Raw genomic sequence first — 72,089 nt, 5'->3', positions numbered from 1 at the left:
GAAGGCTTTCCAGATATTTGAAAGAACTCGGGTGTTGTGATCTAAGCTGTGTCTACTTTAGGAGATATCCAAGCCTAGTAATGCTGTGGTTCTTGCAGACTCATAGAAGTACCACTTTGATGGTCTTGGACAAGATCCAGGAGAATTCTCTGGATTACCAGGAAGAGACTTTTGTTCTCTTTCCTTTCTTTCTCCTAAACAGAGTCTCCTTCTGTTTTTTGAGCCACCTTCCACTGTTGTCTTAATTGTAGCTGTGCCATTAATATTCATATATTAATGCCCCCTAAACCTGCAAATTTTACACACTCTTTTCTCCAAAGATGTCCATGTCCTTCTGAAGTCTGCATTAAGGATCCCAGGAGCAATACATTCATGGTGAAACAAAAGAAAACAAAACAAAAACAAAAATATTTAATCCAGGAAGCTGGGTTTATTTATTTAAGGTAGCTGAAGTTTGGTTTATTTATTTAAACCAGCCCAAATAAGTGACTTGTGGCAAACCCACGATAATGTACCCTACTACCACTGGACTTTGATTTTTTAGGCAGAGTAGCAGGTCTTCAGTCACTCACCTGGTCCCATGAGCTGGATGAGAAAATCCACGATCTGCATGGTACCATCCTGTGTGTGTGGTTTTATTCACATTATAGAAGGCTCACCCTGGGCAGTCCATAGAGCCCAGGGTGAGCCCTCTATAATGTGAGTAAAACCAGACAGACAGGAGGAGAGGAGAGGAGAGGAGGGGAAGTGCGGGTGGGGTGGGGAGGGAAGGGGAGGGCAAGGGAGAGGAGGGGAGGGGAGAGGAGGGGAGGGAAGGAGCCTATGTTTCCATAGGCAGTATTTAAGACTTAGTATTTTAATAACATTTTTTTGTTTTCCCCTCTGTATTTTTGCAGCCTTATTTTAATTAATTTCTTGCTCCACTTTCCAACTTCTTCTAATCCAGGATTCATAACTGACAGCATTGGCTCATAGACTTGGCTCTAGAAAGTAAATTTAATACAGCTTGGATTCAAAACCATGTTATTTCAGTTGAAAAGCTCATATGTCTGAGCACTCATTACATTCGGTTCACAACAAGGCTAAGAGGAGAGTTTTATGTTGTGCAGGGTCAGAGAGGAAACACATCGCACACACCATACAAATGCATTTTTGAAACAAACCGGTCAATAAGCCTCTCTTTAGTTTATGTTTAAAAACTGCTCAGGGGTGCTACTGTGATACAAGTTTACTTTGCTGTAATTCTGGCATGATAAACTTGTATCGCAGTTATGATTATTTTCATAAAGAGCAATTCAATTCTCTAGAAGTATTAAATAATGCCTGGAAATAAGCCTCCATCATTTTCTTATCTATTCAAGGGAGTTAATAGTTGCTTAAGATAAGATATCTTTATAAACCTTCATAACATCTAAATAATTGTATTTAAAATTTTCTTCTCTCTCCCTCTCATCATTCAGTGCTGTCTATGAGCCCTCTGTGAGGTTATTATTTTCAAATTCACAAGCGTTTACTTCCCTGACGAGCACTTTCCTAGAAATATGCGTTGTTGACATGAACTGCTCAGGAAACAGAAAAAAAAAGTAACAGAGTCATGAAAAATAATATTCTTTCCTTATAAGGGAGACAGAGGGAACAAGTAGAAAAGAAACCTTATCCATCACTACAGCCCCATTTTGTTGTTTTTAACTGATCACAGCTTATTGCCCTGAGTCCTTTTGCAAAAGGTCATCCCCGAGGTCAAGACTACCGAGATGGCCCAGGCAGCCAACCTCCAGAAAAGGGTTTCTCAGGAGGGCAATTTGCTAATGGAGCAGCAAAAATTGGTGACAGTTACAGAAGGAAAAGCAGAAAGTGACTCACAGTCCCCAGTTTACCAACTAGATCTGTAAAAATGAAGAAGAGAACATTAATTAGCAGTAAATCTAGTAGGAAATTGAGCCAGGACCCTAAGTAATTAGCCATTTGCTCTAAAATCCTCTCTCCCTGCTTCATGTTGGCTCTGCTGAGCTGCCCAGCTAAGAATTCTGACCTGCACCAGACATCGTTTTTACTCACAATAGAATAAGGAGTGTCCTGCTCCATTTATAGAGTTCCAAGCCTGTTGGGTTCTCTTGAGCTGCTGTGGCTTGGATCTAGCTGGGCAGAGAGAAAAGACGGGAAGAGCAGACTTCCGTGTTAGCAGCAAAGCTCTTGTCATAATCCTCCAGAGACAACTGCCCTGAATCTGAGTGCACATACACTGTTGACCGTCACAAACGATAGGAGGGCGTAAGTCCCATCCACGTTGGAGCTGTCATAGATTTAGGCTTACTTTTACATTATTTTCAGTGCCTTTACTGGTTATGAAAAATCTAGTGTTTTTTTTTTTTTTTTTCCCCAAAATCCTGTGATATGATTTGAGATGAATAGACAGTTTCTGAGGTGGCATTAGAAAAATGGTATTCTATCTGCTTGGTAGAAAAGAGGAAAAAAATCATGATTCAAAGGTCAATTAACCATTTTTAGAACTAATTTGTTCATAGTCATTAGGTACATTTATATACTTGGAATAGTTCACGCTCGGAAATACTTATTTTAGGAATCCATTTAGTTAAAAGAGAACTGAAGCACTTCAGTCAGTGATTCTAAACAGGATATTTCATTGTGACTGTTTATTTTTTTGATAGCCATTAGTGGATTTTTCCAGTTGTCTGAGAGAATTTTACTTACTAGTAGGATTTATCTTAGACATAAAGCAGTGACATGTCTCATAAATTTGTTCAGGACTCTCCAAACTTTTCGTTCATTAAGAAGTCATTAAATTCTTAATTATTCTTGGCGGACAGGAAACCTGGGTGTCCCAAGCCTGAAGCTAGCTACAGACAAATGAGCATGCGCACTCGAGCCAGACACTTTCACCATCTCATTCCTCTTCATTCTTTCCCTGGACATAATTTAATGAGATGCGTTTTAGGCTGTTTAGTTTGGTGTGTCCTTCAACTTGGCTTGGATACTAACTGTGAGTCTATTTTCACGAGGGAGGGAGCAGGAAGATGAAAAGGAAGTGCTGGATGCCACGCATGGAGCTGTCTGTGATTTTATTTTTAAATGAGAGACTCGACCAGTTAATTAATTTATTTGGTTAAGTAATTTATTTTGAATAAATACATAATAACCAAAGTTAAAGTCACCTAAAATTATAGTTGACCCTTGAACAACACAAAGTTGAACTGCACAGGTTCACATATGCAGACTGTCTTCTGCTTCTGCCAACAGGAGACAGCAAGACCAACCGCTCCTCTTCTTTCTCCTACTCAAGGTGAAGACGATGAGGATGAAGATCTTTATAATGATCCACTTCCACCTGCTTAATAGTAACTACGTTTTCTCTTTCTTATGATTTTCTTAATAGCTTACTTTACTGTAAGATGGGTGTGATTTTTGTCTTGCCCTGTGATGGTCCATATGTTCACCGGCCACAGTGATAAAAGCATTTAAGAAGTCAAATGTAGCATCTAGAATTATTCAGATCTCACAGTTGTGTGGACGACTAGAAAGTATCCTTCAGTTTTCTGAAACTTTGGTTGTATCTGAGTATATATACATATATTTAAAACAGAGAAATACAATTCATGTTAATTACATTGGAATTAGAGGGAATTTGTAGAACTTTTGCTATGCCATTGGATAAAATCTTGACGTTATTATTAGAAATCATCTTATTGGTTATTATTATATTGAAGAAATAATTTGATTTTTAAATAGATTCTTATTTTCTAGAAGGAGGTAAAAAACATGCACCTGACTTTTCTATGGCGTAAAGCCAAGGCTGGTAATCTGTATTCTGGCTGCCTGATCTTCCCTACCAGTTGTTTTTATAAATAAAGTTTTATTGGAACACAACTACATTCATTTATTAACATATCACCAGTGACAGCTTTTGAGCTGCAATGATAGGGAAGGTTTGACAGAGACTGTGTTACCCACAAAGCCTAAAATATTTGCCATCTTGTCCTTTACATAAGAAATTTGCCAACCCCGATTGTTAGTGATTTGAAGAAACTACATTAGATTTGTTTCTCATAAAATATAAGATTCAGTGTTATTTATGAATGAAATCTAAATGTCTTTAAAGGTTTAAACAATAGAAGTGGGAATTATGGTTTTTTGAAAGTGGAAAATTGAAGGCTATGTATTTTTTTTCCAAAATTTGGTGTTGTACGGATTTTTTCCTCTCTGTGTTTGTTAAAATTCTCTTTATCACTTATTTTCATGAAAGGCTATCTTGCTAATAATTTAAAGCCTTTAATGATGGGAGTGATTTCAATAACATTACCTTTTTCACTTTCATTTCGTTGCCAAATAAACACAAATTAAAGACTAGACTTTGATCAGAAGTTAATTCTTCAGCATTTAGCAATGACATTTCCTGGTAGTATAAAATATCTTTAAAGATTCCGTAGCTACAGATATCCTTTTGAATGGAAAACTAAAGCACATTCACCACCAGCTCTAAGAACATACTGCTAAACCCAGTCTAGAGAGTAGTTGGTGAGCTCATACAGAATATTACTCAAGGCCTTTCCTGCCCTGTCAGTTCCCAGGCTGACAAAGTGTGGCAGCCACCTGGCCTTCCATTACTCCTTTTTCCCCAATATAACACTGCCTTGAGAGCAGCACTCCCACATCACGAGTACTGAACTCCAATTACCTCTTGGGCAGGCCTCACACATGTTGCTTAACCTCTCGGGTCTCACTTTACTCATCTGTAAAAAGGAATCATAATGGCACCACCTCAGAGGGTAAACACAAAGAATTTAGAAGTGTGGCATGTTCCTGGTGTTATCCTCCAAGCGGAATGTCAGAAGCTAGGAAGGGTCTTTGTGAAATGACAAAATAACCTAACTTTTTGAAAAAAAATAATTTTCACATTTCTGTAGGAATCATAATGAATGCCTCAACATACTCTTAGAGAAATGACTCAAATACAGCACCTCCTCTTTATCTGATGGCGAAATATCTTTCTTCATCTGTGTATGTCTCTCTCATTTCTTCCGATTTTAGGAAGTAAGAAGCTCACACAGGGAGTTTAAGTTTTATGTGCTTTTACTCAGGCATCACCTGGCACGTTTTGCCCGAGTTCACAAAAGAGGTTGATTCCCCGACAGAAATGGGAAGTCTAGCAAGTCAAAACATTGCCTCAAAAGCTTGGTCAAGATTAATCTGCTGTCAGACATGCGTGTTTTCACCTGCAGCATCTCTCCAAAAATGCACAGGGCAATACATTTAACTCGAGTTTGCAATAATGGCAGTAAAATGGGATGGCAGCTCAGCCAAGCAGATGAAAAGAACAACTCCTGGAGGATCTACAGTGAGCCGGGTTTTGTTTTGTTTTCTTTTTAATGTGTTACTCACCTGGTATAACACATAATATTTTTTATTGTGAAAACAGAAAGGCAAGTGTTAAAAGAGCCCAAGTGTGGCACCTTTAGAGAATGAAAAATGTGGAACATAACAAGTCATCCTGTCAGTACCTGCACAGTACCACACCTTGAAGCATCATTCAAAGGCCAGCCTCTCAATGGGTTTTACTTCCCCAAAGAATAGTTTTGAACTTCTACTATAAATTCTGCAGGACACATGAATACCTTAAGACTGTGGTGTAACTTTGAAACAAACCAAAATTTAAATGTGCAATGGTAAAGCTCCTAGCTAGGACAATGAAGAGTAGAATGAAAAACTTAATTTCAAGGATCAATTTTGAAGAAAACACCAAAAAATGCTTTTAAAGACATACTTCCTGCAGCTTTTGCCTTTCCTTTTGTATTGTAGCAAATTTCTTTTCTCACAGTGGGATTTTAAATTAATTTATAATTATACACACTTGCAGGGGCTGAGAGAGAAATGACCTCATTATAGACCAAATGGATACCCTCTGGCTATCCTGCAATTAGAGCTACCAGAGTAATGGATGGGTTTTATCCTGCCTTGAGTGGATTCAGTGACTGACCTGGCAGTGAGCAATGACAGAGGTTTGCAGAGTCCACAGCATAATGTCAAAATCTGTGTAAATTATTTGGAAGCAAAAATAAACAAATCGAAGTAAAATTCCAAGTGATTGTAGAATTCAAACTTCCTTTTCTCTGAGAAGATATAAACACCAACTGTGACCATCAAGGAAGGAAAAATAAGCAGAAGGTTTTAATGCTGTCTCTCTATTTAACTAGATTCTAATTAGTTAAAATTAAGCTGCCAGGGAATAACAGCCACAGTGACATTGAAGACAAAAATGCCTAGTTCTAACATAATTCCCACCGTTTCTTAGGTTTCTCTTTTTTGTTGTTGAGGGTTAGTTGGAAATGTTAGAGGAAGCTAAAGGTCTTAACAGGTATCTAACAGGGTCACTGAAGCAGGAAATTCCTTTTTAGTAATTCTTTGGCCTTACTTTCTCTCTGTACACTCTACAGCAAGGGAATAATGACTTTTATGTCGTGTACTCAATTCTTTCCCCTTCTTCCAGCCAAGGGGCCATTTCCCTGCCTGTTCTCTCTGTACGAACCCCAAAAAGGGTACTTACCCTGAAATTTTTAAAGGGCCACATTTTTTGGCTAGTTAACAGAAATATTTTGGCTAATATGCAGCTCCCAAGACCCGCATGAAACAATTAGAAAATGATATGAATGACATGATTGAGCTGGAGGAGAAAAAGAACCAGTAAATTACTTTTTATGAGTTGGCGGAAATCAGAACAGAACAGAGTATTGTCCTGGTGTATACAATGCTCACATGAGTGAATTGATGATGTAAGGGGATGTATGTGTTTAGATGGATGGCAATGATGTGTGGCTGCTAACGGCAGAAGACAAAGCCTGCAGCTCAAGTAACTGATTATTCGCTGCCTTTTTCTGTACTTTCTTCTATGCACAATGATATTATCTAAAGCTATCATATAGTTAATACTTAAGTAATAAATATTTTATAGCATCATCAATACATTTATTGTGGTTTCATTAACCAAAACTGTCACACCCTCTTAAAGACATTATATGTATTTTAGTGAGAGCGAGTGGTGAAATAATAATTTGTCCAGGTCATACACTCTATCATGTAGTATTATTTGTCGTTAGATAGAGAAAATACTTTCAAATGTTTACCCAAATCCTATGACTTGAAATTTGTTACCACCAGTCCTGAATTAGAAGAGGTTCTGAAAGGAGCACTGAATATGGAAAGGAAAATCTGTTACCACTGCAAAAATACACTTAAGTACACACAGGCCAGTGGTACAATAAAGCAATCACAAAAACAAGTCTGCACAATAACCAGCTAACAACGTGATGACAGATCATGTCAGCACATATCAAGATTACCCTTGAATGGAAATGTGCTAGACGCTCTAAATAAAAGACACAGAGTGGTAAGCTGAATAAACAAGCAAGACTCAATTGTATGCTGTCTTCAAGAGACCCATCTCACATGCAGTGACATCCACAGACTCAAAATAAAGGGATGGAGAAAAATCTGCTAAGCAAACAGCAAACAGGAAAAAAAGAAAAACAAACCAGGATTTGTAATTTTAATTTCAGACAAAATGGACTTTAAACAAACAAAGATGCAAAAAGATAAAGAAGGGCATTATATAATGGTAAAAGGTTCAATTCAACAAGAAGACCTAACTGTCCTAAACATATATGTACCCAACAAAGGAGCACCCAGATTCACAAAGCAAGTTCTTAGAGACTTTAATACCCTACTGGCAGTATGAGGCAGATCACTGAGGCAGAAAATTAATGAAGATATACAGGACCTGAATTCAACACTTGACCAAATAGACCTAACAGGCATCTACAGAATTCTCCACCTGAAAACAGTAACATGTAGATTCTTCTCATTGCCACATGGCACACGCTCCAAAACTGACCACATGATCAGACACAAAACAATACTCAGCAAGTTCAAAAAAAAATTATACCAACCACACCACTTCACCACAGTGCAATAAAAATAGAAATCAATACTAAGAAAATCACTCAAAATTGTACAATCACTCAAAAAAATAAAACTTCAGGCCAATTACCTTGATGAACATAGACCAAGCTTTATTCCTGAGACACAAGATTGGTTCAACATATGCAAATGAAAAGGTGTGAGTCATCACATAAACAGAACTAGTAATTATCTCAATAGATGCAAAAAAAAAAAAAAGCATTTGATAAAATTTAATGTCCCTTCATCAAAGGAACAATTTCAAAATAATAAGAGCCGTATATGACAAATCACAGACAGCATCATACTCAATGGGTAAAGCTGGAAGCATTCCCCTTGAAAATCAGCACAACATAAAAATGCCCTCTCTCACCACTCCAATTTAACATAGTACTGGAAGTCCTAGACAGAGCAATCAGTCAAGAAAAAGAAATAAAAGATATCAAAATAGGAAGAGAGGAAGTCAAACTATCCCTGTTTACAGATGACATAATTCTTTATCTAGAAAATTACACAGGTCCTGCTTTCAGTGTACAGCCTGGATTCAGCTAGTTCTCATTGCCTCTTCTGCAGTACCCTAACTCCAAATCATCACCATCTCCCACCAGCATATTCCAAAATCACATTCTTGGCCTTTTCCCTGTAAAAAATTACATTTAAACATCCTATGTGTTAAAATCACATTCTACAAAGTCTTTCTTGATTTGACCTCAGCTGTACCTTTGGCTGCCTCTCCTATTCCCCAGGCACATGGAGCTCACATGGAGCTCACTTCTGCCCCAGGGACATATGTGCACTTTTATTCTTTCTTTCACAGGATCATTAAGTATTATTCTCAAATGTCACTTCTTCAGGCTCTTCTGAGCCACATTCTGTGGGCCCTGCAGCATCTCTCCCCTACTTTCAGCCCACACATGAAGGACACAAGCCATGGCTGGTATGTCTGTGTCCATACTTCTATTATTTTTCTTCACAAAATTTACTGTTGCCTTTCATTACACATTTAGCAGTCTATTATTTATTTCTTATTTCATTTTTGTTTCATGCCTTATAATCTAATTTCTAAAATGAAATGAATTCATAAAGTTCTACCACCTGGAATACAACGAGGCACATAGCAGAATCTCAAGAAATAGTAGAGACACTAATTTGTTGTAATAATTAACCCACACACCTAAATGGTTGTGGTGGTCTATTATGGGAATATTCATAAAGGCACTCATTCACTAGTCAAGATATGTCATTACTGGCCGCTAAATTGCCTCAATACTTACAAGTACAGCAAATGAGAACACATTTTTCCTTCATGATCATCTGAACTGCTTTTTGCAGAGAATAGTAGGTAATTTCACATTGTTTGAGTTGCTAGATAGATTGGTATATTAGAAATTTGGGTTCCTATACAAAATGTCATAGACTAGGAGGTATAAACAATGAACATTTATTTTCCACGGCTCTGGAGGGTGGAAAGTCCAAGATCAAGGTGCCTACATATTTGCTTCCTGGCGAGAGGTCTCTTTCTGCTTAATAGATGCTTGCCTTGCCATATCCTCACATAGCAGAGAGAGAGGGGGGGCTCTGGTCTCTTTGTCTTTTCATGAGGGCTCTGATTCTATTATGGGAGCTCCACCATCATGACCTCATCCAAACCTAATTACCTCTGAAAGGTCCTGCCTCCAAAAATCATCACACTTGAGACTAGGGATTCAACATATGAATTTTGGGGAAAAATGCAAACTTTCAGTCCATAGCAATTGTCTTTCTTAAAACTGTAATATGCATTTTGGAGGAAAGTGTGTCTTCCATTCAGTTTACTAATTTCTTGTAGAAAACAATAAAATAATCAATTATGCTAAAGTCTAGGAACAGTCACAAACTAAGCTAACTCAATGAAATGGCTAAGCTAGCTAAGTTAGCATTCATTGCCAGGAAAACTGAAGTTTTCTGTTATATCTAGGATGTGTGCTGTATTAAGTCACTAATTCCTTTAGGTTAATATAATAGCTTTATGTTACAACTGAGAAATGGGGTTAACCAAATTTCTTAAAATGCTAAGTATTTATTGTTTGTCATAAAATTATTCTAGAATGGAGATGATTCATTTTAAAGATGTCATTTATCTTAGTTACACATTGTAATTTACAGTACATGTTATTTATGCCCTCTCAAATTGAAAAGGTTGTTGAAAAGTAAACAATTCACTGTGGCTTAACACATTCATCAAATGTCTCTGTTTTAGACTCCTATAATTACAGCTATTGTAAGAAATGAAGTTGGTGGGATTTTGACAGTGTTCTGATGCTGCGTTATTTTTTTCCCCAAAATGTTTTTGTATCTGAAAAACTGAAACTATAGTCACCCTAAACTTCTGATTCTATAAGCAGTAGAAACAGCAATGACTTGAATTTTTACTTCCTTCTAACGTTTCTATTTGTGATTTAATATGAGTGATTATTATAAAATTTTAGTGTATGTTATAACTTGGTGGTATTGTTAAAAATGCAAATGCCTCATTTCCTCCCACACCATCTGATTTAATAAGTGTCAGAAAGAGGTAGAACATCTTTATTCCTAACTGTTCTTTTGGACAGCCACAGTTTTCGGACAGTTCATAAGGTATATGTTGTAAAGAAGACGACCACACAAAGCAAAAGAGAACTATAGTCACTGCAAGGAATGGGACAAAGACAATTAAATGACAGCTTTAATTAAAACCAAATGGAATAACCTAAAATGTAAAAGAGTAATAGAGATGAAGAATAGTCAAGGGACTAAGCAACTCCAGAGAGGCAACAAAAAAGCAGGTTGGACATTTCAGAAAATCAAGTGGGTAAATCGGAAGCCTATCCATCCACACAATGTTCACAAGTGTTTATTGTATTTCTGGGGTGTGGTAGAAATGACAGAGCCCAACTGGGCACAGCGGCTCATGGCTGTAATCCCAGCACTTTGGGAGGCCAAGACAGGCGGATCACTTTAGGTCGGGGGTTCGAGACCAGCCTGGCCAACATGGCTAAACCTCGTCTCTACTAAAAATACAAAAATTAGACGTGTGCGGTTGTGTGCACCTGTAGGCCCAGCTACTCGGGAGGCTGAGGCACAAGAATTGCTTGAACCCCAGAGGTGGAGGCTACAGTATGGGCCAAGATTGCACCACTGTACTCCAGCCTGGGTGACAGAGTGAGACTGTGTCTCAAAAAAAGAAAAAAAAATGTAAGCGAGACATCTTAATAAAGAGAGTATGAAAAGACTTAAATGAAAGAACATACAGTTATTGAAATCAATGCAAGTAGAATACATTATTCTATTAAAATAAATAGACTTTTAGATGGATAGAAAAAATGGTTTAGATGTATTCTGTTTCTAAGACACGATTCGTCAGATAAAAGTGAAAGAGTAATGTTGCAAATGTAGGATAGGCCAAGCTACACTATGCAAATGAAAACCAACAGAAAGCAGATAAGCAATATTAACAGCAAAGAAGAATTCAAAGTAAAACAATGTTATATTAAGATAAGTTGTATGAATTGCAATAGAGATCAGAACACATGTACTGCTATTAACCTAAAAGATTATATCCTTAATTCTTTCTGGTTATTTGATTGGTAATATAAGTACGTTATATCTTCTTAATATGAGATCTTGTTTCTCTTAAAATATATATGTTATTGCTATAAACAAGATCTCATATTAAGAAGATATACTGTACTTATATCACCAAATAACCAGAAATAATTATAAAGTAATAATTCTTGCCATTTTCAAAATCAATGCTCACGTGATAAATTTAAACTTTTATACATTTTTAAGCGTTATCTAAAAATGTTAAATAAATTAAGTTATTGTTAAGGCAAATAAAATTGGTGGTAAATATGACTTTCTTCAAATTATAGGCATTGTTCAATTTGATCTGCCATTGAACAGTGCCTATAATTTGAAGAAAATTGAAATTTCTTCAAGGGATTTGTGGACACAAGTTGAAAAATAGCTGTTATGTAGCATCCAAATAATTCAGAGAAGTACATTAAGAAACATACAAAGAAACTACTTCATTAAAAAAACATGTTATTTTCAAATATTTATGAGACGTTTACAAAAGTTGCCAATAAGGAAAACATGAAAACATTTTTCAATGTATAGTATGAAACACACAAAATTGCTATTTTCAGGAAACGCGTGCCGCTGAAGGTTGGCGAGTTCACACAGAACAACCTACCCAAGTGCACAGACTGGTTCTCTAACACTGCAGCTGCCAAGATGTTTCCATTTGGAAGGTAACTAAGCCATTTGTACATTTGTAGCAATGGGACGGTGTGCAGTGTAAACTTGCCTTTGTTTTCTTTCAGTCTGTGTTATCTGTGTGGTTCTAGATTTACTCCATTTCGTTTTCACCAACAAATCTCTTCCTTTCTTTTTCTATATTAAAATTCTTCATAATAAATTTGTTTGAGTAAACGGCTTCTCCTACAAGTCAACTCTGGAACGTAGAAATGACAATTTGTTGATTTAAAAAAGAAATAAAGCAATTATATATAGGTGAAAAAAACTGATTAAAAAGGAGATTATAATGAAATTGATAACTAAAATCTGTACCTGGAAAAATCTTAGCACCTAGCAAGAAAAACCTCAGTACTTAGCAAGACAACCACATAAAAATTCATGTTCTAACACCAGGAATTATTTTATAGGAGATCATTAATAAAAACCAAATGTTAATTTAAATTGTGGGCTGATATATTTGCACATGAGTGCATTGTGTATGTAAAATATACATCATTAAAAATAAAGTGATAGAGTTAAAATGAAAATCCACAAACAAAACAAAACGTCACATAATAAAGCACTCCTAAAGAGAATTAAAAACTGTAAAGAATGGGAGAAGATGTGAAAGAATTCCCACAAATCCTCCTGGCCCTTTGTTTGTTTATTTGTTTGTTTTTTGAGACAGAGTCTCATTCTGTCACCCAGGCTGGAGCACAGTGACGCCATCTTGGCTCACTGCAGCCTCTGCCTCCCAGGTTCAAGTGATTCTCTCGCCTCAGCCTCCTGTGTAGCTGGGATTACAGGCCACAACGCCCAGCTAATTTTTGTATATTTAGTAGAGATGGGGTTTCGCCATGTTGGCCAGGCTTGCCTTGAACTCCTAACCGCTGGTGATCCGCCCACCTCGGCCTCCCAGAGTGCTGGCATTATAGGCATAAGCTACCGTGCCTGGCCACTCCTTGACATTAAGAATGGGTTCCATCAAGTCTTCAAGAAACAGGTAAGTGCTATGATATTAAGGTAATATTGAAATCTTTTCAATTTCCTGAGGCATGATACCTTTAAACATTACTAAGGTAATGCAGAAAAGTATAAACTATTCTCACACATGAATTAGATAAAAACATTTCTAGAAAATATTAGCATGCTCAACCACATAGCAAGTTTAAGGAATACTATATCAAAAAAGTCAGGATAGGAGTCGACTTTGTGGTGGATAGGCACGGACTAACAGAAGGGATATACGGACGTCATTGGAAGACAACAAAAATGCTTTTATTTCCAAGCTGGACGGAGATTTCTTGAGAGTCCTTGTTGTCATTATGTTTTATAACTTACATATATTGCTTGTGTTCTCTTGTATGCTTCAAATAATTGAGGAAAAAAACAACAACAAAAGAAGCCTATATCTGAGAGAGTTTACTGAGCCCAAGAATGTGACGCTTATTAAGCACTGGCAAATGTAGTAACATGATTCTTCATATTAGTGAGATAGAGGACAAAAATTCATGGCCATTGTGAAAAATTAGAAAATTAAATGGACATAGTTCAGTGCTTGGACTCTTAAAAGAAGAAACAGCCCAAATCTATGAAGATGAGCATGGAGAAGCCTATAGCATGTGATCATCGTGGCCCCTCAAACCGTTAAATAAAAGGCAAACTTTTCATTTAATGTTGTTAGGACAGCAAGCTAATTATATTTGTTAAACCATACTAGATTTTATGTCATTGTTATACCTAAAATAACAATAATGTGATTAAAAACAAAATACAAAATAATCCATAGAGTACTGTATGCAGGTTGGTGAAAATGTAATCGTTTTCCTGTGGGGCAGACCTTTCCATGCACGGCCAACTACAAAACTATAGGGAAAATTTTCATAAATTGCCGACAACCATAACAATAATAACAATAAAACCTTATACAAAAACAGAAGGAGAATGTTAAAAAAATGCAGCATGTCAGAAGACTACTATAAATGATATTAGAAGGAAAACAACACATTTGAAAAAAATAACACACTTCTAGTGAATATCATAGGCAAACAACTCATTCTGATATGTACAAATCAACAATCAAAAAAGGAATACCTTAGTGGAAAATCGAGCAAAAACTACAGCATGAAATTTTTAAAAATGAGCACATTAAAATGGACAATAAACTGATAAAAAAAAAAGATGTCCAGTTTCAGAAGTTAGCAAAGACATGCAAACTTTAAAAATTAAGATGGTATTTCCCATCTGTTATATTTTCAAAGTCTAAAATCAACAGTAATAATATAAATAGGATGTCAGAAAGCAGGCAAACTTCTTTTTTAAATTGAAAAAAGCTTTCTAAAGAGCAAGTTATAGTATTGTATACCTGCCCTTTAATCCAGCAACTCTACGTGTAAGAATTTCTCTCTGGAAAAAATAACCCCAAACCCCAAATGTATGAGTGTGTATAGTAGGATAGTTATGATAGAGTTCAGATAGATAGATAGATACATTGTTATGCATATATTAAGTAAATATAAACAATCTAAAATTTCAATAAGAACAGTTTGGTAAATAAATTACCTTACATTCATGCCTAGTACATAGTCAATCGGTATGGATTAGCAAACAAATTCTAGAACAGAATGCCTAATATGATCCCGTCCTTATATAAGGCTAAAAATGTCAGGCCAGGCGCGGTGGCTCAAGCCTATAATCCCAGCACTTTGGGAGGCCGAGGCGGGTGGATCACAAGGCCAAGAGATTGAGACCATCCTGGTCAACAAAGTGAAACCCTGTCTCTACTAAAAATATTTAAAAAATTAGCTGGGCGTGGTGGTGCGTGCCTGTAGTTCGAGCTACTTGGGGGACTGAGGCAGGAGAATTGCTTGAACTCAGGAGGCAGAGGTTGCGGTGAGCTAGATCGCGCCATTGCACTCCAGTCTGGGTAACAACAGCGAAACTCCGTCTCAAAAAAAAAAAAAAAAGAAACTAAAAATGTCTCAAATATATTATATTTGTCATTATGTATGTGACATTAAATATGAGATTATATATATGAAATTATATACATGACATTGTGTGTGTGTGTATATGTATATATATGTATATGTAAGTTTGGTGGAAGAACACAATTCAGTATATTATACATGTTTATACATATGTATATGTATAAACATGTATAATATACTGAATTGTGTTCTTCCACCAAACTTACAGGTTGAAACCCTAGTCCTCAGTATCTCTGAATGTGGCTGTATTTGGAGATGGAGCCTTTAAAGCAAGCTTGTCCAACCCACAACCCGTGGGCTTCACATGGCCCAGGATGGCTTTGAATGTTGTCCAACACAGATATGTAGACTTTATTAAAACATTTTGAGATTTTTTTGCAATTTTCCTTTTTTTTTTTTTTTTTTTTTTTAGCTTATCAGCTATTGTTAGTGTTAGTGTATTTTACAGAGAAGACAATACTTCTTCCAGTGTGGCCCAGGGAAGCCAAAAGATTGGACACCCCTGCTTTAAATAGGTGATTTAGTGAAATGAGCTTGTTAAAGTGAGCCCTAATCCAATCTCACTGGCGCTCTTATAAATTTAGGCACACAAAACACCAGAAACAGTCACGCACAGAGAAAAGATCATGTGAGGACACATGAGAAGGTAGCTGTCTGCAAGTCTGGAAGAGAGGCATGGCGATCCCTCAAGGACCTAGAAATAGAAATTCCATTTGACCCAGCAATCCCATTACTGGGCATATATCCAAAGGATTATAAATCATTCTGTCATAAGGACACATGCACATGAATGTTCATTGCAGCACTGTGTACAATAGCAAAGACCTGGAACCAGCCCAAATGCCCATCGATGACAGACTGGACAGGGAAAATGTGGTACATATACACCATGGAATACTATGCAGCCATCAAAAATGATGAGTTCGTGTCCTTTGTAGGGACATGGATGAACACGGAAACCATCATTCTCAGCAAACTGACACAAGAACAGAAAGTCAAACACCGCATGTTCTCACTCATAGGTGGGTGTTGAACAATGAGAACACATGGACACAGGGAGGGAAGCATACACACTGGGGTCTTTATAGGGGAACTAGGGGAGGGACAGTGGGGGATGGGGAGCTGGGGAGGGATAACATGGGGAGAAATGCCAGATATAGGTGATGGGGAGGAAGGCGGGAAACCACATTGCCGTGTATGTACCAATGCAACAATCTTGCATGTTCTTCACATGTACCCCAAAACCTAAAATGCCATAAAATAGATATTTTAAAAAAAGAATACTCCTCCAAGGGGTACATTTACTAAAATACAAGAAGTGTTGGCAAGGACATGGAGAAACTGGGACTCTTGTGCATCACTGGTGGGAATGTAAAATGGCACAGCCCCTATAGAAAATGTAAGACTTTTCCTCTCAAAGTTCAAAATAAAATTACCATATCATCCAGCAAAAAAGAAAAAAAAAAGAAAAGAAAATAAACCTGCTGGATCTTGGAAGCAAGACCCAGACACCTTGATCTTGGACTTCCAGTCTCCAGAAATGTGAGAAAATCAATTTTCATTTTTTAAGCCACCCGGCTGTGGTATGTTGTTATGGCAGCCCCAGCAGACCAATACTATAGATTAGGTATGCATGTATAAACGTGGCATGAGTTACTTGACTGAGATATGTTCTGAAAAATGTGTGATTAGGTGATGATTTTGTGACTGTGCAAACATCAAGTGCAGTTACACAAACGAGATGTTGTAGCCCACCACACACCTAGACTGTATGGCATAGCCTGTTGTCTCTAGGCTACAAACCAGGACAGCATGTGACTGTTCACACCAGCATCACCACAAACACATGAGGAATGCATTGTGCTACTCTGCTCTGATGGCTTGAACATCACTAGGTAATGGGAATTTTTCAGCTCCATTATAAGATTATGGGACCTACCACTATATATTCAGTCCTTCATTGACTGAAATGCTGTTATATCACACGAGACTGTATTCTTATTAAAGACACACTGCATAATGTTTTTATATATATTTAAAGAACTGAATAGTATAGTCTGCAATGTCAATAATTACTTTTTCTAGATAGTAATTTCAATTTTTAGTAAATTTGTATAGCTATTTTTAACTATCTTGAGGTTTTATAAGAACAAAAATAAAGCTATTTTAATGTGCAAAAAGAATCAGTGTTCAATTGATTCTTGTTTCTCTGATGCAACATCTAGTGTAGTATCTTACGCATAAAAAGGGCAATAAAAATTATTGCTTAAAACAGTTAAAGACCAGATTGTATTAGTTGTCACGTTTTTGTCAAGTGATTGTTAAAAACACAATGAGCTTTCATGGAGCTACCGTTTCTCCAGCTTTTTATTAATAAATGCCCAGGCCTGTATTTTCAGGGGGCTCTCTCTGTCAGCCTACCTAGTTGACATACTTATAGGACTTGATATTTGGCTCTTAAGTATGTTTACCTCTAGTTTTCTTTTGAGCAGTTTTAGTTCTTTACTATTTATAGGTTCCATTTTGGGGCTTGGTTGTGGTGATTTATCTTTTCCCCTGACACTGCAGTTTGGTCGGGCCACGTGTAGGCTTGCTGAAATGGTTCCCCGACCTTTATATTTTTTTTTCCCGTGGCCCCTCATCTTATTTTCATCTCTGAAGCTACTATGCCATATTGATAAGTGAGAATGGATGGGGCCCCAGTGTCTGACACAGATAAAGCTATCAAAAATATCCCGCAGGGGCAAGCCCCAGGTCCAAATAGGTCTTGTGAGATCTGTAGCGACACTTCAGAGTTCCTCTCCCTGAACATGCATTTAATCATTGTGCAGATGCGAGCCGTTTTCCCTTTGCCCCTAAACTCTGGATCCTGAGATCACAAATCTGTACCTCCTGCAGGCATATATCTTTTATTAATGGAAACATCAAAATTCTGGCGCAGCTTTGGCAACTCAGTTTGCAAAGGATTATTAAGCTCTTTTGAGTGCTCCAGAAAAGTAAGGTGCATGTCTGGTATCCTTAAAAGTCCTGCAGAGATGGAAACTTAGTCAATTGTGTTTTAGATGACGGCATTAATGGCTTTTGCACTTCGTGTTATTAGCAAAAGTAGTTAATAGAAGCCAAGTCGGCCTATGTGGGGTGGTGAGGGACATGACTAATTCGTAGCTCCTTGGTTTTTAGTATCTTCTGTCATAAAAAGAAAAGTCTTGGCTGTGGACCTGAAATTTTAACTGTCCCCACCCACCGATTTCCTCTATTTTAAACATTTTGTGTTAATGTGGTACATTTCATGAAATTGTTAAGCCGATGTTGTTGCCTGCACTAAAGCTTATAGCTGGCCTTAGAAGCCCTGTTGTCATTCATCCTCCAGGTTTTGACAACTGTGTAGTGCCATGTACCCACCAGCATGGTGTCATACGGAACAGCTCACTGCCCTAAAATCCCCTTCAATCAACCTATTCAAGTCTCCCCACTCCCATCTACAACCCACGGAACGCTTGGCAATCACTGATCTTCTCTCTGTCTCTGCAGTTTTGCCTTTTTCCGTATAACATATAGTGGAATCACACGGTAGCCTTTTCCAATTGGCTTCCTTTATAAGGCAATATGCACTTAAGGTTTCTCCATGTCTTCTTGTGACTTGATAAGTCATTTGTTTCTATTGAGTAATTTCCGCTGTCTGGATGTACCATGGTTTGCTTATCCATTCATGTGTTGAATGACATCTTTGTTCCTTCCAAGATTTGTATTTGGCAATCACAAACAAAGGCGTTATGAACATTTGTGTGCAGGGTTTTGGGTGGACATAAGTTTTCAACTCATTTTTGTCAATACCAAAGAGCATCGTTATGGGATCACATGCCAGGAGAATGATCAGTTTTGCAACAAACTACTCAGCTGTTTTCCACAGTGGCTGTGCCATTTTGCATTCCCACCAGCAATGAGTGAGAATTCCTGCTGCTCCACAACCTCACCAGTGTGTGGTTGTCGCAGGGTTCCTGATTTTTGCCATTTTAGTAGGTGTGTAGTGGAATGCCATTGTTGAATTAATTTTCATTTCCCCACAGACATCACAGCTGACATGATTATGTGCTTATCTGCATCTGTAGGTCTTCTTTGATGAAGCATTTCTAAACTTTTGTCTATTTTTAAATTTGGCTTTTTTCTTATTGCTGAGCTTTATTCTTTATATATTTTTGGATATCACTCTTTTATCAGATACAAGTTTTGCAAATGTTTCCTCTCAACATGTGGCTTGTCTTTTCAGTCTCTTAGAAATCTGTTCTTTGTCATTCCATTAAATTAATTCATGCATCGAATGGAAAAACAGAGGGGCCAGCACGGTGGCTCAGGGGCCAGGCGTGGGGACTCACGCCTGTAATCCTAGCACTTGGGGAAGGTGAGGCGGGTGGATCACGAGGTCAGGAGTTTGAGACCAGCCTGGCCAATAAGATGAAACCTCGTCTCTACTAAAAATACAAAAATTAGCCTGGCGTGGTGGCACGGGCCTGTAGTCCCAGGTACTTGGGAGACTGAGGCAGAAGAATCGCCTGAACCCCAGAGGCGGAGGTTGCAGTGAGCTGAGATTGCGCCACTGCACTCCCACCTGGGTGACAAAAGAAAGGAAAGAAAAACAGAAAATTCAGATTAAGTAAAGAATATACTTAATATTAAACAAATTCTACTAATTAGAGGAAGTCATTGATAATATTTTGATATTGGCAAATTACAATCTTATATATTTGTATGTATATACATATAGAAACACATATATACATTGTAGGCAGAATAAGGCCCTCCCCCCCCAAGATATCTGCATTCTAGTCCCCCAAATTTATTAATGTGTTATGTTACTTGGCAAGAAGGAATTCAGGTTTCAGGAGAAATTAAGGTTTGCTGTCAGCTGACTCTGAGATGAGGAGATTTCTCTAGATTATCTGGTGGGCCTCATATAATCACAAGGATATTTGCAAGGAAAAGAGTGAGGAAAAGAATCAGGATCAGAGAGAGCTGGTGAGACTGTGCTGCTGGCTTTGAAGATGAGGGAAGGGAACTGAAGCCAAAGCCTGAGAACAGCATCTACGAGTTGTAAAAGACAAAGGAATGGATGCCTTCCTAGAAGCGCCAGAAGGAATGTACCCCTGCTAATGCCTTCAGTTTAGCAATGGGAATTATTCTGGATGTATGATCTCTGGAACTATGAGATAATACTTTTTTTTTGAGACAGAGTCTTGCTCTGTTGCCGAGCCTGGACTGCGGTGGCACGATCACGGCTCACTGCAGCTTCAACCTCCCTGGCTCAAGAGATCCACGCACCTCAGCTACCCAAGCACCTGGGACCATAGGAACACACTAACATGCCCAGCTAATTTTTGTATTTTTTGTAGACATGGGTCCTGCTATGTTGGCAAGGCTGGTAATGAGCTCCTGGGCTCAAGCAATCCTCCTGCCTTGGCCTCACAAAGCACTGGGATTACAGGCATGAGCTACCACACTGGGCCTAAATTTATATTTCTTTAAGCAATTAAGTTTGTGTGAATTTGTTATAGTAGCAATAGAAAACTAATGCATATGTGTATATACATAAATATAAACATGTATTTGTAAAAATGAAATCATACAAAGCATCGTATTTTATGATCTGCTCTTTGAGTGAATACAACATGATCCTCTCTCAACATCAATCCAATACGTCTGTATATTACTACTTTTAGAGCTGATGTAGTCTAAATATATAACCACACAAAAAGATCCATTTTCTAATTTGTTTTTTCCCCCACACAAAAAGAATAACTAAAAATGGAAAGAAGAAAAAAAAAAGATATCAATTGAATAATACAAGTCAGACATCTTATCTGTATTATCTCATTTACGTTGTACACTACTTCTGCAAGGCAGGTTTTTCTAACATTTAAAAGATGCAACCCACAAAACTGGCAAGTAACAGGGGCTGGTACTTAATCCATTCTGTCTGATTCCAAAACTTACAGTGGCTCCAGGACCCCATGCTGCGTAAATGGGCACAAGTGAACTGCCAAATACTTGAGCGTTGTGCTGAGCTAATGATGTAGGGTGCAATGCTATTTATCCAGTTATTACTTTAATTACTAAGAATTACTTTTAATGAAATATTGGTTGGCTGCTTGTTTGTTATTTTCTTCCCTCATTTTTTCCTGTTTCTATTATTAAGCACAATTATTGGTATAAAAGAGGTTTTTAATACCCATTTTTAGACTGCATTCTAGCCTGGGCAATAAAGCAACACTCCCGTTCTCTCTCCCTCTTCCTCTTCCTCTTTCTTCCTCTTCTTCATTCTTTTTAAATTTATTTATTTTTATTTTTATTTATTTATTTATTTATTTATCTTTCTGTCTTTTTTTTTTCTTTCTTTAAAAAAAAATCTTTAGGGTTTTTTTTTTTTTTCTGTAAGCTGATTTCTGTGTTTTAATGGAAGAATTTAGTCAGTTAACATTATATGTAATTAATGATATACTAGATTTTACTTTATGTTTATTACTTATTTTATTGTTTTTTTTCACTTCATTCATGCTTGCTTCTGTGGTTAAAGTCTTCATTGCTTTTTCTTTTCCTTGCTAAATGGAAATACTGTACACTTCCATCTACTAACAATTATATTCACTTTCCCTGATTAAAAAAAAAGAACTACTTAATGAATAATGCATAGAATGAAAATACTTATTTATAAGATGTGGTGGTTTTAAAATATATCCCCCGATGCTTTGGTAATCCTTAATTCCCCTTCCCCTTGAGTGTTGACTGGATGTAGTAATTTACTTCTAGGGAAGAGAAGGTGGTGGAAGTAATGGTGAGTGACTTCCAAGGCTGGGTTATAAAAGGCGTCATCTCTCCCTCCATGCTCACTTTCCTGGCTCACTGGCTTTGGGGAGAAACCAACTAACTGGTCATGAGAACACCATGTCAAGCAGCCACGTGGAGAGATTCACATGGCAAAGAACAGAGGCCTGCTGCTGGCAGCTGTGGGAGTGAGCTATCCTCGCAGCGGATCCTCTAGTCCTAGTGGAGCCTTCCGATGACTGGGGTTCTGGCCAACACGTTGATAGAAATCTCATGAGAAAAGCCCAGTCAGACCAGTTAGCAAAGCTGCTCCCAAATTCATAGCTCACAGAAACTATGTAAGATAATAAATGTCTATGAATATCTGTGTTTCCAGTTTCAGGATAATTTGTTTCTTTTTAACAGATAACTAATACCTAAGGAGAGATGTTTTATCAGAAAAGTTCTTACAACTCCAATATTCCTTGGTAGTATGAAATATAATAGAAAAAGGGTAAAGATTGGGAAAAAAAAAACAAGGAAATAAGATCTGCAACACATTGAAGCATGGGAAGAGATTAATGAAAATAGAAACCTTGGGTTCAAATTTTAATAATGTAAAAAATTTTAAGAAGTAGTATCATTGATGTTCTACGTAAAAGACTGTGAATTTTAGGATATAGTGTTTTAAATTTTAAGAGTAATTTCCCTTGAAGGCTTTATTGGTGCTTAGGTTATCTAGAGAATTCATTGATCTATTCAGTTTCTCAAGCCAGGAACTGGGGCTCAGACAGACTGTGTCCTTCCAATTTGCCCTCTTTTGCTAACTAACCACCAAGTACTGTTGATTTCAGAGCTCAGTTATTTTCAAAATCAGCCTCCTTGTCTCCTTCTGTCTGCCACTGCTTTATTTCCGACACTCATCACTTACAGCTTAGACTTCACACCACTTCAGTGTGTTCTCTGTAGTGACGTCAGAGTAATCTTTCTAGAATGCAAACCTAATCTTGTCACTCTTCGTCTAGATAAAGTTCAAATTCATTAACTTGACATAGAGATTCCCTGTGATTTGGCTTGACTCCATCCTGAATTTTCTTTCCTGATCCTCTCCCTCATTCTCTCGTGTGCCATCAGACCTAACAAGCCAGGGATTCTGTTCCTGCGATCTCCTTTATGTCCCCAAGGTGCAAACCCCAACTCTGCTACTTTCTTGTGTGTGCCCGTGGGTCATGCTTTACCTTCTCTAAGTCTTAGCACTCTCATCTATAAAATAAGGATACATATAGAATATGATCCACAGGGTTGCTTTGACAATTATGAGATAACACATGTAAAATCCGGGGATGGGTGTCTGAAATACAGTGAATGTTAAAGATGTAGCATTCTGCTAAAAATCTTTAACCTAAATATAGCCATGAGAAAACCTTCAGGCAAACCCATCATGTGAGACATTCTACAAAAAGACAGGCCTGGACTTCCTGGCAAAGTCGATGGGATACATACACACACACACACACACACACTCACACACAATTTGAGGAACTGCCCCAGGTTAGAAAAGACTCAGATATAATAACCAACTTGATTGAAACTTGGGCTGGGAAAAAGAAAGCTACCAAAAACCATTTTGGAACACTGTGGAAGCTTTAATATGGATTTCATGTACTACTGGTTTAACGTAAATACTCTCAGTGAGGATAATGGTGTTGGGGTTATGTTGGATAATATTCTCATCATAAAGATGCACACTAAAATATTTAGGAGTGATGTGTCACGGCGTCTGTAGTGTATTTTCAAATGGTTCATCAAACTTTAAATGGAAAGAGACAGGTAAAGCAACTATGCAATACATGCAACATACTGAGGCGGATGGGCGTTCATTGGGTAACTCCCTTAGCTTGCCTGTAGGATTGCTATTTTCAACATGAAAAACTGGGGAAAAGTAAGTATACACGTAGAACACACACACAGATACATGCATACGGACTTGAATGGTGTCAGGAGCTTGAAAGAAAAACTTGTAGGCAGTGATGGAACACTCTTGTGTCACCAAAGCCCTTCCTGGCAATGAGGCTTGGCATTGTGTGTGGAGTCACAGACAGCAACTCTTCATCAGAGTAGGAGGTGAAAAAATTTTAGAAATACTTTTTTACGAAGTATTTTGAAGTTACAAACCCATTCACCAACTTATTTTGTTTCGATTTTCATTTTTATATAAAAACTGTTGTATGATAAAAAATGATGACTAATTCCAAAAGAGGTTTTAATGAAATAAAATATAAGTAGAAGAAAATAAAATATAAAGGGATGGGACAGCATTTTCACTAGTTTAATCCGAAGAGGTTCCTTCTTAGTAATGCATAAAATAATGGTGCATCTTGTAGTGACAGCAGCCCAGATTGAATAAAATATAGGGAAATATTTGCAATACACTATTCTTCTTGTGTTTATTTGTGCATGGAGTAGTGAACTCATGAGTGTCATATAACAACAGAGAATAATATATTCTTGCAGAATGAATTGGTGGTAATAGTGTGAATAATACCATTAACAGTATAAATAAATTGTTATGAAATTATATAATTTCATATAATTATGAAATAGCTATATCAGGGAATATCCATGGGCATTGGAAATTGTGGTCTTTCTTATTGTGAATGAGGCAAAATAATTAGCAAAAACCAAACAAAAAGGAAGATAAAACTATAATATCAACTAGCCCACCATTTCTTGTATTTAAGATTTTATTACAGACATTTAACACATGCAAACTGGCAGAAAAATAGAGCAGTTTATTTCCAAGTACCTCACGTAGCTTTGATAATTACTAATATTAGTCTAATGTTCATATCTTTTGAAATGTTCAAAGAAAGGGACCTATATTCATTCGCATATATATGCGTGCATACAGATATAGACATATAGAGGGAGATGCATGTTTATAAACACGTACGTACCTATGTGTGTATATATGTATGTTCGCCTTTGTATTCTGTGGGCCAATTTTATTGTGAGCAAGTGAAGACTAGAGATAATGATTTGCATCAGAGCATGAAGGGAGCTACGTTAGATGTAAGATTATGACTATTCTAAGTGCATTTGTTCTTAAATTTCCTAAAAATCACAGCCAGGGAAGATAATTCTATTTTTAACACTTTGAGGACCTGCCAGACTGTTTTCCAGAATGGCTGTCCCCATTTACATTCCCCCCAACAGTGATAAGAGATCCCTTTTCTCCAGGTGCTTACCAAGCCCTGCTGTCTTTTGTCTTTTTGAGAATAGCTATTCTAATAGGTGTGATGTGATATCTTACTGTGCGTTTGATTGGCATTTCCCTGATGACCAGTGGCATTAGCACCTTTTCGTTTACCTGTGGGCCACTTGCAAGTCTTCTTTTGAGTGGGTCCTTAGCTCACTTTTAAAAACTGGGGTTGTGTTTTTGCTGTTGAATTGTTTGACTTACCTGCATATTTTGGATATAAGCTTCTTATCAGATATACGGTTGGCAAATATCTTGCCCTAGCCCGTGTGACACAGAAATTTCACGACTGAGTATAATTCAAAGAAACTGAAACTAGTATCTTGACGAGATATCTGAACTCCTGTTTATGACAGTACTATTTACAATAGCCAAGATACCAAGACAACCTAAGTGCCCATTGGCAGACGATTGGATAAAGAAATTGTGGCAAACATATACCATGGGATGTCATTCAGCCTTAAAAATGAAGGAAATCCTGTCATTTGTGATAACATGAGTGAACCTGGAGGACATTGTGCTAAGTGAAATAAGCCAGGCACAGAAAGAGAAATACTGTAAGTTCTCACTTGTATGTGGAATCTAGAAATGTCAAAGTCATCAAAGCAGAGAGTAGAATGGTGGTTGCTACAGGGGGAGATGTTGGTAAAAGGGCACAAGGAGTCAGTTATGTGGGGTGAATAAGTCCCGGAGATCTAGTACATAGCACGACAACTGAGGTTAACAATACTGTACTGGATACTTAAAATTTGGCAAAAGAGTTTATCTTAAATGTTCTCACCATATGCACACAAAAATCATAACCATGTGAGGTGACATATATGTTAAGTAGCTTCATTGTGGTAACCATTTCACAGTCTACACATGAATCCAAACGTCACACTGTGTTCCTTAAGTATACGCAATTTTTACTTCTCAATTATACCTCAGTAAAACTGGCAAAAAAAAAAAAAAAAAAAGGTAACAAAGTTAATCAGACAAAATCTCACTTAAAAAAGAAAATTATTTAAATGAGTATATATGAAAAATGGAAACTGCTTTCCATTTTTATACAGTTTGAATATCTGAAATCAGCAGAAGTTATGATTCTTTGCTTGAAAACTTAAAATTCTGAATAAGTAAACTCACCATGCAGTTCATAAAATCTTACTCTGAATTGATTTACCAGGTTTCACCTACTATTTCCACTCCTAATTCTTATCATATTTTTTTCCTATCTCCTGACTCCAATGGCAAGTTTTCTATGAATTTAATTCTGGTTATCTTGATTTTTATTCTTGGCATATATTTGTATGTACCATACAGGCAGAGCTGAAACCTTGCAATTGGAATCCTTGCAATATATATAAAGCTATCTATCTATCTATCTATCTATCTATCTATCTATCTATCTATCTATCTTCAGCTCTGCCCATGTACCATGCTCTATTTGGCTAATATGCATTCTTCCATCTCTAAGGAATTATTGATTTGGATGTAGCAGGGCTACTCCAATGTGAGTTGGTTTGAAAATGCTATTTTTATTCAGATTAAAGAATTTGGGATTCAACAAGTCGATACCATATGGAGGATGCCAGGCTGTTTCACTCCCTAAGTAGTGTTTGCAGACACCCTGGGGTGTGGGATAAACTCTGTATAGATTATTCAGGTTTGACTGCACAGCACTCTATTTTAATTCCATTTTACATTAATAGCTATGCAGAATGTGTAAGAGCAGCAAGTCAATTGAACTACAAGGGATGCATTGAATCATTGATTTTGAACACTGCAGTCATAGTACTTTGCAAGAAATAAAATATTGATTATGACAAACCAAGGCGATTTTTCTCTACTTTCTTTATTTAAAGTTATTTTATTTAACATTTGGATTTTCCTAGTTAGTAGTGGTATGCAATAAATATGAGGAATATTTGAGACTATTTAGAGATCATCCAATGACCATCGGTAAGAATCTAAAGGACTTATATTTCAAAATTGACTTTTTCTGAAAGTTCAGCTTTTTATTGATGGGTTGTACAGAAATAATTTCCCTATTGATAGTTATTTGGCTCTGATCCTTGGCAGAGAGTGGAATTCTGCTAAGATTATATTTAAAAAAATTTTTTTAAATTGTCACATAGAATCACTTATAAATGGCAATTTTTGACAGTTTCATAATGTAATGAAAGAGATTGGTCATTAACAGTATTCACATAACAGAGAAGCACATCTCTAAAGTACACAGTTTTAGAATTAAATGGACATGTTGAGAATAAGCAGACACTATCAAAATAATTCCAAGCATTTTAGAGAAGTCGAACAAAGGTTAAGGCCCCCAAATCATTTCAGAAATGATAGTTTCCTCTTGGCCCAATTAGGGAACCTGAATGTGGTTATGTTGCTGTGGTTCTCAGGACCGTAATTGCACATAAAATCTCCTTCCAAATCATAACACATGTGCTATTTCTAAGTCTCTTTCCATTATAAACAAAGGCGAATTATTAAAATGTGGTGAGATTTCAGGCAGAATTGGCAGTCAGCTTAGAGGGCAATAATTTAACTTGCACTGCGAAATTAAAATTTACCTCCACTCATTGCAATTCCACTGACCAGCAGCAGGCAGTTGTATTTTTATTTTTATGAGAGCAGAGAGATTTAATTACTTCAGTTTAAACAGAATGGCCTACCATTGCCTGCTGACAGGGCTCTGGTGCAGGCAAATTATGGCGGATTATGTTACGGGTCCAATGAGCTTCCTGAGGTACACCCAGGTCCCTGCTCTGAGCTGAGTCACAGAGAGGGCCCAAGGGAGTGGCTCTGGGTCTCCTGACAAACACTCACCCTCTTCCTCAAAAAAGGAAGGCACTCTGAGGACCAGATCTGCTGCTTAAATCAGCAGCCTCTGTAGACTCTTCTCTTCTCTATTGCAATTTATTGCTTTTGATGGAAGACAAGGTTTTGTGCCTTTTCTTTGTTTACACAGAGTAATAATAAGGCTAAAGCGTAATTTCCTTAAAATGAGAAATATGAACGGCTAAATTTACTTGTTTTGTTATAGGAGATAAATCATAGCTTATCTTTATTTAGGGTAGGAATGGTCAAACTCCTCCGCTGCCCCTAAATAAATAATTATCATGGTATATTTTAAATATTCCTTTTTTCCCAGTGGCTGGCCCTAAAGCAGTGAAGACTGTCATGGTCCAGGCCAAACAACGAGTCCAGATTTCATTGCTGTTGAGTTGATACAGAATTCGGATTACTATGTCTCAGTAGAAAAATATGGAAAGAATTACAATGACCACAAGCATTTGCTCATTTGCTGTAAATTCATACATTTAAAAAAACCTTTTAAGGTGTACAAACTGAATATCTTTACACATTTACAACTGAAATGCCCAATGCCATTATGAAATAGTACAGATGAGGGACACTATTTCCTTGTTGTTGGAGCAATTGTTATTTCATTGCTGTGTAGCAATTCAGTTGTTTAAAAGATACCTCCAAGGCCAGCTTCAGGGGCTGTGACTCGTACAGTCACTCGGAGTCCCACACTTAGAAGGTCCCTGTACTTGGTTTGATGCTCTGCTGTCACTGTCTTGGAATTCTTTTAATTTTCGAACAAGGAGCCCTTCATTTTCATTTTGCACTGGGGCCTGTCCTGGGTATCCCTAATTATATATAAACTGGTGCTGTGGTTCACAGGCTTACATTTTCTCTTCTCTTTCCTTCAAGAGTGTTGTATGGTTCCTGTCTGGGTTATGGGGTTTAGGCTATTTTTACCTTTCTGCACTGCTTCTTATGTTCCATTTTCATGGTGTTTAGATTAGAGCAGACATGAACTTCCTGTGTCTCAGCGCCGGCCATGAATCAGGCTGGGAGCTGGGACCACAGGGCTGTCAGGGGAACTGCCTGGTTCCAGCTTTAAAATAACAAGTGTTTGACAGCTTCGTTTACATAACTGCAAAATTGTGGCTATATTCTACAACGCAGTTATATGTGACATAATAACTAGGGACTTAATTTATTTAGACTTTTTCCTTGCAATATAATTTCCAATAAATACATCTCCCAGGGGCAGGAAGACATGGCATTTCACAGTGCTCACATTTTCTTCCCTGAGTGGGGACCTGCTTTTTTTTTTTCCTCGATAGTTAACAAAATGAACACTACACCTCATAATTTTACATTTACCCTACTTGCCACAACCTATGTGCAGGGTTTTTGAGAATAAATGGAGTGCTCGTGGAGTGCAGTTAGAACATGCTTCATTGCATTTTTAATGTTTTCTTTTTTTCTAATTTTTTTTTCTAAGTATCCAAGGCAGCATTAATAATCTGTCAGAGTGCAATAGAAATCAGAAATTTTCTTTAAGACATGACAACAATGTAGAGAAAATTAAGTTTAGTTTATATATGCCCTTTTAAAGTTATTTTTAAAATTGAAGGTTTTGGTTGACATGTGCAAATGAAAAAAGAGGAAGGTGAAAGTAAATAGTGGAAAACATCCCCTTCCCTCCAGAGGAAAGAACAATCATTGTCTTGTTATTATTTAATATTTATCTAAGGGAAGAGACATCTAGGGCCAAGCACAATGGATGAAATTGTGCCAAAGATGAATACAATCCCTGCCTCGAGGTAGTTTTTGCTTAGGCCTGGGTCAATAGTGCGGCCAAGGGAAGGAAGTGAGCTGAAGAATCTAGAATTCCGCCGGGTGCCTAATGCCAAGCCACCTGTGGGTTGGGAACAATGGCTTTGGCTGGGTAGTGTTGGAGAAATTCTTCTGAAAGATTGGAAAGCTGATGGTAAGACTTGAAGGCCAACAGTTGTGATATGTGTGCACTTATGATCAGTACATAAAGATGAAGTTATTGTTAACATTGTATGAGTGCTGATTATTTAGGAAAGATATTCTTCAGACATTGAGAAAGGGATTCTTCAGATAGCCATGAAGATCTTCAGCAGAAACCTCACCAGGGGCTGGCTTCAATGAGCCAGGTTGCAGCTCCCAATCTGGTGGGCCGTGCAGGACATCGGTGAATATGGTAAGGGTCAACATTTCCCTACAAAGGAAACTCTGAGAAATCACCTTCTTCTCAAATTATAACCTTGAGGATTTTATAGAAAACAAGCTGTATTAGTCTGAATAAAATTTGCCTTTACTTCCCTCTGCATTCACAACTTCTTAAAATATAGAATGGATGAACATTTGGTTGTGGGAAGAGAAATCAATCAATATACACATAAATGTGCGGCTTCTTTCACGTGTATTTTATTTTTACTGCAAACCTTAATAATCAATTAGCACAAGATTTCTTATGATGCTAAACAATATAGTAAAGAAATGGTAGAAAAGGGACAATTTTGGAACTTTTTTAATGGATAATTGTCCATGAGAGAAAATCAAAAAGTAATGTAGGAAGAGCGATCAGTTCAACATCAAGGGTTGGATACTTGGCAATTCTTAGTACATTCTTAAAAAATCATTCATTTTAAGTGAGACTTGCTTCTGTTTTGATTCTAGTTCTTAAAGTAGCTGGTCATCCTGCTGTGGGCATACTACTCAGCAAGAAGTAAAAGACGCCATCTTCTCGCTACTTTACTAGGTCTACGTCTTCTAAAGATTCTAATCTTCCTCTCTTTGGTTTTTTTTTCTTGCACAGTGTATAGAACCAGCACATACAATTTCTCAGCACATGAAAAATAGTCAAAAAAGATACAGGTAGAACAGAGAGTCCAGAAATAAACCCTGTTGTAATCGCAAAGAGTTTTCAGTGGGAGTGCCAAGACCATTCAATGAGGCAAGGATAGTCATTTCAGCAAATGGTACTGAGAAAACTAGATATCAAAGTGCAAAGAACAAAGTTGCACTGTAACAATACAGTGTATGTAAAAGTTAGCTCAAAATGGGTAACAAATCTACACCTAAAAACATAAAATTCTTAGAAGAAGACATAGAAGACTATCTTTATGACAATGGATTTGGCAATGATTCATTGGACATGGCAAAAAAAGTACGTGTAACAATAACAACAAAGTAGATACACTGGTGTATTAGTCTGTTTTCACACTGCTGAGAAAGACATACCCAAGACTGGGAAGAAAAAGATGTTTCATTGGACTTACAGTTCCACATGCTGGAGAGGCTTCAGAATCATGGGAAGAAAAAGATGTTTCATTGGACTTACAGTTCCACATGCTGGAGAGGCTTCAGAATCATGGTGGAAGGTGAAAGGTACTTCACAGACGATGGCAGCAAGAGAAAAACGAGGAGGAAGCAAACGCATAAACCTTTGATAAACCCATCAGATCTCATGAGACTTAGTCACTATCATGATTCAATTACCTTCCCTTGAGTCCCTCCCATAGACATGGGAATTCTGGGAGATACAATTCAAGTTAAGATTTGGGTAGGGACACAGCCAAACCGTATCAAGTGAACTTAATCAAAATTTTAAATTTTGTGTATGGAAGGTCACTATCAAGAGGATGAAAAGACAATCCAAAGAATGGAAAATAATATTTGCAAATCATATATATAATAAGATAATATCCAGCATATATAAAGAACTTCTACAACTCAACGGTAACAGTAAAACAACCCAATTGAAAAGGGGGGCAAAATATGTGAATACATGGTACTCCAAAAAAGATATAAAGATGGTCAGGTGCAGTGGCTTGCACTGGTAATCCCAGCTACTCGGGAAACTGAGGTGGAAGGATCTCCAGAGGGCAGGATTTTGAGAACATCTTGGGCAACACAGGCAAACCTCCCATCTCTAAAAAGAATAAAAAATTAAAAAAAAAAAACAAAAATAAAAAAGAAGGTATAAAAATGGCCAATATGTACATGAAAATGTACTCAATATAACTAGCTACAACTGAAATGCAACTCAAAATCACAATTATACACCTCTTGACATTTGTAAGGATGGCTATGTCAAAAAAATTGGAAATAAAAAGTGTTGGTGGCGATGTGGGGAAATTAAAACACTTGTATATTGGTGTTGGAATGTAAAATATTTCAGCCAATGTAAAGAACAATATGGCAGTTCTTCAAAATATTAAACATAGAAATAGTAGAGGGTCCAGCAATTCCACTATTAGTTATATGTTCCAAAGATTGGAAAGCAGGGATTCAAAGAGACACTTATACACCAGTGCTTGCAGCAACATCGTTCACAACAGCCGAAATGTCCATCCACAGATGAAAAAAAATACATAAATGGACAACAGAATGCTATTCAGCCTTAAAAAGGAATGAAACGCTCACATATGTCACCGCATGGATGAACCTTGGAGACATTATGCTAAGTGACACAAGCCAGACACAAAAGGACAAATATTGTGTGATTTCAGTTATAGAATGTACCTACAAGAGGCAAATTCACAGAAACAAAGCAGAGTGGTGGCTGTCAGGGGCTGAGGAAAGGAGGGAATGAGGAGCTGTTGTTTAGTGGGTATGAAATTTCAGCTTGAGATGATGAGAAAGCTCTGGACATAGATGGTGCTCACCATTGCACAACACTATGAATGCCACTGGATTGGATAACTTAAAAGGTATCAAAAAGATTTTTTTAAATGTAGGAAAGGATACACAGGACATTTTTTAGAGACATTTGCATTTTCTTGCTTTGGCAGCTCATGCTGATTGATTCACTTTTTATTGTTGTGAGTTGGAGATTGGAGCTGCATATTGACCATGAGACTAGGGTACCGGCTGTAACCCTATTGAGTTTATTGATTCACTTACTAGTCAATAACCTACATTAAAAATAAAGTAGGTCCAGTTAAATAATTAATTTGCACACTTAAACACAGACTGCAAATTCTGACTACAATTTTAGAACCAATTAAGAGTGTCAAGTCTGTTTTCCAAAACTTTGTATTCTGCTGCTGTTACCTCCCTATCACCATTGGATCGAAACAATTAGATCCTCAACAACACTGCAGGTAGACAGTAAGCTGGAGAAGAGCTGCGTATACAAAACAAGTTGATTCTAGGTATGTACATGTCCCATCTCGCCAAGGAGACAATGACAGTCCTGAGGGGCAGGTGGCACCACTCTGGATCCCTCACAAAGCTCATCCAGCGACACATTCCTCACGCGTTTATCCCCCCACCCTTCACTGAATCATTTTTCTGTTTGAGGTGTTGGATGCAGGATACAAAAGCAAAAATGAAAACTCAAAACCAAAGCCAAAACAACCACCCCAACTTTACTGGCAGAGACAGACAATTGCAGTCCTATTGATCCTTGAGTAGAAACAAATATGAATGGGAGAGACTTGTTCAATCTAGAATATTTAGGTAATAGATTTTTAGGGGATATACTTCCTGGATAGCTCCCAAAGGATGATAAAAAGGAGCGAGACAAGGGAGGGCGATGACATTAAGCCATAGAAAAATCATGGTTCTCCCAGCCCAATGGGAGAAGGCAGCCTAAAAGCCAGAAGTACCCACCTGGCCTCCACATTCCTGCTTTCCACCATACCCAGGTCTCACCAAGCATCTCTCTTGAATAGCCTGATAAAACACAGTGACCAAGCACACTTTCCATGTAAGAGCTATTGCAAAATGTACTTCAACGTTGTTTATTAAAATCGACAACAGAGCCTGCCCTTCACCCTTCCTACTCCTTGTTTAATTTCTGCTCTACCAGGGCTTTCTGTGATCTGCAGGGCCACCTGGTTAAATGTGACCAAGGAAGCAGGAAAGGAAGAAGGAAGTGAAGACCCATAATCATGGATGAACGGATAAGTCAGAAAATCCCAGAGTTGTGTGCGATTTTTAATTACAATATTTTCTCCTGGGGCCCTAATGACCTGGGCCATATTTTTCATTCACTAATTATTTTATCACTACCTACTTCCCAAACAACCAAGTTGTCTCCTTCTCCAGGAAGAAGAATCTTGATCTCACTGTAAATAAATTAATATTTGCCTGGATCTGAGTGAACAGTTTCATTTAACAACACACAAATATGCTCCTCCCATGATGAAAGGCCTTCAACTATGAATATTAGGTTTTATGGCATAAATCTCATAGAAAAGCAACTTAAAGCAATTTAAAGTATGGGTGGGCTCTGATGAAGAGTATTTTTTAGAGAGGCTGTGATATTTTTATAAATGCAGGCTCCCAGGAATAGATATGGAATTTACACGTCGTTATTTTGAAGAAGGTGTATGTCCTGAAAATAAGTAGAAATGAACTGATGAAGGTGATACACCATGTCAATAAAAAAAGAACACTGAAATAAACATGGTCTTTGAGTTCCTGGTATAAAATGTCCTGTGTCTCTTACTTTTGACCATTTATTCAATAAATGTTAGCTGAGTACTGTGCTCAGTACACATGTGAACGAGATACTCTTTGGATTCACAAAGTGTGGAGTGGAGAGAGACACCAATATTAATATATACAGTACAATGCGGGGTGACTGAAATGCACAAAGCGCTTACAAGAGGACAAAGCTGCTTAGAAATGATTAGACGTTTCTAAGGAAAGAAGGTAAGGAAAATACACTGCAGGCAGGAGAAAGTGGATCTCAGTGTCATCGTTCAGGAACTAGAGAAGCTTTGCCTTAAGAACACTGATGAGGATGGCGATGTTGACTGTGATAGCTGATGTTTACTGATATTTCCTTCCTATAGGGGTATGCAAAGCTCAAAGCATTTCACATGTATTAACTTTTTAAAATCCTCACAACACCTCGTTGAAATAGAGACCTGTGACAGTTTTCTATTGTTGTATAGCCCAAAACTTAGTGGCTTAAAACAGCCACCAATTATTCAGTGCCTGATTCTCTGTGGGTTGGCAATTTAAGCTCGGGTTGACGGTGGGGAGGAGGCTCATGTGGGCTCCCTCGTGAGTCCCTGGTCAGCTGCTGCCCAGGTGGGTGCTGGTTGGTCTAGAGTGGCCTCAGCCATGGTAGCTTTTCTGGCGCCCTGTGGTGTCTCCTTGGTCACATTCCATCTTAAGCTTTTTCATGTAGTCCTTGGTAGCTTCCTAAAAGCAGGAGTGGAAGCACAGGAGATCCTTGAGGTCCGGGTTCAGAACTGGCCAGGATTTCTGTTGCCTACAGCAAGTCACAAGTCACAGGACAGCCCAGATTCAGGAGAGGGGAAGTAGACTGCACGTTGTGATGGAGGAGTTGTGAAGTTACATTACAACAGGACACAGGTCCAGGAAGGATACTGTGCTCATTTTCACAAGTAATCTTCCATCATGCTTTAGTGATTTCCACTTTACAGATGAGGCGACGGAAGCGAAGGCTGAGACACTGTGAAGTGTGTGAGCCAGGACTTACTGTTTGAGCTGCCTGACATCAGAACCTGCACTCGGCTCCACTGCCTCTCCCTGACAATATTAACCATGCTTCTTCATCATTCTCGAAATTGCGCCATATTCAGGTGAACTCTTCTAACCTGAGATTTTCCCTCCTCATGAATGAAATAATGCCTGCCCTGACATTTTGGGTTGGTATGAGGATAGTGCCAAAGTTTGTGTTTGTGACAGCAGGCTAATTGCCCTATCTGTTAACTACAGTAACAAACCACACCTAGCACTATAGGGTCATGTAGTTTAAGAGTCCAGTCGTGGAGGGATTGTAATGTCCTGGATCTCAATAGGGAGATGTGTTTGTTAGTACACTTAAGATTTATACATTTCAGTGATTGTCAATTTTACCTAAAAAGTAAACAAAACAGGCCAGGCGTGGTGGCTCACGCCTGTAATCCCAGCACTTTAGGAGGCCGAGGCGGGCGGATCACAAAGTCAAGAGATCGAGACCATCCTGGCCAACATGGTGAAACCCCGTCTCTACTAAAAATACAAAACTTAGCTGGGCGTGGTGGCACATGCCTGTGGTCCCAGCTACTTGGGAGGTTGAGGTGGAAGAATCGCTTGAACCCAGGAGGCGGAGGTTGCAGTGAGCCAAGATTGCGCCACTGCGCTCGAAACTGGTGACAGAGCAAGACTCCGTCTCAAAAAACAAAGAAACAAAAAAGGTAAAGAAAATAACTGTAAGCAGATAATAAACTCTAAGGCTATGCAGAATAAGCTGGGGAAGTGTACTGATGATGTCTATAACATACTTTGAAATAAATTTTAAAACTGATATGGGCTAATGAATGGAGGGATGGATAATGGGTAGATATGTGATAAACCAAATACCGTATAATTGTAGAATCCAGATGTTTAAGATTCCCTCTAAAGTTCTTTTCTGGTAAAATCCTGGAGAACAAAAGTTTAAGCTCTGGAGTTTTGAAAATAACTTTAAAACTAGGCTAGTGGTTTGAAACTCCGCTAGTTGTGTGATCTGGAGAAATTTCTAGAATGTTCTCAAACCTCAGTTCCTCCACCTGAAAACTGGAAGATATATTGACATCTAATCTATAAACTGTGGAATAAATAAACACAAGAGTTAAGTGAACATGAATCTGTAAAGAGCTCTTCACACTGTGTGCAGACCCATTGCTCAGCACTTGTAAAGTGCTCTACCTAAATGCGCTACGGTGAATCTTCAGTAAATAGTAACTACCATGGAATGACGGAGAACATGCCTCGAATCCTTGTCAGTTGCAAAAGTTTTCTACCAGAATATCTATAATAAATCTTCCCTGATTCATTCTTCCTAAAATGTAATAAAAGTATTGGACGAATAGACATGCATATTCTTACTGTACTCTTAGTTCCTTGATCATTGATTTTAGATGAAGATATCTTACCTTACCTAGACATTATCTGTTGTAAAGAAAGGGTTCACGAGATACAGAGTAACTTTTGAGTGTTAAGAATTTAAAAGCAGTCTATTTTTTTGAAGAGCGATTGTATAGCAAGATGAAAAGATGTTTATCAGAATCCCATTTTAAACTATAATAAAAAGGCATACAAAGTATCTAAATCCAGATATTATTGGGTTTCTTTTTGAGGTGATTAAAATTTGCCTTTGTTGATAGCTCAACGTGTCTGTGCATATATGCACATATAGTAAAAGGCATTGAACTACACATATCATATGTTAGAATTGTATGATATTTAACTTATATATCAATAAAGACTTTACCAAAACACTGTTCAGCTAAGCATACAATGCAGTGAACACTATCTTTCTATTTCTCTCTCTCTCTCTCGCTTCCTCTCTCTCCCTTTCTTTCCTTTTATTTGAGGCAGAGTCTTACTTTGTTGCCCAGGCTGGAGTGCAGTAGTGCAATCTCAGCTCACTGCAGCCTCGACTTCCTGGGCTCAAGTGATCCTCCCACCTCAGCCTCCCAAGTAGTTGGGACCATAGGCATGCACCATCATGCCCAGCCCCACATGTTTCTTCTTAAACATATATTCCTGCAAATATAGCATGTATCTGTGAGATTCACTTTTAACAGTATTTTAAAGGAGAATTTTTTCTCTCAGAAATTATATTTTTCTGAGTTTAATCTACTATTTTAATACTTTATCATTTTGCATTAATCTATAAGATTATTATAAATTTCTAAAAGGCTCTCTGTGAAATATAACATTAATCTGTATGCATTAAAATGGAGACACAGGAAAGGGAAATTCCGATCCAGTTAAAAGGGTTTTTTGAAGTGACTGTTTTTAAACTAAAATCAATAGGCAATCCCCTAAATCATAGTAACTTGAAATAAAACAATTTATGGTATTTTAATGTATGAATCTATTAACTGTGTTGGCTGACTATATTTTTTTAACTAAAAATTTTACTTTTTTAAAATTTAAAATTTAGTTCTATTGCTTTTTCATATACCTCAAAAGTATTCAACAAATATTTATTTTAATAAAGATAAACAAGGAAACCCTGAGAAGGAAGAAAGCCCAGAGCTAAGATAAAATAAAATGTGGTTGAATTATTAAAATATTCTACAGTAGAATGGCCACAACTGCAAGGAGGAAGGGGAAAAAGGAAATTTCTGCAAAATTCATCAGCATTAAGTGAGTCTACAAATATCACAGGATCAGCACCCCAGACAGTCAGCTTGACCTCCAGTCTCCCCTGGTAAATCTTTTTCAAGTTTTTCTGAGTGATGTCAATGCAAAGTTTTCCCAAACTTCCTGGAAATTTTACAAGCAATTCACCAGAGATACAAAAAATATCTGGGGCCTTAGCCAACAGCATTCCTCTATGAATACTGACTCTTGATTTGCTTTTTATTTTTCTTAATTGGGGTTGAGTAATTTGAAAGATTTACAGTTAAGGAGACAAGCGAATTGTGAAACTTACCAAAATAAAATATGAAAATGTTCATCATTTCCAGCCCCACTCTGGACATGATTTTTTTTTTTCTTATATAGTAAGAGGCCAAATTTTCACACAAGCGTCGCTTTAATTAACTGTAGTGTATAATAAACCCTCAGATTAAATCTGACTGGAATTTATTAAGTGAGTGTTTTGATCCAATAGGTTAATGAGAAAACCATTATTAATGTTGCTTCAAAAAAGCGCACATTTCCTAAACTGAGAGGAAAGAAAGAAAAGAAAAACTCAAGCCTTCTTTATGTCCAAAATTCAGTCCTTTTCATTGTCAACGTTGTATTCACTGGTAGTTCTTTTTGTGTCCTCTAATTCCGTTATCTGGACATGTCTCAGTGTGAGTACCAAACAGGAGATCAGCTAAGCATTGGCCGCACCTCAGACAAAATCTCATTCTGGGTTATTAGACAGCGTCTGATGCTGCCGACTTCTTCTCTCCAGCTTAGCAAGCACAGCCTCCGGGAGAGGCTTTTTTTGGGGAAAGATCGCTCAGGAAAAACGCGTGTGCTTCTTGACGAGCCGTTCTAGGTTGGGTGTCCCTGAAAGTATATGGGGGTGGTGTCCCTTTAAGCACAAGGAAAGGGCAGGTCCTGCTGTTATCCTTGACCCTCTGACAAAATAGTCAGACGCTGTTTGTGAAAGAGCCAAGTAATTAAAAGTATCCCAGGGTTATGGTGAAATAGGGCAAGTAAAATGCGCCCCTGGATGCCGGCTCTCTTTCAGCACCAGCTCTTTTGTATTTCCTCTCAGTTTTGTTTTCTCCTTTATTTCAATTTTTCGTGGCACAGTTTCCCCTCTCCCACATTGTTCTTCTCTGCCTGTCAGTTGGTAAAATGATAAGTACCCTTATTACTGCTCGTCTAGCTGGAGGCCTCTCTGGACCGATTTGCTTCTAATCCTCAAGTTACCCTCCAACTCCTAGCTAGATTTGTTTCTCTTAATTTCAGAACAGACTGCTCATCATTAAACGTACTGTGACGGGATACAGAAATAGATAGAGTTACACAGGAAAATGACGGGACACTTTTGAGCATTTCATAAGCATTTCTCTTTAGGATGGTGTTTCTAACAGAGGGGAACGTGGGAGGTGCTTCTTGGCTATTTCTGTGTTGACCATATGTCTCTTTGAACCCCAAACAGGCTGATGGATGTGTTGTCCTGGCTTAATTAATAGTGACATGCTTTTCACTCTCAAAAGTGCTCTGAATTAGAAGGTAGACTATCATCTTATCTGTCTCTCATTGCACTGTTGAGTAACTGCTCCGTAAATAGATACATTAGCTTTGCTTTGGTTTAGAGGGTTCACAAAGCCCTTCTCTGGGTCTTCACCCTTACTTCTGTTCTTAAATTCCTACGAGTACCTCAGACTTTGGAATGGAAACAATTTCTTGCTGTCCAGAAAGTCCCCATATCTCTAAGTGGTATTAGGGAGCAAATGAATGCATGGGCCCTGTGTCAGGTATGGGGACTGGAATCTCTGTGCCATTCACAAGGTTGTGTGACCTTGGGCAAATCATCACCCTCTCCGAGCCTGTGTCATTTCCTTATTGGTAATGTACACATAATAATAATTTCTGCCCTTGATTGTCATGAGGAATAAATAATAGATGATTATAGTTACATTCTTATAGGAATCCACATATCCATCACCCACACAGAAATTTTATTAATTATTCCTATTTAAGCACAATGCCTGATAGTACAACTGAAAGTGGTTTTAAAATGATAAGAATATGTTATTTTGCTTAGACAAAATGTTACGTTTAAATACTTCGGTGGCAATTAGTTCATTTCCTCCAAACTGGGTTCATTCTAAGGCTGGTTCCTCAGGGTTGCAATCTGGCTGCAGCGGTTCAAGGCATCACGTCCACATCCAACAACATGAAGAGGCAGAAGAATGTGCTGACTCTTTCTTGTGTCTTTGAAAGGGAACTTCATGCAGAAGCCCCTCACCACATCGCTCCCTCTTCCTTGGTCTGAATTACAACACATGCCAATCCACTTGTTTATTATTGCAAAAGAAAGAAGGGGAATGAGATCCTCAAGGTAAGTTGGCCGACAAAGCTCTCCTGTGTGGAGAAAATGGGATGTCTGGTTAAATCACGGATCTGTGTGCTCACAGGAGAGTGTGGGTGTGTCCTGGGTAGATGAAGTGTGGGCAGCTGGATATCCAAATTCCAGCCAAGGATGTGGCATTAGATTGCTTCATGAATTGGAGAAAGCTCCATGCCTTTCCACTGACCTTTGTATAAAATGTTGCATTGACTTGTTAATAGTACGAGACCTCTTTTACCTGTAATGATCTGTTTGGTTTAATTTTCTCAAAACCATTACAGTCCATGGACACCCTTCCTACTTGCAGAATCTACTCTTTAGATAATGATGAACTGATGAAAGGCACGAGAAGAAGAGTTAGAAGACTTTTGTTCAAACCCAGATTCACTGCTTAGTAATTCTGACTGTCAATTCATGAAAGAAAAAGCTTTGTGAACTATAAAGAATAATATAAATCCAAATGAGCGCTACAGCCCATTTGACAAAATGCTGGGATTTAAAAAACATTTTCTTTTTTAAAAGGTCAGGGTCCCTTTAGAAGTTAGTTAGCTTAGGACTAACTTGAACTTGCAGAACTCTTAAGACTGTACCTTGAACTTGTTCTCACATCAGCTCCTTGTTTCTTCTCGGGACAGGATTATCTATAAGAAGAAAAATGGGGCTTTCGCCTAAACCCCTAGTCCCAATGCACTCGCTGAGGACCAATTATTTTCGCACATTAGCAAGCGTAACCCTGGAGCATGAGGATGTTGACATGACTTGTGTACAGGGATGAGGTTAGTAAGCGGCAGTGACATCACCTGCTGTTGCCAAGTCCCCGATCCTTCCACTGCTCCTTAGTGATTGTCCCTAGTGCCCGTTTAGGCACGACCATTGTGAAGTGACCAAGTTGTCACTACATTGCCTTGGAAGGCTTCCTATGGCAAGTGTGCGGATAACCATGAAGGGAAGGTGAGGAGTGAGACTGGGCAGCACCACATGGTCCTGAATGTCACCATCCTCATCTCTGGGAGAGACACATGGCAGAAGGACCACGACAGGGCTGGTGTACGTGTTCAGCAGTCAGCTCTGAGTCCTGGTGCTTTACGTCCCTGGACCTTGAACCTTGGCTTTCTCGTGTGTGTGTGTGTGTGTGTGTGTGTGTGTGTGTGTGTGTGGTGGAGGAGGCCAGCACAGTGAGTGTGGGATATGAAAACCAAGTAAGTATCAGCTTCCCTTCAGGGCTAGCATTCTAAAAGCTTAAGTTAACTGAAAGAGCCCCTTCTGCAGAGTTGGTGCAGATGTGGAGACAGTCGCACAGGGCAGCATCCCAGCTTCAGACAGTGGGTGGCCAAGTGGCAGTTCGTGAAAGGACAGGTGCTGGGGAGCTGGGAACCGCCACCTGTGGATGTCACCGCGGAGGAGCAACGTAGGCGAGTGGCAGCTGCTGAGAGCTGTACCAGCTGCAGGGAGGCTCCACTCGGGACCACACACTGAGGGGTGCTGCTGGTGCCACCCTGGAGTCCCAGAACTGGAGCCTGTCGTAGAGAGCAGCTTGAGCTCATGCTAAGGAGTTTCATGACTTCAAGGCTCTCAATCCTTTACTATCTGTTGTCTTTGTGGACAAAGTGCCAGATTGTTTTTTTAAATGCTTCATCTTTCATCTTTCTTTCTTCAAATTTTGAATTCCTAACACTATTTTCATAAAATCATGTGTTCTATCTTTTTTTTAAAATCTATCCTGGTAGGGGAGGGTGTTGAGTATGAACCTTGTTAAGAAATTAAACCGCATGTATTTATTCAAGAAGCTCCCGAGAAGGTCAACAAGTGACGGTCAGCTCTCAGCTGTCACTTCCTTTGTTAACATCGAAGAACTCTGCTTTTTATCCTCCTTCCCATCTTCTGGTCATTTTTCTGCTCATTAGCTACTTGGGCTTAGGGTGGGCAAGAAATAAGATGGAATTTTAAGCCTGTCAAGTTGAAGTCTAGTTAATAGCCAAGTGGAGGTAAAATGGGTGGAGAAAGGGACATGAATTCTATGCTGGGGAGAAACAGTAGCTGTGGCAGAAAAATTAGCCTAGACTTACTTTTCTTTCCCCGATGTTAGTGATTGCCCGTGACACAACCCCCCATATCTGCTATGGTGGCATCTGATTTTTCAAGATACAGAGTCAAAGATACCAGAGTTACAAGATTTTCTTCTATCAACCAAACCTCTCGGTTTATAGATAAGAAAATGAAGACTTGGGCCGGGCGCAGTGGCTCAAGCCTGTAATCCCAGCACTTTGGGAGGCTGAGGTGGGCAGATCATGCGGTCAAGAGATCGAGACCATCCTGGTCAACATGGTGAAACCCCGTCTCTACTAAAAATACAAAAATTAGCTGGGTGTGGTAGCGCGTGCCTGTAGTCCCAGCTGCTCGGGAGGCTGAGGCAGGAGAATTGCTTGAACCCACGAGACGGAGGTTGCAGTGAGCCGAGATTGCGCCATTGCACTCCAGCCTGGCGCCTGGCGACAAAGTGAGACTCTGTCTCAAAAAAAAGAAAATGAAGAGTTGACACATAAGCAGATCTACTTTCAGCCATCAGAATGGTCACCACTTATTGAATGCTAGTAAGGATCGAGGTCAGTGTTCAAGCCCTAATTTCCCTGGCTCTGACGGCATTTCCGCCATGCCATCTTGATCTGCCAAGGGTCACAGTGCTCGTGACAAATTGGGATCCATTTACTAGAGACCCCTTAAAGCAAATTCATTGTTAACCCTTTTATAAGTTATAATTTCCTTAGTAGTAAGAAGAGTATTTTTAATCTCTGTATTTCCAGGGCCATAGTTTCCCATATGAAGTACATTCTCATGAAATATTTGGTCATTTAAATGAATATTTTATATCTTCCTCAGTTAAAGATTGTAAAGTCATTTATTAAGATTGCATAATTACATGTGCCTGAATTTAGAAATATTCCTACAGTTAGTGTTGATTTAATCATCCTTTTGGATGAGATGATTTTATTACTCTGCATGAGGTTGTGTGTCCTCGGCTCTCCCTAGTTTATTTACTTAGCACCAAAGCTACTTAAAACAGTTCTTACCCTCCCAGAAGCAGATCCACAGCAAACAGCATCAATACAATTTTCCCTCCTTTGTTTTACGTGTATATCAATACCCAAAAGTATATAATTGTGGAAGTGTAAACTGCCCATAACCCTAACACCAAGTTTTTCTTTGGAATCACATCCTCATCATGATTTCAGTGTTTAACTGTCATTTCAATGCTGTGATATAATAAACTTCATTATTCCACATCATGTCACATGGCCCTGTAAGAGGGCGAGGGTGAGCAGGAATTACATAGACTCTGGAGTCAAAACATGCCTGGCTTCAGAGTTTTCCTCTGCTACAGGAAGGTTGTGCACCCAGTTTTCTTATCTGTAAATGTAGAGATTATAATCAGCCTTGCTCCAAGACAAAAACATGAATTATTTTAAAGATTAGATATAATCGCGATTAAATCCGTGAAACATACATGAAGCACACTATGTAGTACATGGCAAACACCCAATAATTGATAAATAAATAATTGGTACTCAATAAATGCTATTTCTCTACTCTTACCTTCCTGGCTTTCCCAAAGTTCTTAAAGGGGGAACAACTTGGCTGCAGCAGAACTTACAAGATAAAATATCATCTTTTTTCTTTCCTTTCCTTTCTTTGCCTCTATGCAGGTGGAAGTGTGATCTCTCTCCTGTTAGACATATTAGGAGAGAAAGGACTGGGAAACACATTTTCCATGGAGTCCTCTGTCTATTTGAGCACATCAGTCTATTCTGGCCGGGCTGGGTGAAAATGCAGCCCAACTTCTGGGACTTTTGCTTTTTTGTTCAACCCTAGAGGAAAGAGATGAGTTTTCCATCTGTTACTGGCTGTGGTGACTCTGGGCTGGGAAGTTCATGTCTCCTGAAGACACAAGCCTTTGGCTTCATCACAACAGTGCTTCCTAGGGATGCAGTCTCACCCCGGAGGCCCCAGGTGCAATGTTGGGTGCTACAGATGTGAGTGTGAATGCAGCTGATAGAAGACACAGAATGCAGAAACTCAAGCCTTGCAGCCCCAAACGCGGTCAAATTGCATGATTAAAAGAGAGAGAGAGCGAGAGAGGAGAGAGAGGAAAGAAAGAGAGAGAGAGAGAGAGAGAGAGAGAGCGCTGAATGTAATAAGGATGTAACATGCTCACTTCTCAGTGCTTGGCAGAGGCCCGCTAACCAGCTGGGCTCTACCAGGCACAGAAGAGACCAGACACTGGCTTAGGCTTCTAGAAAGAACAACTCACAACAACACCCTCTCTGGCATCTCCCCCAAAGCCTGCCTGCTTTTTAATGGGGATCACCTGGGGTTTTAGTTGAATGTCGTCAGAGGGTTGAACATCTAATCTGCTTTTGAGAAAGAGTATCCTGCACGTCGAAGGGAAGGAAACGAAAATAAAGCCGCCGGAATCCAAATAAAAGGGCTTGCATAGCAGGGGGTTCAGTGGGTTCCCAGCTTTGGGGCATGAAGCAGAAGCGGGAGCTGAGTACTTCCTGGGTAGGGGACTCGAAGAGGCAGGCTTGGCGGCCAGTGATATTACCTTCTGTTGTGTAAATCACAGTCCCTGCCAAAGGGAACTCCCTAAACAGAAAAACGACGACGAGAATTGTTCATGAAAAGCGGGGGCAGTTGGAAGCTGGGCCTTCAGGGGAATTGCTCCGCAGATACTGATGGTCCAACATTTCCAGTGTGCTGTGGTTGGATCAGACATCTTCTCCTAGCCAAGATTGCTTCCAGCAGCTGGAGGAAGAGCCCTCCTGGCCTCTCCACCTCCTCAGCATCGTTTCTCACTGGAGACCATCTGAAAGAGGAGTTTAAAATTACTAACTGTCCTTTGGGTAAATGGGTTTTACTTTTCCAGACTGAACTGCCAAAGACCTTAAGGAAATTAAAGAAAGAAAAGCAAATGCAAGCTGCCACGTCTGGTGGATGGCGCTTCTCTAATTGGGTGGCTGCATGGTTACTAATCAGAGCGGTTGTATATCCTGACGTGTGATTTATTTACCTTGGCACACAGAGTTTGGGTGCTGAGCAGCACAGCCAAATACAGCGGCAGGGCAAGGAGAACGTGAGGACGCAAATCCACGGTGAGGACTGGGTTCTGTACATCTTACAGAATTGGTTTTCCCAGAGGAGGAAAACAGGAATATTGTCTCATTCCAAAACACTCTTTAATAAAAATTGAGTGCTCACAGTCAACAATGCCTTACTTCACTTTTAATGAAAATGAAAATCAATATCCTGACACAAACCAATAACACAAATTAGAGAGCAATACTAGAAAGTTTTTCTAGGAAGATTTAGAATATGCCCTAGTTGAAAAAATACATAAGAAAAGAAAAAAAAATGATTATTTGCCATGGCTCGTCCCATTGCTGGAAAGGTGACTTGTGAAATAGAAGGTCTTCTTGGAGCTGCATGCAAAAGAGGCGGGATATTGTGAGGCAAGAACTTCCATCTTTCCTTTTTTTCTTCCTGCAGATTCCAAGTCACCCCCATACACACGCATTAAAGTAGCGTAACGTGGAAACAGCATTATTCCATCCCACTGACACACACACACACACACACCATCATTTCACACCTTTTCAAACATATACCAAAGAAAAAATATTAACAATAGTGTTTTAAGCTGGGCATGGTGGCTTATACCTGTAATCCCAGCACTTAGAGAAGTCGAGGTGGGAGGATCACTTGAGGCTAGGAGTTTGAGACCAGCCTGGGCAACATAACAAGACCCTGTTTCTACAAAAAAAATTTAAATAGTTTTTAAATAAGTATTTACTGAGGATATATTACGTTCAGAGTTGTCTTTTTTGGATATCGTTGTGGGACAGAAGTGGATAGACATAGCCATTATGATGTTACCAGTCACAGATTATTTCTTCAGTCATTCATTAAATCATTTAGCAAATATTGCTCAGATGCCTGCAATGTTCCAGGCTCCGTGCTAAAGGAAAGGCAGTCCATGTCTTACAGAGACCGTGCTGGCTGCGGAGGGAGGGGATGATCACACTGTGAGGTAGGACATGGACAAGTTGTGCAGGACACTAGGACAGCATGGAGGAGACCTCACACAGCAGCAGGGAGGGCCCTCCTGAGACAGCAGCCCTTGTGCTGTATCTTAGAGGCTGAGGCAAGGGGAGAGCAGGGGAACACCGCTTTGGCAGTGCAAGCAGAGTTTACGGACAGAACATGTTACAGATCCAAACTTCTTACTACCTGGGATGGGCAGAAATTGCTTCCTTGTAGGATCTAGTCATGATCAGTCTTAAAAGCATCGTTGTGTCTATTTGGCAGTGTCTTATTGAACTTTGAATTATCTAAAAGTCTTCTTAACACGCACGTTCTGATTCAGCAGGTCTGGGGTGGGGCCTGAGATCCTGCATTTCTAATAAGCACCCAAGAGGTAGTGCTAACCTGAATACAACACTCTGAGTACCAAGGAACCAGGTCATTCAAAACACCTATATATATATTATCCAGTTTCTAAGTATTTTAGCGAGAGGTGTTTTGGATGGCCTGGTCCCTTGGTATATATTTTAAATCCATTCAAACCCTTATGTGAGCTCCCCACAAAATAAACAAAATTCTCATGAGGCATGAGTTGGGGCAGGAAGGGAATTTAAAAAACAAAACAAAATCAACCACTCCAGCTAGATTGGCTAGTCACTGGGGCCTAGGAGACATACAGGGCAGAGGAGAAGGCCTTGGGCCCACTCACGTTGAAAAGAGTTAATAGGAATTAATACTCTCACACAAAGTCAGGACCCCCAGATGATTAAAGGAAACACGAAAGTGTGAAAAATCTTCTCATGGATACAAGGTAAAAAGGAAAAAACACTCATCTTCTTCTGTGCAGCAGTGGGAAAAAATTCTTTCCTGGTAAGTTGTACCTATTACCTTGACCTCCTATAGCTTTGCATCCCAATTTATATGTCACTGTCTTTGAATTCCAAAGCAAAGAATAACACAAACATGATCCCAAGTCAGTTATTACCCTAAAGCCAAAAGTAAACCTCACTTCCTCAAGTTAGGCCAGCCAAGAATTTCACAGATACAATTCTACTAAAGATGAGCTTACAATACGAAGTTATTAAAAATATAATATAGCATGAGCAAACGTCAGCAAATATGGTAAATAGAAGGCTTATGCCTCCAAGAACTTCAAATAATAAAGTGATTTGAAGCTATAAACTAAACATGATTAACATAATTAAAGACATCAGATAGAGGAGTATGAAAAAAACAATATCCTATGTAGTTAATATATTTGAAAAATAACCAAATATAATATTTAAAAATTATAATTTAAATTTAAAAATAATTGTGGCTACATAAGATAACAGATTAGACACAGCTGAAGAGAAAATTATTGCAGTGGAAGACAGAGCTAGAGAGGGTGAGAAATTGAGAACAGGGAGTTCCAAATGAATGTTTATATTTTTTGCGTCTAGGAGAAACATTAATTGAGAGAGAATAAAGGTGCAGAAAAAGAGAAAATATCTGATGGAGCAGAGGCCCAAAGGAGGCTGGAAGGTTGAGATTCAGCTACAAGTAGAAGGATTAACCTGGATCAGAAGAGCAACACCTTCAGGAGGTAAGAAAGTAAAAGTAAGCATGAGTCAGACTGCTTATAGGCAGGGATAAAGGAAGTTATCTATTAACTTCACATTTTACTGTGAACTAAAAATGATTTATTCAACACACAATACGTGCCAGGTCATTTTGTTAAAGCTTCTCATATACTACCACATTGACTCTTTATTCTTAAAGACAGATGTAAGTATTAGTATTATCTTCATTTTACAAGAGAGAAAACTAAAGCCTGGCCTGTTAAGTAAGTTACTTAAGGATCCACTGACTGTAAGTAAGTGAAAATAAAAAGATTCAAATTCAGTCAGTCTACTGTATAGGAAGGAGCATAAGCAGGTTGTATGCTGAGTAGGAGAGAAATGGAAGAAGAGGGCAAGAGAATAGGGAAACCACCAGAAAGGAGCAGCAGAGAGAAAGCCAGAATTGCCGCCTAAGTAAAGATGGCTCAAATGAGGCTTGCGGACAATGCGTTTTCTGCAGAATCCTTTCTTTGAGGATACCAGTGGAAGACTATGTTAGATACAAACTCTTTTTAGAGCTATTAGTAATGTTTTTGGACATTATGATCAGTATAATCTCTTTGTAGCGCAAATTTTCAGTACCCATTGACGTTGAAGCATACAACCCTATGACACGGCTGATGCAGAAATTTTTTTCTACCCAAGATAATTTTTTCTCATGGCACAAGGAGATGTCTACAGAGAACGCACAGATATTTCCACTGCTTTTAGCCTGCTTTCCTGTATATTCTATTTGTAGTACCCACAGAACCGTGGTGGAATCTCAAATCACGTGGTAAAAATACAATCCCCAATTTCACAGTAATCCACCCTACTCCCCACCTGCAACTTTTTCCTAGAACAACACCAATTTCAACCAAGCGGTCACTCTCATGAGATACCAACTTTTGTTCTAACCTGTACACTTTTCTCCATGTTCTGCAGTCCTGTCTACCTCCAGGCTCCTGCCTGGCCTCTAGTGGTGGCCTCCCACGGGTCCCTTGGTTTCTACAGTTCCTCATTTAAATTCTCAGAGCAGTTAGTGTGAACCTTTTTTAAAGAAGACTATTTTTAAGTGTAGTTTTAGGTTCACAACAAAATTAACAGGAAGGCGCAGAGATTTCCCACCTACCCCTCCCCCTGCGCATGCAGAGCCTCCTCTCTTCTCAACAACCCCCACCAGAATGGTACATTTCTTACCACTAATGAGCCTACCTTGACACACCATTTTCACCCATAGTCCACGGTTTACATTAGGGTTCACTCTTGGTGGTGTACATAATATGTGTTCGTACAAGAATATAATGACGTGTCCCCTGCTAGTATCTTACCCAGTATTTTTGTTGCCCTAAAAAATTCTCTGTGCTCTGCCAATTTATGTCCCTCTACTCCTTACCCCCTGGGAACTACTGATCTTTTTACTGTCTCTGTAATTTTGCCTTTTCCAAAATGTCGTATACCGAAATTGCACCATATGCAGCCTTTTCAAATTGCGTACTTTCTTAGCCATATGCATTTCAGGTCCGTCCGTGTCTTTTCGTGGCTTGATAGAACATTCCTCCTTGAATCATACTCCATTGTCTAGATGTACCGCAGTCTATCCATTCACCCCCTGAAGATCTCGGTTGCTTGCAAGGTTGTCAGTTATAAATAAAGCTGCTATGAACTTCTATTTGCAGGGTTTTGTGCAAACATAAGTTTTCAAGTCATTTGTATAAATATCCAAAAAATGCAATTATTAAATTATATGATAATCGTGTTTAGTGTCGTGAAAAACCACCACACTGTCTTCCAAAGCACCGTTTTGCATTCCCATCAGCAATGACTGACAGCTGCTCTGGCTCCACGTCATCCACTAGCATTCAGTGTTGTCTGTGTTCCAGATTTTGGCCATTTGAATATGTGTGTAGTGGGATCTCATTGTTTCGGTCTGTATTTATCTAATGACATAGGATTTGGAGCTTGTTTTCATGGGTGTATTTGCCATCTGCATATCTCCTTGGGTGACACATCTGTTTTTAGTTGGGTTGTTACTGTAAACTTTTCAGAGTCTTAACTAGATCATGACATTCCCCTGATGCAAACTCTCCAGTAAATTCACATGACGTATCAAATAAAAAGCAACTTTTTCTCTGGTCTATTAACCCATGCTCAACTTACCCCTGCCTATCCTTTAGCAATGGATTATTCTCCAGACCCATTGGCTTTATTTCTGTTCCTCAAAGCCCGCTGCTTGTTCTTGCCCATCGTTGGGGTTAAAATGAGGTCCTGAGGACACGAAATATACAGCACCAAGGTGCCTCCTCTCAGGGGCTGGCTCTGCACTCACACAGTCCTGGGGCTCAGTGCTCCTTAGGAGTAGGATGCCCAGGTGCGAAGGGCAAGGCGCTGCCCACTCTGAGGCTCCTGCAAGTTCAGGGTCAGCCTGAGAGAGTGAGTGCTTTTTATTCGATTAGTGAAAAGTAATTGCTGATTTTACCATTATTTTCAATGGCAAAACCACAATTGCGTTTGCACCAACCGAATACATTTTAGTTTCCTAGATTATTACCAGTCATCCTGGTCCAGATCCTACCCCTGTGTATTTGCTTAAGGGGATCTACCTGTGCCTTTTCTCTGCTCATTTTTTCCCCTGTTGCGTTTTCCCTGTTCATTTTCCTTTGATTGGCTCCTAAATTTTCAGACCTGCGTTCAAATGCTAGCTGCCATAGCCCAGGACTCCCAGACATACTCACATGCTGTGCAGAGTCGCCCATGCGTTCTTTTTTCCGCCTCTCTCTCCTTCAAACAACTATCCCTACTGGAAATGATCTTTTTTTACAAATTTGTTCAGGTTTTTATTGTTCTCCTGACAAAATGTGAGTAAGGGGAAACGGTTTGAACACTGAAAGATGCGGCTTGTGGAATCAGATTGGAATACTGACTTCCTGGAAACAATTGTTTCCAATCCTGCTGCTGGAATATGTGATCTTCCAGAACCTGAGCTGGGCTTGGGGACCAGGAGTGTATAAGTGATCATATCAAAGTTCATTCCAGCTGCAGGTGATGTAGAGAATATTGCCTGGATTTGGGCTTGGGAAGTGGGGGATGGGAGGGACTACAAAGGGGTCTCCTTTGAAAATAGTAGGATAAGAGCCAATTTTGGAATCTTCATCTTATTCTAGAGAATTTGGCTGGGCTGGGGAGGGGGATGGGGGGTATGAGAAGAAATAACCAAGTTAAGGAAACAGATGGTTACAACGACAGTTAAAAAAGTGTGGCTGAATATTTGAGGCCCCTCAGAGCAAAAAAGTTATAAATGTAACCTGTGCCTCAGAGGGACACAAGAGGCTTAGTAGGCAAAAATCAACCTGCTATATTATCTGCCTTGGAGTTCAGGGATGGGGTGAGTGGGTGTGTGCTTGCCTGTGTGTGTGTACGTGTCTTGAACAACTCAAACTGTTTTTTCTCAGCTCTCAGACCACAACAACAAACACAGAAGACTCCTGTGACCAAATGTTGAAGGAGTGGTTCCCACACACCAAGCAAGTCATCGTTTCTGCAGCAGACACCAGCTGGAAGTCCTCTGATTCAGTTCTGAAGTTACCTGCCTGGTAACTTCACACCTTGAAAGCTGGGTCCCCCGCGACGGCCCCTCCCTCATCGCACCATCAAAAGTCGGGACCTCTGGATCTTCTGACGGGCTTCAAGTTAGGGCCCCATGACCCCCTCTTTAGGCTTGATTGATTTGCTACAGTGGCTCTGATAACTCAGGGAAACAGTTATGGTTACCAGTTTGTTATGAAGGCTATTACAAAGGATGCAGATGAAGAGATGCATAGGGCAAGGTATGGGGAAGGGCATAGAGCTCCCATGACTTCCTGGGTGTGCTGCCTTTCATTAACCTCCATGTGTTCAGCTGCCTGGAAGCTGTCCCAGACCGGACCTTTTGGGATTTTATGGAAGCTTCATTGAGCAGGCAAGACTGATTAAACCACTGCACATTGGTCATCAACCCAACTTTCAGCCCTTCTGCCCTCCTTTGGCTTGGGGAGTGGGGCTGGAAGTCCCAATCCTCTAATGAGCCCTTATTCTTCCTGGTGACCAGCTCCCATCCTGAAGCTACGACCTAGGGATCGCTAGCCATCAGTCAATCATTGGCATACAAAAAGACATCATTTAAGAGGTTCCAAGGATTTTAGGGTTTGTATGCACACAGGAAAGTGGGACTGAAGAATAATATATATTCCACAATACCACAGTGTGTCTGTGTTGCTTCCCCAGAACATTGCCTAGACAACCTAGAGCTATATTAGGAACTTCAGAGGGCCCCAGGTCTTAAAATAACTGTAGTGGGCTGGGCATGACGTCTCATGCACCTGTAATCCCTGCACTTTGGGAGACTGAGGTTGGTGGATTACGAGGACAAGAGATTGAGTTCATCCTGGCCAACATGGTGAAACCCTGCCTCTACTAAAAATACAAAAATTAGTTGGACGTGGTGGCATGTGCCTGTAGTCCCAGCTACTTGAGAGGCTGAGGCAGGAGAATGGCTTGAACCTGGGAGGTGGAGGTTGCAGTGAGCCATGATCTCACCACTGCGCTCCAGCCTGGCAATAGAGTGAGACTCCATCTCAGGGAAATAAGAAAAGACAGAAACATATGGAAAAACATTCCATGTTCATGCATAGGAAGAATTAATATGGCCACACTGCCCAAAGGCATTTATAGACTCAATGCTGTCCCCATCAAGCTACCGTTGACTTTCTTCACAGAATTAGGAAAAACTACTTTAAATTTCATATGGAATCAAAAAAGAGCCCATTTAGCCAATGCAAAAAGAGCAAAGCTGGAGGCATCATGCTACCTGACTTCAAACTATACTACAAGGCTACAGTAACCAAAACAGCATGGTACTGGCACCAAAATAGAGATGTAGACCAATGGAACAGAACAGAGGCCTCAGAAATAATGCCAAACACCTACAACCATCTGATCTTTGACAAACCTGACAAAAACAACCAATGGGGAAAAGATTCCCTATTTAATAAGTGATATTGAAAAGCTGACTAGCCATATGCAGAAAACTGAAACTAGACACACCTTTCTTACACCTTATACAAAAATTAACTCAAGATGGATTAAAGACTGAAATGTAAGACCTAAAACCATAAAAACTCTAGAAGAAAACCTAGACAATACCATTCAGGACATAGGCATGGGCAAAGACTTCAGGAATAAAATACCAAAAGCAATGACAACAAAAGCCAAAATTGACAAATAGGATTTAATTAAACTAAAGAGCTTCTGCACAGCAAAATAAACTATCAGAGTGAACAGGCAACCTACAGAATGGGAGAAAGTTTTTGCAATCTATCCATTTGACAAAGGACTAATACCCAGAATCTACAAGGAATGTAAACAAATTTATAAGAAAAAAAAAAACCATCAAAAAGTGGGCAAAGGATATGAACAGACACTTCTCAAAAGAAGATATTTATGCAGCCAACAAGCATATAAAAAAGGCTCATCATCACTGGTCATTAGAGAAATGCGAATCAAAACCATGATGAGATACCATCTCATGCCAGTTAGAATGACAGTCATTAAAAAGTCAGGAAACAACAGATGCTGGAGAGGATGTGGAGAAATAGAAACGTTTTTACACTGTTAATGGGAGTGTAAATTAGTTCAACCACTGTGGAAGACAATGTGATGATTCCTCAAAGAACTAGAACCAGAAATACCATTTGACCCAGCAATCCCATTACTGGGTATATACCCAAAGGATTACAAATCATTCTGTAACGACACATGCACATGTATGTTTATTGCTGCACTGTTCACAATAGCAAAGACTTGGAACCAACCCAATGCCCATCAATGATAGACTGGATAAAGAAAATGTGGTACATATACAGCATGGAATACTATGCAGCCATAGAAAAGGATGAGTTCATGTCTTTTGCAGGAACATGGATGAGCTGGAAACCATAATTCTCAGCAAACTAACCCAGGAACAGAAGACCAAACACCACAGTTTCTCCCTCATAAGTGGGAGTTGAACAACGAGAACACATGGACACAGACAGGGAAGGTCACACAAGGGACCTGTCAGTGGGTGAGGGGCCGGGGGGGATAGCATTATGAGAAATATCTAATGTAGATGATGGATTGATAGGTGCAGCAAACCACCATGGTACATGTATACGTATGCAACAAACCTGTACTTTCTGCACATGTATCCCAGAGCTTAAAGTATGAGTAAAAATAAAAAAGGCCTGGTGCAGTGGCTCTCACCTGTAATCCTAGCACTTTAGAAGTCCGAGGTGGCTGGATTGTCTGAGCTCAGAAGTTTGAGACCAGCCTGGGCAACACAGTGAAAACCCGTTTCTACTAAATTACAAAAAATTAGCCAGGTATGGCAGTGGAGCACCTGTAGTCCCAGCTACTCGAGAGGCTGAGGCAGGAGAATTGCTACAACACGGGAGGTGGAGGTTGCAGTAAGCCAAGATCGCGCCACTGCATTCCAGCCTGAGCAACAGAGCGAGACTCCATCTCAAAAAAAAAAAAAAAAAAAAGACAGAAAAAAATTTGTAGTGTTTCTAACATATATGCCTCAAAAATTAAAACAATACAAAACTATAGGAAGTACTCCCCAAGTTTATTCGTGATGAAATGTTACAGTTAAATTCTTCTTTCGATATAATTGTAAATTCACATGCATTGGTGGGAATAACACAGAGAGACCCTGCATGTTCTTTACGTGGTTTCCTTTAATGATAATACCCTGAGAAATCACAGTTCATTATCACAGCCAGGAGATTGATATTAATACAGTCTATTGATCTTGTTTTGGTTTCTCCAGTTTTCCTTGTACTCCGCTGCATAAACATATTCAGTTCTATGCAATTTCATCACACGTGTGAACTTGTGCATCCACCACCAGTGAAGATACAGAACAGTTCATCCACCACCATGATCCCTTACGTTGCCTTTTTATGACCACACTGTTGGAGGTTCCAGGGATTTGCTGATCACGTAAAAGGCATGACCACGCGAGAGCAGAGCACACAAGCTTTAGTAGGCAAATGACTTTATTAGGCAAGTTTGTGCATTGGGCAGCTCCCTCACAGCAAACGCCTGACTAGAGATTAGGATTTGAAGGTCAGTTCTCAGAAGGAAAGGAGGGCAAGGGAACTCCGTGGGAAAGAGTGGAATTGCAAAGGGAGCTGTGTGTCTAGCTGATGTCCCTCAGAGGCGAAGAGGGGAGTCTACAGAGGTCACAGAGCTTTGAAAGGCACCGTGGCTTGGGATCTTTATAATACAGGGACTTATCTTATCTGTGACTAGCAGATGCTGGATGCAGTTTCATGGGGTATGAAAAGCAGGCAGGCTCTAAATGACTCAAAATCTGCTTATTAAGGATGTTTAAAATTGCTGAGTGTGTAAAAATTTAAATTTGGTGCTGATGGGCTGTTGTGCTAATGGATCTCAGCCTACCATGGATAAATATACAGCCTAGGGGCCGATAGAGGCCACCCTTGGCTATTTAAGTGACACATACACTCTGCCTTCCTGCCACCACGTCGCCTACCTCTGTCCTTGTCAACCACTAATTCATCCCCATTTCTATTTTTTTATTTCAGGTATGTTATATAAATGGAATCATAGAGCTGGGGTCTCGCTGTTACCCAGGCTGGAGTGCAGTGGTGCAATCATAGCTTACTGAAGCCTTGAACTCCTGGGCTCAAGCAATCCTCCTTCAAACATCCTGCTTTGGTGTTTGAAGCAGCTGAGATGACAGGTGTGCACTGTCATGCTCAACTAATTAATTTCTTTTTGTTTTATTAGAGATGGGGTCTTGCTTCATTGCCCAGGCTTATGTGTAACCTTTTGAAACTGACTTTTTCATCCAGAATAACTCTATGGAGCTCCATCCAAGTTGTGTGCTGTGTCCACAGGGTGTGTTCCCTTTTGTTGCTGAGTAATATTCCATGACAAGAAGTTACCACAGATGGTTTAATCATTTGTCAATTGAAAAACATCTGGATTAGTTCCAGTTTTTTTTTTCACTATTGTGAATAAAGCTATTAAGAATATTAATGTATAGGATTTTATATAAAAATAAATTTCCATTTATCCTGGAAAGCAAGGAATGCAATTGCTAAGGTATATGGCAAATGCACATTTAGTTTTTTTTTAATAAAGAAACTGCCAAACTGTTTCTAGGGTGGGGCTACCATTTTGCAATGTATGAATGATTCAGTTTCTCTGCATCCTTCTTAGGATTTGGTGCTGTCACTATTTTTTATTTTAAGCATTTTGATAAATGTGTAATGATGTCTTCTTTTCAAATTATTAATGGACTTTCTTTTGTTTTTTAGCCGTTTTTGGTTCATAACTAACTTGAGCAGAATGGACAGAGTTCCAATATGTTCCAGTCACTGTAAGTACCCAGCCTCCCTCAACATCAACATTCCACACCTAAGTGGGACATTTGCTACATTTGAGGAACCAACATTAACATGTTATCATCTAAAGTCCGTAGTTACATTAGGGTTCACACTTGGTGCTGTACATGCTATGGATTTGACACATGTACAATGGAATGGCACATCTCCATAATTACGGTACCATACAGAATAATTCCCCAGCCATAAAACTCCTCTATGCTGTGCAGATTTACCCCTCTCCTCCCACAATCTTTGGCAATACTGATGTTTTTATTGTCTCCATAGCTTTGGTTTTTCCCGAATGTCATATAGTTGAAATCACAGCCTTTTCAGATTGGCTTCTTTCATTGAGTAATATGCATTTAGGGTTTCTCCATGAATTTTGTGACTTGATATAGCTCATTTCTTTTTATTGTTTAATCATATTTCTTTGTCAGGGTGTATTATGGTTTATTTATGTATTTAATTTATTTATTCACATACCAAAGGATATCCTGGTTGTTTCCAAGTTTAGGCAATGTGAACAAAGCTGCTGTAAGCATTTATGTGCCGCAGGGTTTTGTGTGGACATGAATTTGCATCTCTTTTGTGTAAATATCAAGGAGCACAGTTTTTGTATTATATGGTAAGTGTGCCTAGTTTTGGAAGACACTGCTGAACTGTCTCCCAGAGTGGCTGTAGCACTTTGCTTTCCCACCAGCAATGAATATTGACTGTATTTATGAGAATTGCTTTTGCTCCATGTCCTCACCAGCATTTGGTGTCCTCAGTGTTCTGGATTTTGGCCATTCTAATGGGTGTGTAATGGTATCTGATTTGCCATTGTAATTTGCATTCCTCTGAAGACACAGGGTGTGGAGTGTCTTTTCATATGCAAATTTGCCATCTGTGTGTCTTCTTTGGTTAGGTGTTTGTTCAGATATTTTGCCGATTTTTAAAATTGAATTGTTCATTTTTGTACTGTTGAGATTTAAGAGTGTTTTATATATTTTGGATATAGTCCTTTGCCAGATATGTCTCTTGTAAACATTTTCTCCCAGTCTTTGTCTGGTATCTTTATCCTCTGGACAGTGTCTTTTGAAGAGCAGAAAATTTTAATCTCAATAAAGTCAAGTTTGTTAACTTTTTTTCATGGATTTGCCTTTGTTTTGTCTCTAAAAATATCACCACACTTAAGGTCACTTAAATTTTCTCTTCTGTTTGAAGAGTTTCATAGTTGTGTATTGCACATTTAAGCCTATGATCCATTGTGAGCTAATTTGTGTGAAAGGAATAAGGTCTGTGTCAATAAATTTTTTTGTGTTGTATGTGAATCTCCATTTCCAGCACCACTTGTTGAAGAGGCTGTCTTTGCTCTATTTTGTTTTCTTTGCACCTTTGTCAAATGTTTGTTGACTATGTTTATGTGGGTCGATTTCCGGGCTCTCTGTTCTGTTCCATTGATCTATTTGTTCTTTTGCCAATACCACACCATCTTGACTACACAGCTTTCTAGTAAGTCTTGAAGTCAGATAATGTCAGTCCTCTGACTGTTATTCTTCAATATTTAGTTCACTATTCTTGATCTTTTGCTTCTCCATATAAACTTTAGAATCAGTTTGCCAATATCCACAAGATACTGTGGGATTTCGATTTGGATGGTTTTGAATCTATAGATCAAGTTGTGAAAAGCTGGCATCTTTATCTCTCCATTTACTTAGCTCTTCTTTGATTTCTTTCATCAGGACATTTTTGTTTTCCTCATATAGATCTTCTACAGTTTTTTTTTTTTTTTTTTGACAGAGTCTCACTGTGTTCCTTAGGCTGGAGTTCAGTGGCATGATCTTGGCCCACCGCAACATCAGCCTCCTGGGTTTAAAGGATTCTCCTGCCTCAGCATCCTGAGTGGCTGGGATTACAGGTGCCCACCATCACACCCAGCTATTTTTTGTATTTAGTAGAGATGGGGTTTTGCCACATTGCTCAGGCTGGTCTCAAATTCCTGACCTTGTGATCCGCCCATCTCGGCCTCCCAAAGTGCTGGGATTACTTGGTTATGCTGTATATTTTTGTTTATTCAATATTGGATACAGTTGGCTAATGCTTTGTTGAGGATTTTTGCATCTATGTTCATGAAAGACGTTGGTCTGTAGTTTCCTTTTCTGGTAATAACCTTGTCTGAATTTGGTAATATTCATAAGGCGAGTCGGCATGCGTTTCTTCTTCTGGGAGAGATTGCGCGAAACTATTGTCAATTCCTCTTTAACCATTTGAAAAAAATTCCCCAGTATTGCTGACTTAGCACGAAGGTTTCATTTCTGGGAACTTTTCCATTACCAATTCAATTTCTTTTCCTTTTCTTTTTGTTTTTGAGATGGAGTTTTGCTCTTTCACCCAGGCTGGAGTGCAGTGGCTCAATCTCGGCTCACTGCAACCTCTGTCTTCCAGTTTCAAGTGATTCTCCTGCCTCAGCTTCCTGAGTAGCTGGGATTACAGGCACTGGCCACCACACGTGGCAATTTTTTTTGTGTGTGTGTATGTTTTTAGTAGAGATGGGGTTTCACCATGTTGGCCAGGCTGGTCTTGAACTCCTGACCTCGTGATCTGCTCCCCTTGGTCTCCCAAAGTGCTGGTATTACAGTCATGAGCCACCGCACCTGGCCCATAAATTCAATTTATTTAATGGTTGTAAGATTATTAAGATTGTTTAATTCATTTGGTTGCATTTGGTAAATTATAATTTTCAAAGAATTAATTAATATTTTCTAACTTGCCTGATTTATGACTGTCAAGTTGTTTGTAGGATTCTCTTACTATTCATTTAATTACTGGAAGACCATAGTTACATTTCCTGATTTATTCCTGATATTGATAATTTGTGTCTTTTTCTGCTTTGTGTTTTAATTTTTGTCGGTCTTGCTCGATGTCTTTCAATTTTAGTGATATTTTTCAAATAATCTGCTATTGGTTTTTCTTTGTCTTCTCTATTGTTTAAAAATGAGCACCTGTAAACCAAAATTAAAACTGTAATATCATTTACAATTTATTTCCAACTTCCTTGATTTTTGCTCTTATGGCTTTTATATTATTTTCTGCTTGCTTTGGGTTTATTTTTCTCATCTTTTTCTTGTTTCTTGAAATAGGAATGCAGGTTTTGAATTGAGACCTTTACTCCTTAATGTAAGTGTCTGGTACTATAAGTTTCTCTCTCAGTACTGCTTTAACAGCATTCCGCAGATTTTAATATATTGTATTTTTATTTTCATTTAGCTCTGTGTATTTTTGCATTTCCTTTGAGGTTTTTTATTGATGAGAGTAGTTTAGAATTGTGTTGTTTAATTTCCAAGTGTTTGAAGATTTTTCTGCTTTCTTTTTGTTATTGACTCTTGGTTAGATTACACTGTAGTTAGAAAATATACACTAAATGACTTCAATTCCTTTATCTTTGTTGCGTTTGTTTTATGACCAGGATAATTTCTCTTGGTAAAAGATTTATGGGGGCTTAAAAAGAATGTATATTCTGTTATTGTTGAGTGGACTGTTTTGTAAATGCCAATTACCTTTTACACATTTTACTGGTTGATGATATCGTTCAGTTCTTCTGTATCTTTGATAATTTCTTGTCTAGTAGTTCTACCAATTGCTTAGAATTCAGTGTTGATGTCCCCAATCATAATGGGCTTTTTAAAAAACATATGACTCATATAAACATTAAACTTATTTTACTTGTCATTGTTTTGCTGGCACATTACACACATACTTAGCTGGGCTATTGGATAATCGAGCGCTGATCCTGGTTATAAAATCATACTGCATACTTCCAGTTTAGAAAATTTGTTAATAGAGATAACAAGCTCTGTTTTTTCACATATTTTTTAAAAATTTTCTTTACTTTGGATAGACTATAAGAAATCTTATTTCTTGATTATTTCCAGGTATTTGTAAAATTTTTAAATTTGTAAGAGGTTTTCAGCTAAGAATATTTTGTTTTGCTGAGCATAGCCTGAGGAAAAAAGATAAAATTTGAAAGTTTTTACTGGAATCTCTAAGACTTGATTATTTAGAAATGATCTGGGATCTGATATACTGTGTAAAATTTTGCATGTACCTACATACCTGTGCATCTAAATCAATATCCACATCGATCGTCAAACTTTGTCTCTGATTGGTATTCAAAATACTTTGCCACTTTGTAAAATGTCTAAATTTCATTCAAACATCATATAACTAAATTTGACATCATTCAGTTTTTGAAAGCAGTAAATTAATTGTGGTGCTTTTAATAGCAATATAGTAAACTATTGCGAGGTTAAGGAAAAATATTATCCATATTAACTTTCACAAGGAAAGTGGAGCTTATTAGGCAAAATGCTTTAGAAGGGCATTCTTCAGCCTAGTGATTTAGATCTAAACTTAACATATTTTTAATTAATAATTACTCAACCAAGTCTAATATGTGTCAATGGCTGGATAGTAAATCAGTGGCCCATGTAATTGTGTGAGACCTGTCTTTAGATAGTAGCTAATTACCAAAGAATATGGCTCACCGTTAGCTACTTTACTTTGGCATAGTGGTTGTTTTTAAAATTATCCAATTATGTTTTTTTTTTTGTTTGGTTCTTTTCATGATTATTGCATGATATTTGTAAGCTCTCTGGCAAGAGTTGAGATTATTTTTTTGGCCAAGGAAAATTTGCACATCAAGTTGCATTTATTTGTTTATACTTCGTTTGCCACTTTTATTTTTGAAACATAATTTGAACAACAGAATTGGTCCTCCTGGGGATCATTCTCATTGCTATTAGTAGCATGTGCTCTAACCAGCAAAACCAGGGAGGCATGTACTCTCACCATGAAGTTCCCAGGGCTGATTTACAAGTTTCCTGAGGGAAACCAGACATGTTTTATTCATTGGTTTTGTCATATTCTTGTGTATCTCTCTCACGTCTGGTAGTTCTTATAAGTCAGTTTGGAAAGAAATATTTATTGAAATATATCATGCTCCAGTTACTTGGTTATTTAGGTAAACAGGAAAGAGGTAATTCTTGCTTTTACGTAGTTTATTGACTGGCTGGAAGAACATGTATGATATACTTAACACTAACTGATTAAGGAATCACACATATATAAAGGCACTACGAGAAAGAAGTAAAGGATAATATACAAATGAATGACATTATCAGTAAAGTCCTCCCTGACCAAATGACCATTAAGCTGACACTGGAATAATAAGTAGAAATGAGTAAGGCAAAGTGAAATGGAGAGTCTACTGTTGCATTTACATCTACACACTGGAGAAAAGAACACGGCATGCTCAAGGAATTGAATTCAGTGTGGCTGGGAGAGGCAAAGACAGAGGAAGGACATGTCTGGGGAGAGAAATGGGACCAGCTGATGGCGCGCCTGTGCATTGTGCCAAAGAATTCACTCTCATTTCCCAGCCAATGCAAAGTTTTTGAGGAATATAACACTTGAGAACATCATAATCATATTTGCATTAATGACAACAAAATCATCATGGCTGCAGGTGAGGACTAAATAGGAAGAATAGGCCACAGGATTGCCCTTGATGGTAATATAATACAGGTATTGATTGACTTACGACCTATGCAACTTGACAATTTGACTTTACGAACACAATCGCTAGCCACAACTCCTCCGCGTCTGGCAGCGCAAACGTTGCCCAGCTGGGTGTACGACGGTGCGGACCAGCTTCCGGCAGCACTACCATCTCCGCGTGCATATAGCCTACTCAACTTACGACCAAATTGTGGTATGACCGGTCTGTCGGAACTAATCGTGGTCGTAAGTCGAGCACTAGCTGTAAATGACATTTTCTAAATTTCTTAATAGATAGAAAAGTTACAACCCTCCAATGCTGGGGCTCTACCTGGCCTAATCCTCAAAATAAAGAATCAAGAACTCCATTAAAAAAAAGCTGAACCAAAATTCAGCTAAAGAAATGCATGGAGAAACAACTATAGCATTATATTATTCTACTAGAGAAGAAGAAAAGAATCAAATCAATAATACAAGTTTTTATTGTCAGGAACTAGAAAAGAAGAGTGAAATAAGAAGAATATCATAAAAGAGCATAATCCAATAAAAAGGTTAAAATAACGATAGTAATGAAAATAAAAACCAGGCTTGACTTACTGAGGCTTTCTTTACTGAGGCTGAGAACACCGAGGAAAATATAGGGGTGAGGTGAGAGAGTGGAACCTCAGAATGACACAATGACACAAAGGTGAATACTCTGATGAATTGGAAAAGAATTGCAAATATAAAAGCATTTGGTGTTTCTTACCATTAAGTGTTGCTGAACAATTGTTTCTTAACTTTAGAAATCCATTAAAAAAAAATAGATGCTCAGGGTGTTAAAAGAATGTATGAACCACAGCAGCCAGAGTTGTCCTCTCCTCCCAGGAATTTCAGAACCAAGGTATTTAACTTAAAAGCTGCTGTTTGTATCCTGGTAGAACTCATTCTTTTCTTTCTTTTGTTTTTCTTCTCTGATTTTCTCAGGACTCTTTTCCCTGTATTTTCCTACTTCTCCTCTTATTTTTTCTAATCTTTTCCTTATTCTCTCCTTTTCTCTGGTCTCCTTTCTTTACTTAATTTTATTTTAGAAAGCACATATTTCCTCAGCTTAAATAATCCCGAACTCATAAATTATCTTCTTTATCTCCTTTCTTGACAATATTTCACTCAAAGCTACGTGACCCAGTCTCTCCATTATTTACTTCATTGATTTGTTGATTTTAGCCTTTATATCTGCTTTTGAAAATTAACTTCACCAAAAGGAAAAAAAAATAAAGGAAAGCAATTCCTGTTGCATAAAAAATTTATCTTGGTGATCAGCTGTACACTGTAAAATTGCTGGGCTATAAAGTCAGTCTTTCTTACTCTGTGTTACAAGAATTGTCCAGGGCAGAAATTAATGGGATTAGCAGGAGATATTTTTTCCAGTGTCTCTCTTTTTTGTGTGGTGCAAACCTGATGACCTGGGTGCCCTTTACGAACAAGGTCAAATGTCAGGATAATGTGCTGCCCTGTGTTTTAGGGCGGGCAGCATCATAGTAGACAGTTGCATGGGAAATGGTATCGTGGGAGGCAGTTGGCTATTCCTGCTTCTGGGTAGTTCTGGAGATTCCTGAAAGTGCCTCATAAATGAATCTTTTAATTTCACTGATCTTTTCAGAGGATCTTACTTCTCGGTACTCAGTCTCACTGGTGGTACAAGGAGGACAGAGGTGTCAGACCGCTGAAGTTACTCCCTGACTTCACACTTCACTCGCTCTACTAAGTTGAATAAGTGCTAGTCCCCGCCCTTCAGATTCAATACTTACAGCATCATTTATAAATGTGAATGATGATTGTATCTAAATTTGTAGAATCGTTGTGAGAATTGAGTGAGTTAAATTCAATAAGAATTAAATGAGCTTTTAGCATCTGGCACATAGTAATTATTGAATAAATTTGGCTATCATTGTTGGAGAGCTTCTTAATTGTCCAATTGTATTAAATTTAATATCTCTAGCCCTCACAACATGTATCTTAACTAGGTTTATTATTCTCTTCCCAGACAAGAAAACTGAGCCAAACTGATTTTTAGTAACTTGTCCATGCTCAAACAGACCATAAAAGGTAGATATTAGAATTGAATTCAGTTCAGCTTCACTGTGCAGTTAATATTTTGCTTTAGCCTATCAGATACCCCAGGGACATAGAACGATCTCCTTATTGAATAGAATTATCTCATTAGGTGACTTTAAAAATGAATGCACATTATACATTTTGGCTTCTTCAAATGACCAATTACATTACTGATAATTAAACCTATACGGAGGTCAATGGAAGGAAGCTTCTTCCTGTTTTTTATCTAGTGTTATTTTTTATAATCAAGATATTTTTAATACCACAAATATTGGAAACAAAAACACCTTTGGTTTCTATTGTAGATAATAGGCCCATGAATGTTCAATGTTGCACTCAGTTTTGTTGGAATATATTAATTTGCCCAGTCAAAGTCTGCTCAATTTCTTTTCTTTGATGTAATAACAGACTAGCAGCATTACATTCAGTGGTTCTACTCAACTACCTGATTTAAAGTCTAATCTGTTTCTTCTAATAACCAGGTGAGCAAACATTCAGGGGACAAATGAAATTAGAAGCCTAGATATTTTGTCTAGCTGTAGCTGAAAATTAAGATATACCAGCGCATCTGGGTGACTATAACTCTCTAAAGTGCTTTTTTTTTTCAGTGATGCAGGAAGAAGTAGAGAAACTTGGCTAAAGGTTTAGTAAATTGATTTGCACCTTCCAACTGCAGGTGTCTTCTCAAAGGTGCATCAGAAAGCAAGATTTCTATGAATGTCATGAAGAGAATTAAAGTTCATTATCGCAATCTAGAGGATGAACACCAGTGACTCCTCAAGCTCAGAATTGGTCCTCATGACAGATGAGGAAAGTACTACGCTCAAGTTCCCCCAGTCCCTGCCACTTGTTAATTTTATAACCTTTGCCAAGTCACTTAATTTCCAAGCATCCTAACTTTCTAATTTTTTTTTTTGAGACAGAGTCTCGCTCTGTTTCCCAGGCTCGAGTGCAGTGGCATAATCTCGGCTCATTGCACCTCCACCTCTTGGATTCAAGCAAACACATCCAGCTAATTTTTGTATTTTTAGTAGAGACAGGGTTCCACCATGCTGGTATGTTGATCAGGCTGGTCTTGAACTCCTGACCTCAAGTGATCTGCTCACCTCGATTTCCCAAAGTGCTGGGATTACAGGCATGAGCTACCATACCTGGCCTAACTTTTTCATTTTTACAACATGTATGTGTGGCATGTGGGGTGTGTGTGTGTGTGTGTGTGTGTGTGTGTGTGTGTAGGGAGTAGAGCTATTCAAGTGAAAAACCATCAAAGACAGTTTTAATCTGTAGCTTATGCAACTCTACGGCATATGCCACACACTAATTATTTCTGTGAAATCGCTTCTATGTGTGATTATAAATTCTAGAGACTCGTACTGGGGAGAGACTTACTCATTGTTCCTGTAAAGCAAGGCTCAGTAAAACAGACCAGACACGTGTATGTGTGATGCTGCCACTGGAAAGTCCTGAGCGTCTCCTCTTGGGGTAGAGCTGTGCCATTTCCCAACTGGTTCTGCCGAAACTCAAGATCTGAGTCATGGCTCCAGAGGAGAGCAGAGTGAAAATACATGAATACGTTCCCCATCAAAGTGAGTTTCATTTGAGTTTTACAGGATGAAGTATAAAATAGGAAATTTATTTGGCTTTAAAAATACTAGGTAGATCAGAAAAATACTGCATAGGAATGTTTCTAAGGGATTAAAATAGTTTGGTAAAATTACAACTGCTGCTTAAAAAGTGTTTACCTTCTTCATACAAAACATAGCCAAATACAGGAATAATATCGACATACGTTCAATAAAATTTAGCAGCTCTGAGTTGTACACTTACATTTAGCCATTAAATATCATCTTTCACATTGCTTCAGTTCTTCAGCGTTGTTTTTTGTTTTGTGTTTTTCTTGTCTTTTGTTTCTACTGTGGTAGAATCATATACAAATGTATATATAAAGGTTGATATCTATTGGGAAACTGTGTCTCACAGGCCAGATCGAGCCCCTCTGCTTTTGTTGGGCTGATAAGCTAAAAGTCTTTTGTTTTTTGTCTTTCATTTTATTTTCTCTTCTACGAATGGTTAAAGAACAAAAGTTAGTATTAATGTGTAAAGTCATTTGCTTTATTTACAAAACACAAAGACCGGACTGATATGCAGAATCTGTCCAGCCACAGAAGTGGAAAAGGTCCAGGTAGTAATCGTGGTCATATCTAACATAACTCAAGAAAGGCAGTTTCCAAGCCTATGGAGCTCCTACGTGAGTCAATTTTACAAAACATCCTGTCATCCTCAGAAATGTTGGAGAGACACTATTTTGTTGCCAGATTTAAAATAATACAACATGTAATTGAAAAACTAATAGTATATATATTTGAAAATATTTCATAATTCATGTTTTCTGCTCATTCAAACTGTGCCTTTCCCTTAATAATTAGTGTGAATTAATTAGACCTCATTATATCGGTTTTACATGATTTTCTGTTTTCTTCTCCTCTAAATATTTGCTAATCATTTGTATTTATTAGGGTTCCGAAGAAAGAAAAAATAAATAAAACAATTATATCAAAAACTATCATGCAATTGTAATTTATGGAATCCTTAATTAATTATATATGGATATTCACTGTGTGCTAGAGAAAAAAAAGCTCCAAAAGGTAGAGAATAATTCAGTGCTTGTGAATTACAGCCTATGTTAGAGACAGGAAAAAATTAAAGATGCCAAAGAAAACCAAACAACCAGACCAAAACAGAAAAAAGTTATCAGTTTTCTGAGCTGACCAGACCAACAGAAAATTGCAAAGCTTTTAGACATTTTTTCTTGTTTATTGTCTTATGGTCATGGGAGAAAATATTTTATAACTTGATTGGCTTAGATAAAAACTGAAAGTAGTCTTAGCTTTAGAAATATTGATGAGCTATCCCAGAGAAAGGCAATTGGATTATTGGTAGGATTGGGCACTAGGGCTGTATGATGGTTTATATCTAAACATTTGCTAGTCAAAAGGTGCAGATGTGACCTACTCACCTTGTTTGTTTCAAGATAAAAACTCATGAGAGTTCCATGTGTGAGCTCACATGCATTGGGCTATAGTTAATTAGGATTATCAACTTTTCTGAATAATTCTCAATTGAATTCTGCTTTCTAAGTTTTTACATCTCTTGAGAAACTATTTGGTTATTAATAAAGAGTCCCATGTTTGCATGAAGCACAGTGATAATTGCTTTCTCAGATAAATAGCTTTGAATATTAGGACAACACAGTCTGTTTCGGATTTTTTTAAAAGGTTATTTGGGATTTCAGTTTATTTAAGCTTGAAATCCTGGAGGTATAAAGCTTTTAACTCTAATCCCCCAAAATAGCCAACTCAATAAAATCATAACTGTGGATTCGTGTTTCCTGAAGCTTTTTAACAGATTTGCACTTGTAGGCGCCTCTGCCACCGAACTTACTCCTTGGGTGCTATTTTATTTTTCTGAATACAATCATAACCCTGTTTGCTCAGCAGCAAGATGTGACAGCCTGTGGACTATGCCAGCTATTTATTTGAAACACAGTGAGATATATTGTCAGCCCCCAGGTGAAAGTTATTAGATTAGTACCAAAGCTTATGTACTTTGATTGCACTGGAAATAAAATGTGAAAAACCAGGGATGTGCACCCTTTTGCTTGGTATGTCTGTTTGTCCACTAATGAGCCAGATTTGTATTATCTGATGTTTCAAGTGAAGGGCTCCTTTTTCCGGATTTTAGACCGCTAGTCTTGTCCCTTAGACATAAACGTGCTTTCACTCTTGAGGGAGCCATCTATTGGATTAGACAGTCTATAGGTCAGAATGAGTAAAGGATGCCATTGACTTGGAATGCTCATCCAAGTGGGGAAATTTTCATCTTCTGATTATTTGTTATGTGGTAAAGGGAGAAGACAATGTCAAGTCTTGACAAGACAATGTCACAAATTTTGGTGAGTAATGAGCTAACTATTGAAGGTGCTTGCTCAGTATAATTTAAGGAGTCTAGAAGGAGTTCTGCCTCAGCAAGACTTGTAAGGCCACCGAGCATTTCTCTGTGAATTACCATTTCATACTATCTTGATTTATTTTTTTCTCTTTCTTTTCCTGCTTTTAAAAGTTAACCTTTATTGTGCTAAGAAGATATTGGGTACTTGCAGTGCTGAAAAAAGTCCTTCCTCCTGGGTTTTATGATTGATGGATAGTACAAATTCACCCTTCAGTTCTGCCCACTTGATCTTCTGCGTGTCTTTGCATCTGTCTGCTTCTCTTCACTATGCCTCCACTACAATGCTGCCACTTTGTCACTTATCTGGACTCGGGTGGAGCCTCTGGAAGACTCAATATCTGTGCTCTCAGGCCTGTTTCCAACTTATTCTTCACATTGCGCAAAGGTAGTCTTTGGGAAAAGCAAATTTGATCCTATCACCTCCCTTTCCCAATTTCTATTGGAATAAAGAAAAAACCCTCATGAGTCAAGGGTGCAGAGTTCTGTGTGGCTCTTCGCTTACCTGATGACTATCCATGGAGTGCCTGATTGTGCCCTACACTGTTCTAGGCAGGGGCTTTTCACTCTTGATGCTCACGTCAAGTGGCGCAGAATCCCGTCCACGTCTCCAGCCTGACTTCGAGCACCCCTCATCCCATGCACTGTCCCTTCCCCTGGTCCTGCTCCACCATCTCCCTCTTTCTACACCTTCACAGGACCTCAGGTCCCGTGTCCCTGCTACAGGAAAGCCTTCCTTGTCTTCCCTGCTTAGGTACCCTTGCAATCAATCACACGCTATCTTAGCCAAGTGTACTTCTCCATACATTTGTGCATTGGGATGTAATTATTTAACTAATGTCTCACTCCACCATTTGAAGGTAAGTGCTTTGAGGCCTGAGACTGTCATCTTTGCCAGTCACTTTATCTTCAGTGCTTATCACAGGGCCCCGTGTGCAACAAGCATCAATAGACGCTTGTTAGGTGAGTGATTCTGACCCTCCCCTTTGGGGACAACCCATAAACATCTCGATTTTTGTCTTACTTTGACCCGCTACACCTCAACTTATGACACACATTATTTGCAAGTGATTTTATATTCTCTCAAGAAAATGGGCTGAAAAACCACTAGGGAAAAAAGCCTGTGTAGTAAAGTGAATGGTTCCAAATAAATACACAAAAATGAATAGCTTTGTCTTTACGATTTAATTTATGCTTGCCTTTCTTATTCGTTCTGTCATCTAAGTTATAATTGTTCATTTACCTGTGTTTGAAACATTATACATTATCCGTAGAGACTCTGTCTCTTTGCTTTATTTTATTTTATTTTTTTGTAGTTGAATTGGTGGTTCTGTCTCCCAGGCGTTCCAGGCACCAGTTGAAATGGCAGCCCAGATTTGTGTGAGTTTCTGTGCGCCTACCCATAGCACCAGCCATGCTGAAAACGCATGGCCCGAGAATCTCCTGGTCTGTGGACAGTGAAAACTTGTTTGGAAATGCGGTGAGCACTCACCCTCTGTGTTGTTCTTGCTAGGAACTGCACTCCGGAGCTGTTCCTATTGGGCCATCTCCTAATCCCCACCATTGCCTGCATTTTCATTGTAATTTTACCCCATATGACCTTACAGAATGAATTATTTAATTTTGTGTTTTTAAATTTCTAAAAATTATATCATACTGGGAGTATTCTTTGGCTACTTGGGTTTCAGAGAGCCACTCCTGTTGAAATGTATTATTCAGGCTCTGGCAGAAAACAACATTTATTAATTTGATTTAAATAAAGAGATCTGAATGAAGATACTATTTGCAGCCATGTGGGCAAGGTTAGAAAAACAGATAAGGTGACTGTATGAAGGCAGCATAGTGTATCAAATAAAGCAGAGAGAACAGTCAGAGTGCTTGTGTTCAAAGCTTCGTTCCACTCTTACTGTTTAACATCAGGCACATCACACATGTTTTCTAGTGTCTTTGTATGTTTACTTATAAAATGGAGATGGTAAGAAATGGGCTACATTTTCTACCCCAGAAAATTTCATGACAGTCTTTATTAAATCTAAAGATCCAAGGAGGAGTTAGCAGTAAATCAAGAATAGAGCACTTGATTGAATAGTACCACTTACCACACAAGGATGTGTAAATTACATGAGCGAATCTACGTAAATTACGTCGAATTGTGTGACTTTAGAGTGAACACTCCCTAAATGTTAGCCGATTCTGCTATTACCATTAGTGTTGTCATCGTCATCATCATCATTAAATGATATTATTGTTTTAACGTCTGCTATATGTGCAATGTTTTTTTAGATTTATATCTGAGTATTTTATACTTTTATGCTTTGTAAATGGTACTGTTTTAAAATTTTTGACTCCAATTGTTTATTGCTATTATACAATATTATAGCTCATTTTTGTCTATTTACCTTGTATTCTGTGACTTTACTAAACTCAGTTACTCAGTTAAACTCTAGGTGCTTTCTTGGAGATTCTCTGGAACTGTCCACATAGACAACCATATCTTCTATGAATTGAGAACATTTTATTTTTTCTTTTTAAATCTATGTGTTTTTCATTTGTTTTCACTGCATTGTTTACACTTGTTAGGACTTCATTTGTTAGGACTTCATTTCATTTGTTTACACTTGTTAGGACTTCCAGTGAGATTGAATAAGAATGTGAGAGTTGATATCTTTGCCTTGCTCTTGATTTTATGATGTTAGCTACAGGTTCTTGGTAGTAGCCCTTGATCAAGTTAAGAACATTCTCTCTGATTCTGACTTTTTTGAAAGTGTTTGTCATGAATGGATATTAGGTTTTTCAAGTGCTTTTTCTCTTTCAATGGGAGGATTGTGTAGTTTTCTTATTTTAGTCTGCTAATATATTAAATTATATTAATTAGCCAATAATAAAGCAGCCCTGGATTCCTAAGATAAACTCAACTTAGTCATAACATAGAATTCTTATTACATGTTGCCAAATTTGGTTTGTTAATGTTCAGTGAAGATTTTTTGCATCTGTGTACATGAGGAAAATGTGTCCAAAGTTTTCTTGTGATGTCTTTGGTAGACACTGGTATTAGAATAAAAGTGGCCTTATCAAATAGGTTGGAAAGCTTTGCTTTCTTATCTAATTTCTAGAAGTGATTGTGTAAAATGTATATTATTCCTTTCTTAAAGGTTCTGCAGAATTCTCCAGTAACACCATTAGCCCAGAAACGTTGTTTGAAGTGTGAGGAATTTTAACTACAATTTCAATTTATGTTACATACATAGGTGTAGCCAGATTATCTGTTTCTTCTTGAATTTGTTTTTTATTTTACTTTACTTTTTTGAAATAGAGTCTTATGTTTTCAGAAGAACTGATCCGTTTCATCTGAGATGTCTAATTTCTAGACACAGAGTTGTCCTAGGCATTCTCTTATTATCCTTTTAATGTCTTTAGTCTGTGTAGTGACATTTCCACTTTAGTTTTTGATATTAATAATTTTGATCTTCTCTCAATTTTGCTTGATTAGAGTGGCTAGAAGTTTAATCGCTTTTACTGATCTTTTCCAGACAACCAGGTTATGGTTTCATGGTTTCATTTTCATTACTTTCGTTATTTTAAAGTTTTTATTGATTTATGCTCTTTTATGATATTCTTATTTCACTCTTCTTTTCCTAGTTCCTGACAATAAAAACTTGTATTATTGATTTGATTCTTTTCTTCTTCTCTAATAGGATAATATAATGCTATAGTTGTTTCTCCATGCATTTCTTTAGCTGAATTTCGGTTCAGCTCTTTTTTTCTCTACGGAGTTCTTGATTCTTT

General features: G+C 38.5%; 3 long non-coding RNA genes across 3 annotated transcripts in view; all 3 read left to right on the top strand.

Annotated features, from left to right (window-relative positions):
• The window catches only part of LOC116537499, a 33,886-nt gene extending 28,995 nt beyond the window's left edge, over positions 1-4,891 (top strand). Inside the window, exon 3 of the long non-coding RNA XR_004263153.1 lies at positions 3,259-4,891. This is a non-coding gene — a long non-coding RNA (uncharacterized LOC116537499). The remainder of the gene's footprint in view (positions 1-3,258) is intronic.
• Positions 4,892-42,282: 37,391 nt separating this feature from the next.
• LOC116537498 lies at positions 42,283-52,682 on the top strand. Its single transcript, XR_004263152.1, has 2 exons — positions 42,283-42,850; positions 52,616-52,682. It is a non-coding gene; the product is annotated as an uncharacterized LOC116537498 (long non-coding RNA).
• A 2,837-nt stretch (positions 52,683-55,519) lies between these two features.
• Positions 55,520-65,251, top strand: LOC116537485. Its single transcript, XR_004263143.1, has 4 exons — positions 55,520-56,014; positions 56,595-56,656; positions 59,786-59,822; positions 64,975-65,251. It is a non-coding gene; the product is annotated as an uncharacterized LOC116537485 (long non-coding RNA).
• The last annotated feature ends 6,838 nt before the right edge of the window (positions 65,252-72,089 follow it).

This window comes from Sapajus apella, unplaced genomic scaffold (genome assembly GCF_009761245.1).
Source record: "Sapajus apella isolate SASKATOON/1434 unplaced genomic scaffold, GSC_monkey_1.0 scaffold111, whole genome shotgun sequence".
Classification (NCBI taxonomy): domain Eukaryota; kingdom Metazoa; phylum Chordata; class Mammalia; order Primates; family Cebidae; genus Sapajus; species Sapajus apella.
Note: the sequence above shows the minus strand (reverse complement) of the source record. Positions and strands in the feature narration are given on the sequence as shown.